Source organism: Myripristis murdjan, chromosome 17 (genome assembly GCF_902150065.1).
Source record: "Myripristis murdjan chromosome 17, fMyrMur1.1, whole genome shotgun sequence".
Lineage (NCBI taxonomy): Eukaryota > Metazoa > Chordata > Actinopteri > Holocentriformes > Holocentridae > Myripristis > Myripristis murdjan.
In genome coordinates, this window is record NC_043996.1 from 30,006,775 (window position 1) to 30,077,889 (window position 71,115).

At 41.9% G+C, this 71,115-nt stretch overlaps 5 protein-coding genes across 5 annotated transcripts in view; 4 read left to right on the forward strand and 1 right to left on the reverse strand.

Annotated features, from left to right (window-relative positions):
* Positions 1-2,321: 2,321 nt before the first annotated feature.
* LOC115375350 (uncharacterized) lies at positions 2,322-13,633 on the forward strand. The gene is made up of 2 exons (XM_030074766.1): positions 2,322-3,982; positions 11,926-13,633. Exons 1-2 carry the CDS (start codon positions 2,322-2,324, stop codon positions 13,631-13,633), a joined length of 3,369 nt encoding a protein of 1,122 aa, XP_029930626.1.
* Positions 13,634-21,497: 7,864 nt separating this feature from the next.
* Positions 21,498-24,355, forward strand: LOC115375028 (tripartite motif-containing protein 16-like protein). The gene is made up of 2 exons (XM_030074272.1): positions 21,498-21,758; positions 21,873-24,355. The coding sequence occupies exons 1-2, from the start codon at positions 21,498-21,500 to the stop codon at positions 23,001-23,003; spliced, it is 1,392 nt and encodes a 463-aa protein (XP_029930132.1). The 3' UTR covers positions 23,004-24,355.
* A 1,572-nt stretch (positions 24,356-25,927) lies between these two features.
* znf622 (zinc finger protein 622) lies at positions 25,928-38,230 on the forward strand. The gene is made up of 7 exons (XM_030074271.1): positions 25,928-26,067; positions 27,918-28,503; positions 29,162-29,440; positions 31,214-31,376; positions 32,418-32,533; positions 34,449-34,592; positions 37,004-38,230. The coding sequence occupies exons 2-7, from the start codon at positions 27,924-27,926 to the stop codon at positions 37,135-37,137; spliced, it is 1,416 nt and encodes a 471-aa protein (XP_029930131.1). The 5' UTR covers positions 25,928-26,067; positions 27,918-27,923; the 3' UTR covers positions 37,138-38,230.
* Positions 38,231-46,590: 8,360 nt separating this feature from the next.
* Positions 46,591-59,280, forward strand: marchf11 (membrane-associated ring finger (C3HC4) 11). The gene is made up of 4 exons (XM_030074994.1): positions 46,591-47,028; positions 53,056-53,211; positions 57,673-57,865; positions 58,958-59,280. The coding sequence occupies exons 1-4, from the start codon at positions 46,591-46,593 to the stop codon at positions 59,278-59,280; spliced, it is 1,110 nt and encodes a 369-aa protein (XP_029930854.1).
* A 6,446-nt stretch (positions 59,281-65,726) lies between these two features.
* myo10 (myosin X) overlaps positions 65,727-71,115 on the reverse strand; it is a 178,410-nt gene continuing 173,021 nt past the window's right edge. The window contains exons 36-41 of the mRNA XM_030073697.1: positions 70,840-71,047; positions 70,574-70,710; positions 70,349-70,469; positions 68,735-69,211; positions 68,102-68,293; positions 65,727-67,593 (exon numbers count right to left, since the gene is read on the reverse strand). Coding sequence (XP_029929557.1) covers positions 67,483-67,593; positions 68,102-68,293; positions 68,735-69,211; positions 70,349-70,469; positions 70,574-70,710; positions 70,840-71,047 — 1,246 coding nt within the window. The 3' untranslated portion in view covers positions 65,727-67,482. The remainder of the gene's footprint in view (positions 67,594-68,101; positions 68,294-68,734; positions 69,212-70,348; positions 70,470-70,573; positions 70,711-70,839; positions 71,048-71,115) is intronic.

Genomic DNA, 71,115 nt, shown 5'->3' on the forward strand with positions numbered 1-71,115 from the left:
AATAAGAAGAAAGGAGAAGAAAGAAACGAAGCAAATACAATAGGGCTTCGCACTGTTCCAGTGCTCGGGCCCTAAAAAGAAAAATCCAAAAATATGTTATTACACAACCTTTCTGGTGTATGATATATAATATGTACTTGAAGTGCCAATGGTATGGTCCAGGGTGAACAGGGGAAGTGTTCAAAGGTATACAACAGTATTTTGGTCAAGTATTGATTAAACTGGAAACGAAAAACGGAATTGAAAACGTGTAACATATATGATACGAATGGCTTTATAGGGTTAAGTATACTTGGAAAGGTAAACTAGAAGTTTACTTCTTTTTGGTAAGGGGAGATACGCGAGAGTGACGAGTGAAGAGCTGGATCAGCTGGAGAGGTCAGGAAATGAAGCCGGTACGGCCCGGTCAATGTCTTGGGCCGTCAAACGTCTACAAGACTACCTGACAAACACTGGGCAAACAGCTGATTTCTCAGCTGTAAAGAAAGAAGAACTAAACAAGATCCTCCCTGAATTTTAATTTCTACAATAAAGTGCCTCAGCGGAGTCAGCACCACGGACAGTACCTGTAAGATTTTCCACGGAGATGTGCAGCTGTAACTTTGTTCTTGTTATTAATGTGTTAATGTTTTCAGTTATTAATCAGCCTATTAATCGTTATTCATTTGTTCAGTCTTTATGAGCTTCTTAGGCCATTGATTTAATTAATTTGTCAATTTGTTTGCATCTGTACATTGAAATGAACATTTAATAAATCAACACATCTGTGAAAACTGTCGTCTTTATTTCAGAGGGAAATTGTTAGGTATTTATTCAGTTTCAGGAAAACACAATGTAACCACTGGGTTAGTCAAATTGTCAAGCTGCTCTTGAGTTGATACTTGCCAATTAACTCAGAGCGGTAAACGACTGTCTTTGGCTCCAGAGGTTGCAGGTTTGAGCCTCAGCTGGTGCAGAATCCACATTGTAATGTGAACATCTTAATCATGTGCTCCAAACTGCCTGAGTGTGACTGACCACTGAGCAGCATCTTCCTAAAATACCTGGACCTGACCCATCGCTGCATAGCAGCTGTTCTTTTACATATATTTCCAATACACATTCCCATATAATTGGAATGCCATAGATTCATGTATTTATAAATATATTAACCCAGTGTTCATCACATAAATGTAAATACATTATGGAGGACTTTTATACATATAAAAGTCAATATATGAACACATATATATTTATAGTGTATATATGGCAATATCTGCTAAATGCGCAATTGTTGCTGTATTATTCCATATATTGACATATATTGCAATAATTGATGCAATATATAAATATATGCCACATATATGATTCACCTATATATTATACTATTTATTTCTGAGACATTTTCAAATATATAATATATTTCTATACATTGTTGCTGTAATGTAATATATTCGAATACATTACTATATATTGCATTTGATATATTGGTAAATATATTTTCTTTCCGTAAGGGTACTTGCTCACCAAATTCACTAAGCTACCTCTTCACATCATATCACTCAAATTAATCCTCCCAACAGAGAAATCATTCATAATCAATTCAGGATTTTTTTTTTTACATTATGCTCTGTATGCCTCTGAGATCTCAGCTGACATTTAGATCATTTTTTCAGTTCTCTTAACACTTCCTGCATCAACTCTCAAGCTGCTTCTAAGCCACATGAACCATTTCCACTTGAGGAAATCAAGAGCACTCTGAAACTGAAGCAGAATGGAGAATCCCAGGACACAATGGTTTCCCCTCAGAATTTTAAAGTCATTGTCAAACAAACTTTCCTCACTGTTATTAAATATGTTTCATGAATCTGTTCAGTCTGGTATTCTTCCCCTCACTTTACGTCAGGCCACTGTCTCCCTGATACTAAAAAAAGATAAGGACACCCTTCATGAACATTCCCACTACACCATGTACAAGGAAGGTTCACAGATCCCACCACCAACAAACATTAACATTTGACTAAAAAACTTTATTTTCCATCTGCAGATTTTTCAGTTTTATTTGGATATTTTCAAAGTAGAGCAAAAACCTCCTGACTCTATTATATATTCCAACTCTGAAAACAGAAGACATGAAAGTTAATATTTGACAGGGAGACAGAGACTGGTGTTAGGTTCAACTGTGTAGTGTGAGCAAAGAGGATTAAATCCCAGGGAGCTCACGATTCTCAAGTTTAACGATTCCATATTGATTTGTCATAATCTTCACGTCATGTTGCACTCCCTCTTCTTGTTTCAGATAAAGTGAAACTGTCAGACGTTCACTGTCACTGACAAGTGAAATGGCGCAGAGAGGAATTCAGCCGGACTCGGAAATATTCTGCTGTTCGGTCTGTCTGGATCTACTGAAGGATCCGGTGACTATTCCCTGTGGACACAGCTACTGCATGAGCTGTATTAAAAGCTGCTGGGATGGAGAGGAGCAGAGGGAAATCCCCAGCTGCCTCCAGTGCAGACAAACCTTCACACCAAGACCTGTCCTGGTGAAAAACACCATGTTAGCAGAAATAGTGGAGGAAATGAAGAAGACGGGACTCCAAGCTGCTCCTCCTGATCTCTGCTATGCTGGACCTGGAGATGTGGCCTGTGATGTCTGCACTGGGAGAAAGCGGAAAGCCCTCAAGTCCTGTCTGGTGTGTCCAGCCTCTTACTGTAAGCTGCACCTCCAGCCTCACTATGATGCAGCTCCATTAAAGAAACACAAACTAATAAAACCCTCTGCAAAGCTTCAGGAAAACATCTGCTCTCGTCACGATGAGGTGATGAAGATTTTCTGCCGCACTGATCAGCAGTGTATCTGTTATCTCTGCTCCATGGATGAACATAAAGGCCACCACACAGTCTCAGCTGCAGCAGAAAGGACCGAGAGGCAGAAAGAGCTCGGGCTGAGTCGGCAAAAAATCCAGCAGAGAATCCAGGACACAGAGAAAGACGTGAAGGTGCTTCAGCAGGAGGTGGAGGCCATCAATCGCTCTGGTGATAAAGCAGTGGAGGACAGTGAGAAGATCTTCACTGAGCTGATCACTTTGATTGACAAAAGAAGGTCTGATGTGAAGCAGCAGATCAGATCCCAGCAGAGAGAGGAAGTGAGTCGAGCTGAAGAACTTCAGGAGAAGCTGAAGCAGGAGATCGCTGAGCTGAGGAGGAAAGACGCTGAGCTGGAGCAGCTCTCACACACAGAAGATCACATGCATTTTCTACACAACTACCCCTCGCTATCACATCTCAGTGAATCTACATACTCACCCAGCAACATTATCCGTCCTCTGAGCTACTTTGAGGATGTGAGTGCAGCTGTGTCAGAGCTGAGAGAGAAACTACAGGACCTTCTTAGTGAGGAATGGTCCAAGATCTCACTGACAGTGACTGGAGTGGATGTTCTACTGTCACAGCCACAGCCAAAGACCAGAGCTGAATTCTTACAATATTCATGTCAAATCAAACTGGATCCAAACACAACAAACAACTATCTGTCATTATCTGAGGGGAACAGAAAAGTGACACTAATGAGAAAAGATCAGTCATATCCTCCTCACCCAGACAGATTCACTGGAAAGTTTCAGGTCCTGAGTAGAGAGAGTCTGACTGGACGTTGTTACTGGGAAGTGAAGAGGAGGGGGGATCATGTTTCCATAGCAGTCGCTTACAAGGATATTAGCAGAACAGCTGATGAGAGCCAGTTTGGATACAATAACAAGTCTTGGACATTGGAGTGTTACAACAAGAAGTTCAGACATAACAGCATCAAAACTCCCACATCAGGCCCTGTGTCCTCCACAGTAGGAGTGTACCTGGATCACACAGCAGGTATTCTGTCCTTCTACAGCGTCTCTGGAACCATGACTCTCCTCCACAGAGTCCAGACCACATTCACTCAGCCTCTCCATGCTGGATTTATGGTTTTTGGGCTTACTGAAGCCTCAGCTAAGTTTTGTCGGCTCAAGTAGACTGGAGTTATTAAAGCAGCAACATATTTTATTCTGTGTAAGTGTTTTTCTTGTTATTAATATTTTTGTCATCATCATTTGCCTCACTTGCTGCAGCCTCATGAGGTGTTTCTGCACTTCCACCTGTCAATCAAATAGTGTGGGTGGGACTGTAACCTCTTCCTCCTTGCATGTTCCTTGCTGGCCCTTTTTGTCTGTTCCATCATGGCGGCTATCGCTGCTCATCCTGACCACCCACATCATCTTCTGTTTCTTCCTGATAAACAGGAAAAAGGAAACACAGGAGAGGATTTTTCCCAGCAAAGAGCAGCCAGACGCTGAGAGTTCAAAGGACATTTATTCATATGAAAACATCAACTGTTGTCTACACATTTCTAATATCTGTTGCATAATTGTGTTGTTCCTGTAATATTTTCTGTTTTTCTGTTCCTTAATGGACTCAGCACCAGAGGTTTCACTTTTATTATAGCTGAGTAGTTCATATTTTGTGCTTTGCTCTGCTGGCACTCTGTAAATTTTAATGTTTCAATTCCAAGTTAGTCAATGTTGTTGATATTATATCCATGGGGAAGAAAGAAAATGTTTCATTATGGTGGATTTCAATCTAAATATCACTGAGTTTGAGTTGTCTTTGTACACAGTTGTTTTATATACTGCTATATCTCTGGATTGTATTTTTTATAAGGTATACATTCAATAAATGACACTGAACTAAACTGCTTGTATGACACATGAAATCATTATTATTATAATCAATTAAAATAATGCTCATTTTCAGAGGATAGCCATGTAGGTCATATTTTTATTTTGCTCTGCTGCCACTTTGTGATCTTAAGATTTAAATTCCAATTTAGAAATGCTCTTGATATTATATCTCAGGAGAATATTTACGTTAAACACAAATTTCATTGAATTTTTGACTTTTCTAAACAATTGTTCCAAATGCTACTTTTTCTGTGGATGTGTTGTCATTTTTTATTGGTGTAAAATCAATAAACAACACTGAACTAAACTGACTCTGTTAAGGAAAAGGTCTGAGAAATTAAATCATGATTATTATAATCAATAGAAACAGTGTGCGTGTTTTCCCTCCACAGTGCTGACACACTGATGGTGAGGATGAAGAGAATATGTAGAATCCTTCATCAGAATCAGAATCAGAATCAGAATACTTTATTGATCCCCAGGGGGAAATTACTTTTTGTTGCAATAACAACTCCCACTCAAAGTGTAAAGTAAAAAGAGCAATTAGTCAAGAAAAATAAAGAAAGGAATATAAATATAAATATAAATATATATAGAATAAAAAGACAGAAAAAATATATGTACAAGTGCAAACATAGACAGAAGTTATTGCACTATAGGTTATTGCACCTAAATATGGTATTGAATATGGATTATTGCACAGGTTATTGCACATAAGTATGGCATAGAATATGGATTATTGCACAGGTTATTGCACATAAGTATGGTATTGAATATGGATTATTGCACAGAGGGAATTTGCACAAGAGTTAGTTTATGGGGCCAGCCCACTGACTCAGAGTGTCTGACACTCAGAGTGAGGAGTTGTACAGTTTGATGGCCACAGGCAGGAATGATTTCCTGTGTCGCTCTGTGGTGCATCGTGGTGCGATCAGTCTGGTGCTGAAAGAACTCCTGTGTCTGACCAACACGTCATGGAGCGGGTTGGACACATTGTCCAGGATGGCTTTCACCTTGTGAAGCATTCTCCTCTCTGACACCACCGTCAGAGAGTCCATCTTCACTCCCACAACGTCGCTGGCCTTGCGGATCAGTCTGTTGAGACTGTTAGCGTCCGCTATCCTCAGCTTGCTGCCCCAGCACACCACAGCATAGAGGATAGCACTGGCTACCACAGACTCATAAAACATCCTGAGCATAGTCCTGCAGATGTTGAAGGACCTCAGCCGCCTCAGAAAAAAGAGGCGGCTCTGTCCCTTCTTGTACAGGGCATCAGTGTTCTTCCTCCAGTCCAGTTTATTATCAATGTGAACCCCCAGGTACTTGTAGTCCTCAACAATGTCCACATTGACCCCCTGGATGGAAACAGGGGTCACCGGCACCTTGGTCCTCCTCAGGTCTACCACCAGTTCCTTGGTCTTTGTCACATTGAGCTGTAGATGGTTCTGCTCACACCATGTGACAAAGTTGCTCACAGTAGTCCTGTACTCCACCTCATCACCCTTGCTGATGCATCCAACTACTGCTGAGTCATCCGAGAACTGCTGAGTCATCAGGCTTTAGCCACTGCACGTGTGAATAAAGTGAAGGTCTCAACAATTAATTCTGAGTTTTATCCAAGAATTAATAAAGCTCTTCTTCTGCGTTCATTCCACAAACTCTATCAAAGCCTCCAGAGAAAATGTGAGAGCAACATGACAATAGAACTGAGCTGATTTCCCCCAAAACACAACAAAGTGGCATCTTGATGTGCACAGCAGATCTGGAGTCACAGCTGGGATGAAGCAGCAGTTTGACCAAAGAAGAAACACAAGTGAAGAAGGAAAGAAAGGACAGTCCTGTTGTTCATGGAGCTGCTTCAATGTAAGAATGAAGCGAGTGTTCAGATGGAAAGGCTGAAGCACAGAGTGAATGGAGAACATTACTAAGCCTGCAGCCACAAAGTTTTCAATCAGTCCTTGATTTTTACAGCCACACTGGCTTTGTGCTCTTGTTCAATAAACAGGGTTTCTTATACAGGCTGGAAAAGCCTGGAGAAGGATCAAGAAGGAATTTCATCATTTCCAGTTCAAACTTTAGAGTTGTCAAAGAAAAATGACAAGTTATCAGTTTAATAAATACCAATAAAACAGCTCCCAAAGCAGCCATGAGTGAGATTCTGTCCTTGTATTTTCTGTTGATGAGTTTTTGGAGGTGAAGCTCTTTTCTTTTCATTTCTTAGTTTTTTTCCTCCCCCGGGAGCCAGAGGATTTCTCCCAGGAAAGAACTTTGTTTTGTCTGACTGGACAGATTTTGTCGACTGAAATTTAACACAACAGAGGCCTCTAGTGGAGGCTGTGGTAGGCCTACACCTGATTCTATTCGTAATGGTGCTGGAGCTAAATCATATTCTAATAATCGTATGCAGTCGTGTTGAAAAAAAAAAAAAAAGAGCAGTCCAACATCAGCAGATCAATCACTGTTTTTTGTAGAAACTATATTCCTACATGACAAATAATTTACTAGTAGATATAGTAAAGTAATAGAAAACCAACAGACCCAACAGGCATAACATGCATGCTGCTGATTCTGTGTAATTGAATCATTAATTGAAAGGGGCGTGTTCAAAATAATAGCAGTGTGGAGTTCAATTAGTGAGGTCATTCATTCTGTGAAAAAACAGGTGTCAAACAGGTGGCCCTTATTCAAGGACAAAGGCTGCAAATCTTGTACATGCTGGTTATAGTGCATTTCTCTCTGAAAATCTAAGTAACATGGGTTGTTCCAGACATTGTTCAAAAGAACAGCGTACGTTGGGTAAAAAGTTGATTGGAGAGGGGAAACATACTGTATAAAGAAGTGCAGAAAATGATCGGCTGCTCAGCTAAAATGATCTTGAATTCTTTAAAATGGCAACCAAAACCAGAAAGATGTGGAAGAAAACAGAAAACTACCATTCGAATGGATGGAAGAATACACTATATTGCCAAAAGTATTCGCTCGGCTGCCTTCACACACATATGAACATGAGTGACATCCCATTCTTAAACCATAGGATTTAATATGATGTGGGCCCATCCTTTGCAGCTAGAACAGCTTCAACTCTTCTAGGAAGGCTTTCCACAAGGTTTAGGAGTGTGTTTATGGGAATTTTTGACCATTCTTCCAGAAGTGCATTTGTGAGGTCAAACACTGATGTTGGACAAGAAGGCCTGGCTCGCAGTCTCCGCTCTAATTCATCCCAAAGGTGTTCTCTCGGGTTGAGGTCAGGACTCTGTGCAGGCCAGTCAAGTTCTTCCACACCAAACTCGCTTATCCATGTCTTTATGGACCTTGCTTTGTGCACTGGTGCGCAGTTGTGTTGGAACAGGAAGGGCCATCTCCAAACTGTTCCCACAAAGTTGGGAGCATGACATTGTCCAAAATGTCTTTGTATGCTGAAGCATTAAGAGTTCCTTTCACTGGAACTAAGGGGCCGAGCCCAACGTCCGAAAAACAACTCCACACCATAATCCCCCCTCCACCAAACTTTACACTTGGCACAATGCAGTCAGACAAGTACCGTTCTCTTGGCAACCACCAAACCCAGACTCGTCCATCAGATTGCCAGACGGAGAAGCGTGACTCGTCACTGCAGAGAACGCGTCTCCACTGCTCTAGAGTCCAGTGGCGGTGTGCTTTACACCGCTGCATCCGATGCTTTGCATTGTGCTTGGTGATGTAAGGCTTGGATGAAGCTGCTCGGCCATGGAAACCCATTCCATGAAGCTCTCTACGCACTGCTCTTGAGCTAATCTGAAGATCACATGAAGTTTAAAGGTCTCAAGCTATTGACTCTGCAGAAAGTTGGCGTCCTCTGCGCACTATGCGTCTCAGCATCCGCTGACCCCGCTCTGTGATTTTATGTGGCCTACCACTCCGTGGCTGAGTTGCTGTCGTTCCCAATCGCTTCTACTTTGTTATAGTACCACTAACAGTTGATTGTGGAATATTTAGTAGCGAGGAAGTTTCACAACTGGACTTACTGCACAGGTGGCATCCTATTACATTACTATTACAGCACCATGCTGGAATTCACTGAGCTCCTGAGAGCGACCCATTCTTTCACAAATGTTCGTAGAAGTAGTCTGCATGCCTAGGTGCTTGATTTTATACACCTGTGGTCATGGAAGTGATTGGAACACCTGAATTCAATGATTTGGATAGATGAGCGAATACTTTTGGCAATATAGTGTAGACAAAATGGCAATGACTCACGCAATGATCAGCCCCAAGGAGATCAAAGAAGGTCTAAAGTTACCTGTGAATACTGTTACAATTAGAAGACGCCTATGTGAAGCCAAGCGATCGGCAAGAAGCCTCCGCAAAGTCCCATTGTTGCAAGAAGGACGTGCTGAAGAGGTTACAATTTGCCAAAGAACACACTGACTGGCCTAAAGGGAAATGGAAATGCCCTTGAAATGGGTGTTTCAACAAGACAATGAGCCCAAACACACCAGAAAACCAGCAACATCCTGTTTCCAGACCAACAAGATTAACCTTATGGAGTGGCCAACCCAATCCCGGGACCTTAATCCAATAGAGAGCTTGTGGGGTGACATCAAAAATGCTGTTTCTGAGGCAAAACCAAGAAATGCAGAGGAATTGTGGAATGTAGTCCAGTCGTCCTGGGCTGGAATACCTGTTCACAGGTGCCAGAGATTGGTCGACTCCATGCAACACAGATGTGAAGCAGTTCTCAGAAACCGTGGTTATACAAGTAAATAGTAGTTCAGTGATTCACAGGAAAGCTAAATCTTCAATCATTTTTCAGTTTATACAGTAAATGTTTGAGTTTGTAAAGGAAAATGCGGACACTGCTATCTTTCTGTACAGCCCAATTTTCCTTTTTCCTTCTCTTTCTGTAAAGTAATAACAAATTTGATTAATTTTTCTTGATGTTTTGATTTGGAATAGAACGAGCAGTGTTCCCAATGCATTTACGTGTATGGAAATAAAAGCTATTGTAAGGATTTTGGACTATTATTTTGAACATAACTGTACAGCAAATCAATATAGTGTTTCTGCTGTAAATACTCAGACACAGCAGGCTCTGATCTCACTGAGATGTTTTGTGATGGGCTCCCACAGCGTTTTGTTCATGAGGTTAAAGTATCTCCTGCTGTAGGAACAGAGAACTGGAGGTCAGGAGGGATTAAAGTGATGCTGCTTGATGTACCAGAGTGTGTTGTGTTGCTGTTGTTAGTGGCAGCAACTGGTTGTGGGGTCAGGAGATGGACAGCGTGGGGGAAGAACTTTTGTCTTCAATGTATGTTTTTTCCTCTCCTCTTCTATTTTTGTATTTGTCTTTATGCTGGCTCTCTCTCTGGTTATGTGCACTTTTTCTCCCGTCCAATCATGGCTGAGGGGTTGGTGGCAACGACAAACACACTGTCTTATTGTTATGTTTTTCACAGTCTTCCGATGTTAAAACCTAATAACAAATCACCACTAGGTGGTGCTTTAAGGCTGGTCAGCTGGAATTGTAAAGGGTTGGATTCACCAATAAGACATGATAAGGTGCTGAAACACTGAAGACAGTTAAACGCAATAATTGTGTTTCTTCAGGAAACCCATCTTCAGCCTTCAGACCATCTCAGAATTGGCAAATCAGTCCCATTCTCAAAGTCTGACACAATATCAGACACTAATGTTTGATTTGTGGTTTTCTCAGGGAGGGTTTTTTTTTTTTTTTTTTTGGGCAGGCGCCAGACTTTGACCGATATATATGATGCAAACTGGGACAATGAAACTCCTTGTTTCCCCTCGCTGATTTAAATTCCTGCCAGCTTTTTCTCGGAGGTGACTTTAACTGTTTTCTTAACCCTTTACTAAACTGCTCATCTGACAAACCACATGCGAGTTGGAAATCTTCTAAAGTCATTCATCTGTTTATGCAGCAGCACACACTGTCAGATGTATGGTTTTTTTTTAAACCCCTGTTCACCATACTTTCTCTCAGATTGACTTTCTTCCTCAACAACAGACTCCTCTCTTGCGCCAGCTCATGCCTCTACAGTCATTTAGTCAAATCAGATTGACTATTATCGCTGACGTCTCTCTCCCTGGCGATCTCTGGCTCCGTCTCGCTGGTGCTTTTACTCACAAATACTGAACAGCCCTAAGTTTTTTCAAAGTCACTGTTCATCGGACTGAGCTGTGTATTTTATTTCTACTCATGTCAATTCAGATTTTCGTCTGCTGAACCTGGGACTACCTGAGAGGGGAAATCATTTCCCATTCCACTTGCCAGAAAAAGACCACCTCTGAAAGGAGTTGCCGCCTCTCCAGGGCCGTCTGACAACGTCAGTCAAGGTGGAGAGAAAACACATCACAACATTTACGAGTCTGAGGTTTAATCAGGTAAATTACTTGCTCACCAAATTCACTAAGCTACCTCTTCACATCATATCACTCAAATTAATCCTCCCAACAGCGAAATCATTCATGATCAATTCAGGGATTTTTTTTTTTTACATTATGCTCTGTATGCCTCTGAGATCTCAGCTGACATTTGGATCATTTCTTCAGTTCTCTTAACACTCCCTGCATCAACTCTCAAGCTGCTTCTAAGTTACATGAACCATTTACACTACAAATCAAGAGCACTCTGAAACTGAAGCAGAATGGAGAATCCCCAGGACACGATGGTTTCCCCTCAGAATTTTTGAGTCACTGTCAAACAAACTTTCCCCACTGTTATTAAATATGTTTCATGAATCTTTTCAGTCTGGTATTCTTCCCCTCCCTTTACGTCAGGCCACTGCCTCCCTGATACTAAAAAAACATTAGGACCCCTTTCATGAACATTCCCACTACACCATGTATAAGGAAGGTTCCCAGATCCCACCACCAAATTCATCAGAGCACAATACTGCATTTGACTAAAAACCTTTATTTTCCATCTGCAGATTTTTCAGTTTTATTTGGATATTTTCACAGTGGAGGAAAAAGCTCCTGACTTTTAATATTAATTAATATTTGACAGGATGACAGAGACTGGTGTTAGGTTCAACTGTGTATTGTGAGCAAAAAGGATTAAATCCCAGGGAGCTCACTGTTCTTAAGTTTAACGATTCCATATTGATTTATCACCTGTCATCTTCACCTCATGTTGTAAAGCAGAGCTGAACACACTCTGCCTCTTTGAAACCACTCCTCTTCCTGGAATAAAGCAGAGCCTGAAAACCCCTCCCTCTTCTCGTTTCAGATGAAGTGAAACTGTCAGACGTTCACTGTCACTGACAAGTGAAATGGCGCAGAGAGGAATTCAGCCGGACTCGGAAATATTCTGCTGTTCGATCTGTCTGGATCTACTGAAGGATCCGGTGACTATTCCCTGTGGACACAGCTACTGCATGAGCTGTATTAAAAGCTTCTGGGATGGAGAGGAGCAGAGGGAAATCCCCAGCTGCCCCCAGTGCAGACAAACCTTCACACCAAGACCTGTCCTGGTGAAAAACACCGTGTTAGCAGAAATAGTGGAGGAAATGAACGACGGGAAGACGGGACTCCAAGCTGCTCCTCCTGATCTCTGCTATGCTGGACCTGGAGATGTGGCCTGTGATGTCTGCACTGGGAGAAAGCTGAAAGCCCTCAAGTCCTGTCTGGTGTGTCCGGCCTCTTACTGTGAGCAGCACCTCCATCCTCATTACGATGCAGCTCCATTAAAGAAACACAAGCTGGTGGAACCCACTGTGCAGCTTCAGGAGAACATCTGCTCTCGTCACGATGAGGTGATGAAGATTTTCTGCCGCACTGATCAGCAGTGTATCTGTTATCTCTGCTCCATGGATGAACATAAAGGCCACCACACAGTCTCAGCTGCAGCAGAAAGGACCGAGAGGCAGGAAGAGCTCGGGCTGAGTCGACAAAAAATCCAGCAGAGAATCCAGGACACAGAGAAAGACGTGAAGGTGCTTCAGCAGGAGGTGGAGGCCATCAATCGCTCTGCTGATAAAGCGGTGAAGGATAGTAAGAAGATCTTCACTGAGCTGATCTCTTTGATTGACAAAAGAAGGTCTGATGTGAAGCAGCAGATCAGATCCCAGCAGGAAGAGGAAGTGAGTCGGGCTGAAGAACTTCAGGAGAAGCTGAAGCAGGAGATCGCTGAGCTGAGGAGGAAAGACGCTGAGCTGGAGCAGCTCTCACACACAGAGGATCACATCCATTTTCTACACAACTACCCCTCGCTGTCACGTCTCAGTGAATCTACACACTCACCCAGCAACAACATCCGTCCTCTGAGCTACTTTGAGGATGTGACTGCAGCTGTGTCAGAGCTGAGAGAGAAACTACAGGAGCTTCTTAGTAAGGAATGGTCCAAGATCTCACTGACAGTGACTGGAGTGGATGTTCTACTGTCACAACCAGAGCCCAAGACCAGAGCTGAATTCTTACAATATTCATGTCAAATCACACTGGATCCAAACACAGCAAATAAATATCTGTCATTATCTGAGGGGAACAGAAAAGTGACACGAATGGGAACAAAACAGTCATATCCTCGTCACCCACACAGATTCACTGAATGGCTTCAGGTCCTGAGTAGAGAGAGTCTGACTGGGCGTTGTTACTGGGAGGTGGAGAGGAGGGCATCATGTGTTTCAATAGCAGTCGCATACAAGGATGTTAGCAGAACAGGTGATGAGAGCCAGTTTGGATACAATGACAAGTCTTGGACATTGGAGTGTTACAACAAGAAGTTCAGACATAACAGCATCACAACTCTCACATCAGTCCCTGTGTCCTCCAGAGTAGGAGTGTACCTGGATCGCACAGCAGGTATTCTGTCCTTCTACAACGTCTCTGAAACCATGACTCTCCTCCACAGAGTCCAGACCACATTCACTCCGCCTCTCCATGCTGGAATACTGTTTTATGGGCTCAGTGGAGACATGGCTGAGTTTTGTCAGCTCAAGTAGACAGGAGTTATTAAAACAGCAAATGTGAGTTTCTGTTTAAGTTTTTTTTTTTTTTTCTTGAAATGTTGTCTATATAGTTCTAACATTTGTTGCATAATTGTGTTGTTCCTATAATATTTTCTGCTTTTCTGTTCCTTAATGTACTCAGCACTAGATGTTTTCCCTTTATTACAGCTGAGTAGTTCATATTTTGTATTTTGTTCTCTTGGCACTTTGTAAATTTCAAAGTTTCAATTATACTTTAGTAAATGTTGTTCAGAAATCAGAAATCAGAAAACTTTTATTGTCCATTGCAAAGCAGTGGAAATTCATCTTTGATGTGATTCTCATGAAATAAAATCTAACAAAGTTAATGTTTAAAACAGCTAAAACAGTAAAAACAAAACACACACACCCAAAAAGAGACAGAACATAAAGCACAGATTGCAAGATAAATACACCAAAAATTTCACAGCTTCTTATTAATGATGTTGAAAGCTGTTGAAATAAATTTAATTGATTTTTTCGCTATGTTTGTCCTTGCTGTTGGAACTCTGTAACGTCGGCCTGAGGGGAGGAGGTGAAATGAATTATGGAGCAGATGAGAAGGATCATGAAAGATGGTGGTGGCTTTCTGTCTGATTGCCTGAGTGTAGAGGTCTCAAAGTGAAGACTGTGTGGTGCCTGTTATTTTAGTTGCCTGATTTATGTCCCGTACCAGCTTGGATTTGTCTTTAACAGAAAGGAAGCTGTACCAGGATGCAATGTTATATGTGAGAACTGACTCAATGAGTGATTTGTAGACAACTGTTAAAATGTTTTTGCTTACATTAAAACTATATATTGTACATATTGCAGTTTATTTTGTTTGTGTAGATGGAGAATAAGATGGGAGATAAAACACGGCCTTGTGGGACCCCTGTGTATAAAACAAAGCTGGTGGATCTTTTGCCATTGATCATTACGTGCTGTGATCTGTCCTATAAGAAGTCTCTGATCCATTTAACCAGTACCAGGTTGACTTGCAGTTCAATGAGGTGGTTTAATAAGCTGTTTATGTTGACTGTGTTGAACGCAGAGGAGAAATCCATTATAGCCACGGGGAAGGAAAAAAAATGTTTAATTATGGTGGATTTTAATATTAATATCAATGTGTTTGAGTTGTCTTTTTACACATTAGTTTTAAATGCTTCTTTATCTATGTATTGTATTTTTTTGTAAGGTACAAAATCAATAAATGACACTGAACTAAACTGCCCGTATGACAAATTAAATCACTATTATTATAATCAATTAAAATAATGAACATGTACAGAGGTTTTCCCTTTTTATTATAGCTAAGTAGTTCATATTTTTATTTTTTGTAGTCCTTGCGCTTTGGTAAGTTTTTAATTCCCATTTAGTAAATGCTCTTGTTCTTATATCCAAGAGAGAAAAAAATGACTTCTTTATACATTTGACAGAATTGTTGTTTTCAAGACAATTGTCCCAAACTCTACTTTTCTATTGAAAAGAAAGGGCCTAAATTACCTTAGTTAAGAAATCACCAAGAGAACAAAGTGAAGGTTTGAACAATTGATTAAGAGCTCATTTCTTTTCATTTTAAATTTTCTTTTCCCTTCCTGTGAGCCAGAGAATTTCTCCCAGGAAAGAACTAAAACACTTCAACCGAACTAAAACACAAATGGGAAAGCTTTCATGAAATGGATCCAAGCTGAATTCATGAATTGTCCTGCAGTGACAAAAGTGTGTTGTTCTGACTGTTGACAGCTCATCAGTCTCTATTGTGGCATCAACACAGATTATTTACATCAATTCTGTTCACACTGACCAGCGTATGACTTAGAGGCTGCAGTGACAATACTGTGACAGTGTGCCACAGATGGGTCTGTTTATGGCAATTGCATGTAATAACTTTTTCTTTTCTTTTTTTTTTTTTAAGTGAAAGTGTGATGGTAGAAGTTAAACAGTGACGGCTGCCACACTTTAATACATGAATGGAAACCCTGACTATTAACTGGCATGCAGGCTGTGTAAAGTATTCACAGTCATATCCAAGCAGGTGGGACAACAGGATATTAACAGCTGTCACTCCAGAAGAGTCGCTACAGGGGCCGGGAACCTTGTTTTTTTGTTTGACTGGACAGATTTTGTCAACTGAAATTTTACACAACAGCGCCCTCTAGTGGAGGCTGTGGTTCACCTGATTCTGTTCTTGCTGGTTGTGATGAACTGTTTGAGAGGTGCTGGAGCTAAATCATGAATAATCTTATACAGAAAATAAACATTTGGCATGACAATGAAGTTAATACTTATTACATAATAGGCAGTAGATCTTTGTACCAGCAACTGATGACTTTTATACCTTCCAACATTATAAGGCCTCACCATTCTGACCCTTTCTTTAGACCCATCTTAGTGAGGGGGCAGTGGATCTTCAGGGGGACAGAAAGGTCACCGTAGAGCCTGACAAGTGATTTGAGATGCACGTAAGCTCTGTGTGTAAAGTTATTATAGTCAGAAATCTGTAATAAACACTGTGTTTTGTTAGGCGACTATTTATTTATTTTTTTTTAGGTTACAACAGTATGATAGGAGCATATGAGGCCATTCTCATGCTCATTTATGTGTCATAGGTTTCTTCAGCAATTTTAATGTTGATAACATAGTGACACAGGTGTGATGCAAAATTTAACCATTTTTGACCACCGAAGAATTCATAAAAATGGCAAAAAAAAAAAAAAAAAAAAAAAAAAAAAAAAAAAAAAAAAAAACAAAAAACAAAAACACATTGAGACACCAAGACCTTGAGGAACACTATAGAAAGAAAATCATGCTTTAATTTTTCTGTCAAAAACTGTTGGCATTTGGAAATTTCTGTAAAATCTGCATTTTTTTGGTGACTGCATGCAGTATTTGTGTAATTTGCAATGGGTTTTATGACCCATTGGCCCCTTGGCCTGACCTGGGGGGCCCCCATGCTGGAAAAAATAAATAATTTCACCATTTACCGTTAATATTTGTGACTTACTTTTTGTTTTACCTAAATAATAGACGCTGCCAAAAATTATGCATGATCGCTGTATCAAAACCTTGCAGGCTACCGTAGCCTGGTTGCGTGGTTGGTTTGTTACATCTGAGAGGTCTAAAAGCCAAGCTAGAACAACCGAGTCAGAACCAGAACGCAACGCACGCCGTCACTCACGGCAGAGTCATTTCTAACTAGGTCGTGACAGTCTATTTCAATGTTTCTCAAATGGGGGTACGCGTACCCCTGGGGGTACTTGAAGGAACTCCAGGGGGTACGTGAGATTTTTTAAAAATTACACAACAAGTAGATCTGACCGAGCAATGTGATTGATCAATCAGACGTTTAGAATGTGCTCAAATGAGCATGACAGTACGGTTAGCCGTGCTCAAATGAAAAATACTGAATCAATCACTTAAACTATTAGGCTACTCCGCCTATATCTTATAGAGTGGTGAAGTCCCGCCCACCCACTTCCGGTACATGGGTCCTCAAAAGCAAAAAATCATGAATGCGATCCAATGGGTAGATAAAAATTATTTTCTGGTCCCGTTTGAATTGTGCCATGGATTTCACATATGTTGTTTGTGATATTTAAAGATAATTTTTCACGCAAAGAAGACCACAATTTAGCGCCAAGAATATTGATAATGTTAGGTTTTGTGTGAGCCTGCTTTGTGAGCCACAACTCTTCGCTGCTCTCGGTGCGAATGATATACGTCACCACCCGCACTGGAAGCCTACAACAGACATGGCGATTTCTCTGCTCTGCACTGAGTTTTTGAGGTTCTGAGTTTTTCCGCCCGACGGTGGGGTCCGCTCGCCCTCCCGCCCGGCCCGGCGCTCCGTCGGCCCTCGGAGACGCGGACAATAGGGAACAAAACACACCGGCATCTTGACTTGAATCTGGATGGAGGGAAAGGGCGATGATGTGACGTCACATATGCGACACAGCATGTAGTCTTTCTAATTGTGTTTTCTAAACAGCATTTAACTGAACAATGGCACAATAAACGGTCAAACTCTTGACATGAAAAATGATCATTTAAGCCGATAAACAACATTTGTGTAATCCAAGGCATAACGACGGGGGACCAGAAAATAATTATTTTCTGTCCATTGAACACCATTCATTTTTTTTTTTTGCTCCGAAAGGTCCCATGGGGGTCCACCGGAAGGGGCGGGACTTCACCGCTCTATTGCCCGAGTCTGTGTGGTTTCCATGGCAACACGAAACCTTTCACTGAAACCCGCGCTGTCAACTTTGTTAGCCTGCATAATGGACTGTTATGTTGTCAGTTTTGATTTATTTGGGGACCTAAGTTTGGATGAATGCTTGAACAAGGAAGACAAGACAGAAGAGAAAAAGGAGAGATACAAGAGAGTGACGAGTGAAGAGCTGGATCAGCTGGAGAGGTCAAGAAATGAAGCCGGTACGGCCCGGTCAACGTCTTGGGCCGTCAAATGTCTACAAGACTACCTGACAAACACCGGGCAAACAGCTGATTTCTCACCTGTAAGTAAAGAAGAGCTAAACAAGATCCTCATGACTTTTATGGAGCTTTACTTTCTATAATAAAGTGCCGCAGCGGAGTCAGCACCACGGACAGCACCTGCCGAGGCAGATTCAGGACCACGGACAGTACCTGCCGAGGCAGATTCAGCACCACGGACAGTACCTGCCTATGCAGATTCAGCACCACGGACAGTACCTGCTGAGGCGGATTCAGCACCACGGACAGTACCTGCTGAGGCGGATTCAGCACCACGGACAGTACCTGTAAGATTTTCCAAGGAGATGTGCAGCTTGTTATTAATGTGTTAATGTTATCAGTTATTAATTAGCCTATTAATCATTATTAATTTGCTCAGTCTTTATGAGTTTCCTGGGCCAATGGCCATTGATTTAATTAATTTGTCAATTTGTTTGTGTCTGTACATTGAAATGAACATTTAATAAATCAACACATCTGTGAAAATTGTCGTCTTTATTTCAGAGGTAAATTTATAACAGCCTGAAAAGGTGATTAGCAAAAGCCCCCAAAAGGTGGGGTTGAAATGATATAACTCTGATATAATGATATAACTCTGTTCAGCCTTAATGTGACTGCTTACTGTCGACTGCTTAGCCAGTTTAATCTAGCTGATGTTAAATTGGAGTGACACACCCCCAGCTGACATAAAACATCTACTGGTGAGTTTATGAAAAGACAGGTGTTTGCCGAAACTGGAAAGCAGTAGCCTATATTTACATATAGCCTAACTGTTAATATTTGATTGGTTGTAGATAAAGATCAGCTGTGCTGGTGAGTCATTGTTACAGCACCTGTTACATTAAAAATGACTGAGAAGTCGGCACAAGGGTAACTATCAGTCCATGATTTTTTTTTTTTTCCAATGGATATTCAAGTTACAACATGATTGAGCTAGCAAAGCAGTTTTGTGTTATGTTTGGTATTTATTCAGTTTCGGGAAATCAAGATTAATTCTTGAGTCATGGAAACTAACGCATATGGATGTGTTATGAATGCGTTCATATATGCAGTTAATGTGAAGCATAACCAAATATTGGCCTAATAGGAGAGACTACCTGCTGAGAACAGAAGTAGGCCTACAGCCGAATGACCTTATTAAAAAGTGTATTATTTAGTTGTTAAATAAGTGTTTTTATGGCGTGTTGCAGCTTGTGTTTCCAAATGTATTTTTATTGAAGAATGTTTCATTGCACTTTGTAGGCCTAAATGTTGTTTATGTTGTAATTTGTTGTAAATTTAATTTGTTGTTGATCCAAATGGAATTGCTTTTATAGCAAAGTGCTGTGTTTATTCTGTAATTATATGCATGTAAAATGAATAACAAATGCAAATCAGAACAGATTGATGCTGACGGTCATTGACAGATTTAACAATTATGAAGCTCCTATAATACTTGTAGGCTACCAACCATGCAGGATGAAGTTGCTGAAAATCGTTTTGCTAGTCTATAAATGTATCATGCGCACACAACCTGAAATGAATGCAGTGTTCTTTCTTGTAGGGCAATAATTGAAAAAGGCACACCTCTCCACTGTGCGTCTTTGCGCGCATCGTTTTTCCCAAACGGGTTTTTATTACCTCTGAGGTCTGGGTTAAGAATTTGACAGGGGGCCCTTTTGATCAATAACCCACGGGGAAAAAGGTGAAATTACGCCACTGTTGCAGACATTAATTAAAATAGGCTTATGCAATAATGCAGGTTCCTAACGTTAAACTGCTATGCATCAAAATTGAAATACTTTGTTTTAAATGCATATGACTCAGGGATGTCAGTTTCTTAAGCCAATACCTTTTAAAATAAGTGGGTCGGGAAGCGGGTCGGGTCCAGGGCCGCTGGAAGTAATTTTGAACAGGGGGTGTTGTGATTTTTTTTTTCTTTTGAAAAACAAACAAACAAACAAACAAACAAAACCTCCGCGCCTATAGGCCTATTTAAAATACACTTTAAATAAAAAATAAATTTGTCTATTGACTGTTTTTTTTTTTTGAATTATTATTTTTTCAAATAACAGACGGCAGAACTAATATGCCATATTTAATTTTCTGCGCAGCAACACTGCACCTTCATCCACTGGATCGTTGTAGAAAGGACATGCCATGTTCGTAAAAAAAAATTCGCCTCCTATAACTACTAATGGACTTCTAATAAAGGCCTGCTGACTGTTTTTAATTATTATTTTAAATAACAGTCGGCAGAACTAATACGCTACGCCAAAACTCGCCTGCTGACTGAATGAATGAAGAAGTTAAATACCGTGTGTGTGTGCTGAAAGAGGGCGGACACAGAGAGAAAAACCTTGTCCCGACCAGGTTAGTTTCATGGAGTCTGTTACTGCGGTAACTGACCGAGAGCTTCAGTAGCCTCCCTCTGGGAAACAGGCTAGAGTTACCCCTCTTTCTCCGCTTTGAGTTACCTCCCCAAAAAATAAAAATAAAATTTGCAAAAGATTTTAATACATTTTTTTAAAATCTCCCTCTCGCCACTAAGGGGTGCTGCAAGACCCCCAGCACCCCCACTTCCCGCGGCCATGGTCGGGTCCATTATTTTAACCTACTTGCGGTCCGAGTTGCGGTCGGGTTGGTTGAAAACTGGCGAGCGCGGATCGTTTATAAGTGTCCCCGCGCACCACTGGCATGTATGCGCGTCTGTGTGTGCGTGTGTGTGTGTGTGTGTGTGTGTGTGTGTGTGTGTGTGTGTGTGTGTGTGTGTGTGTGTGTGTGTGTGTGTGTGTGAACGAGGCTGACAGGGAGAAAGAACGCTATCCAGAGATGAATGAACGGAACGATATTTATATTTAAAAATCGCGTTGGAGAGGAAAAAAAGCGGAATCAATTTGTGGCGCTTAGTGTTGATAGTGTGGCGCTGCACCACACTGGTCTATGTATGGCAAACACTGACTTTCTGCAAGTTTACTCTCCCGTGAGTGCGGGAGGGTGTTCACGTGACAACCCTTTCCCCTAGATTTAATTTTTAAATATCAATTTATTTATTTCATTTATTTACGCTGGAGCTAGATCATGAATTATCTCATAGCCTACGTCATTGCAGACTTCGGCGCTCCTCTTCCCGGAAAAAGGCAGAGCCTGATAACCACTCCCTCTTCTTCCTGCTCTCAAACACAGCCAGTAGCATTCTACCAGACATTTCCTGGCTCCCTCCCCTTTCACTGATCGGACACTTTAAAGATGGGTGTAAACAACACGCTGTGAAGTGCCAGAGCTGACGAGCCCGTTCACTGCAGATCAGCACAGGAACTTCAAGGAAGAAGAGCAGCACACGTTTGTGTTGGATAACGGACATACACTGTCCTTGACAAGAGACATGGCGCAGAGAGGAATTCAGCTGGATTCGGCAAAATTCTGCTGTTCGATCTGTCTGGATCTACTGAAGGATCCAGTGACTATTCCCTGTGGACACAGCTACTGCCTGAGCTGTATTAAAAGATACTGGGATGGAGAAGAGCAGAGGGAAATCCACCGCTGCCCACAGTGCAGACAAACCTTCACACCAAGACCTGTCCTGGGGAAAAACACCATGTTAGCAGAAATAGTGGAGGAAATGAAGAAGACGGGACTCCAAGCTGCTCCTCCTAATCTCTTCTATGCTGGACCTGGAGATGTGGCCTGTGATGTCTGCGTTGGGAGAAAGCTGAAAGCCCTCAAGTCCTGTCTGGTGTGTCTGGTCTCTTACTGTGAGCACCACCTCCAGCCTCACTATGATGCAGCTCCATTAAAGAAACACAAGCTGGTGGAAGCCACTGTGCAGTTTCAGGAGAACATCTGCTCTCGGAGTCGGCAAAAAATCCAGCAGAGAATCCAGGACACAGAGAAAGACGTGAAGGTGCTTCAGCAGGAGGTGGAGGCCATCAATCGCTCTGCTGATAAAGCAGTGGAGGACAGTGAGAAGATCTTCACTGAGCTGATCAGTTTGATTGAGAAAAGAAGATCTGATGTGAAGCAGCAGATCAGATCCCAGCAGGAAGAGGAAGCGAGTCGGGCTGAAGAACTTCAGAAGAAGCTGAAGCAGGAGATCGCTGAGCTGAGGAGGAAAGACGCTGAGCTGGAGCAGCTCTCACACACAGAGGATCACACCCATTTTCTAAATAACTACCCCTCACTGTCACGTCTCAGTGAATCTACACACTCACCCAGCAACAACATCCGTCCTCTGAGCTACTTTGAGGATGTGACTGCAGCTGTGTCAGAGCTGAGAGAGAAACTACAGGACCTTCTTAGTGAGGAATGGTCCAAGACCTCACTGACAGTGACTGGAGTGGATGTTCTACTGCCACAACCAGAGCCCAAGACCAGAGCTGAATACTTACAATATTCATGTCAAATCACACTGGATCCAAACACAGCAAACACACGGCTGTCATTATCAGAGTGGAACAGAAAAGCGACACGAATTGGAAAACATCAGCCATATTGTCATCACCCAGACAGATTCACTACATGGTTTCAGGTCCTGAGTAGAGAGGGCCTGACTGGACATTGTTACTGGGAGGTGGAGTGGAGTGGACCAGATGTTTCAATAGCAGTCGCATACAAGGATATTAGCAGAACAGGTCAGTTTGGATCCAATGACAAGTCTTGGGCATTAGATTGTTACAATCAGTTCAGCCATAACAGCATCAAAACTCCCACATCAGTCCCTGTGTCCTCCAGAGTAGCAGTGTACCTGGATCACAGAGCAGGTATTCTGTCCTTCTACAACGTCTCTGAAACCATGACTCTCCTCCACAGAGTCCAGACCACATTCACTCAGCCTCTCCATGCTGGATTTAGGGTTTATGGAGGCTCGGCTGAGTTTTGTCAGCTCAAGTAGACAGGAGTTATTAAAGCAGCAAAATGTAAGTTTTTGTTTTTAAAAAATATTTTTCCCTGAGTCATTGCAGCTTCATGTCACTGAGGTGTTTCTGCACTCCCACCTGTCAATCAAACAGTGTGGGCGGGACTGTAACCTCTTCCTACCTCCATGTTCCTTGCTGGCCCTCTTTGTTCCATCATGGCGGCTATTGTGGAACAGCCTAACCCAACTGCCAGAGGAGAGGCTCACTAGAAAGATTTTTAATTGGAGCAGAATGCACAACCATCCGTGGATTAGGGAAGTCTCTTTATTTTTTTCTGTTACAGGGTTAAGTATATATTTTATCAATAATTTACAGTGTAGTATAACTATTACTAAACAGAAATTGTCAATTAAATGTCAGGAGCAATGGGAGGCGGACATTTGGGAAAAAAAAACCCAAGTTAAGAAATTATGTTCAGTTTAAAGAAGAGTATGTCACCGAACCATATGTAGCATCTAATTTGAAGAAAGGTCAAAGATCCCTCTGTGCCCAATTGAGAGCTGGCGTCTTGCCGCTGGCAGTTGAGGTGGGTAGGTATCAAGGGATACTAGAAGAACAGAGTTTGTGTACTTTATGTGATCTAGGAAATGTAGAGGATGAGTTACATTTTGGTTTTCATTGTCCATTGTATGCCAGCCTAAGAAATGTTTTATTTGAAAAAGTACAAACCAGGAATCTTGATTTGTTTTGGTTGTCCAAATTTAATATGCTAAGATGGCTGTTTGAAGAAGAGGTATTTGCTTTGGGTAAATTCTTGGAGAAAGCGTGGCAGCTGCGGTGGAGACAGCTATACCCGCATGTATGAACTGATGCATGTATTTATTTACTTTTGTTGGGAGTGTCTTATAAGCCCATGGGCTATTGTATGCAGGACACTTAAATAAAAATTATCTATCTATCTATCTATCTATCTATCTATCTATCTACTGTTCTTCCTGACAAACAGCAAAGAGCAGCCAGACGCTGAGAGTTCAGAGGACATTTATTCATATGAAAACATCACCTGTTGTCTACACACTTCTAATATCTGTTGCATAATTGTGTTGTTCCTGTAATATTTTCTGTTTTTCTGTTCCTTAATGGACTCAGCACCAGAGGTTTCTCCTTTATTATAGCTGAGTAGTTCATATTTTGTGTTTTCCTCTGCTGGCACTTTGTACATTTTAATGTTTCAATTCCAATTTAGTAAATGCTGTTGATATTATATGCAAGGGGAAGAAAAATATATTTCATTATGGTGCATTTGAAACTATATATCCTTGAGTTTGAGTTGTTATGTACAAAGTTGTTTTGAATGCCTCTTTTTCAATGTATTATAATTTTTTAAGGTACAAAATCAATAAACAACACTGAACTAAACTACTCGTATGATAAATGAAATCTTTATCATTATCATTATTATTATTATCCATTACAAACCACACTGATTAGATGCAAAGAATGTGGATGGGTAACATTACTAAGCTTGCAGCCTCCACCTTTTGAATCATTTATTTATTTTTGCAATCAAGACTGGCTTGGTGCACTTGTTACAAAAAACAAACAAACAAACAAACAAAAAAACAGAATCTTATGTCAGCTTGAAAAGTCTTCGAAAGGACGAGGAGGTAAATTGATCATTTGTGAACTATAACATGATGAAACACTTCATGTAGCTGTGGACCTTCTGTCATTTTGAGATACAAATAAAATTAAATTAATATTATAGTACCATTTTCCTTTCCAAACAACACATTTATAGCAGAGGGGAAATTCAGAGTCAGTATGTTAAAAGTCACAGACAGACAAGTTGCCCCAAAAAACAAGAGTGAGGGGAAGACTGAGACAGACGGCATGAACCTTTGGGAAAAGAACGAGCAGTTCACATCAATGTCCTTTTTGAATCTTTGTAGAAATACCTTGGAGGGATAAGGACGATGAATCATTTTAAAAGTGATTTACTCAACCCTATCAGTACTTAAATAAGCATAATCTGAAATAGGCATAATATTAACGATTATAACAATGATACTTTATTTATATATTATTTATTTATTTATTTATATAGCACCTTTCAGATGGGGAGGTTAAGGTTAGTGCTTTACAATAAAGTGAAAAAAAAAAACAAAAAAAAAACCAGGAGTAGAAAACTGGAAATTTAAAACACGTGCAAATGCTGCACGACAAAACCAGGCAATTAACTGAAGAACAGACAGCGGATGCCGCAAGATATATAAAAGATGGAGATAACGCAAATTAAGATATAGAAATGGTAAAATCTGTAGAAACCAAGGAAGACATACAAATGTAAAACAAATGAGGATATAAAATCAATAAAATATGTAAAAGAACACAATGAAAAACTCTAGACGGGATTGTGTCAAAAGCTGTAGCATATCCTCTTGGCGGTGTAGGAATACCATACAAATCTAAAAATACAGAATATTACATTAATGAACTGCTGGAATTTCTGATTAACTCGTCTACTTTCACCGACAAACCAGTTTTCCTATCATAATTAAATTTTTATATAATAATGATAATAATGATGATGATGATGATGATGATGATGATGATGGTGATAATAACAACAACAACAACAACAATAATAATAATGATGATGATAATGGTGATAATAATAATAATAATAATAATAATAACAATAATAATAACGATTATTATTATTATTATTATTATTATTATTATTATTATAACAACAACAACAACAACAACAACAACAATAATAATAATAATAATAATAATAATTATTATTATTATTACTATGTGGTTACAAATTAACGACCAGGAAAGGAGCATTTGCTTGTGAAAACTTGTGGGATTTTTTTTTTTTTTTTTTTTATCACTGCAAACTAAAACAAATTGAAGACCCTCAAGTTTTGACTGTGTTACAACACGGATCCGGCAGGGGGCAGTGTCACCAAACCCCTCACATGTTACGTCAGTGCTTTGCCAGAGGTCAGAGTTTACCAGGGAATCTCCCTCGTGTCGCCTTAAAAAGAGGAGCATAAATTACAAAAACAGCAAAATCTGGAGGAATAAGTAAGTAAATTATGTAAGTGGGTGCCGTAGCTGTTATAATGAACGGGTATAGCGTCAAATCAAGTCGCCATCACAGCAATCTGAGCCGCTTTACACCAACAGTTTCATGCGTCAACGTTAGCAGAGCTGGTTGCTAGCTAACTTTGGTTTAAGTCTTTTTATTCTGTCTAATTTCGTTCGTTTCCCTCTTGGCTTGAGGTCCGCTATCACTACTACCTGTCTGTCACTCAGCAGCACCACAACAACACCTCTCAAATCCAGTATTCATCCTTTTTAAACAAGGGGGAAAGTAGCTCACTGTTTAGCCGAGACGCTGCACCAGACTCGGTTGTAAAACTCTGGCAGTGTGACATTACCTCGCTCATCTGCTAATGTACATAACTTTGGTAACATGGCAAAATATTTCAAAGTATGTTTGGCTTCTGCTCTTCTGATCGGCATACAATGCAGCATGTGTTTCCATTAAAATGTGACTGTGGTGAGATGCTTTGCCTCGTCTGTCATGTAACTGTGGGCGGCAGGAGCGTTACGAAACGTGAGCCGCTTGTTAAAAAACACAGCAGTGGCCTTGATAAACACAGAGCTGCTGTGTGCATTAGCAGACAGATGTTAAGTAGCGTTGAAAAATGAACAGCAGTGTTATCGAGCTCGTTTTCACTAATGCCTCTTTTTTTGGATGTGTGACCAAGTATTACTGTCATGTAATTGTAAATGCAGTATTATGGTGCTACAGAGATGCTGGTTTGACACAGATTCATGGAAAAATTACATTATCTTTTTTCCAAAATGAAAATGGTGCAAAAATGATTAATCTTGGATAAAATCCTGAATTATATTGCAGTCAATATATACACTACTCGCAAAAAGTTAGGGATATTTGGCTTTTGGGTGAAATTTATGGAAAATGTAAAAGGTTCACGTTACAGTGATATTATATCATGAAAGTAGGGCATTTAAGTAGAAGCATGCACTGGTGATTTCCTCATCTCAAACAATTTCTTGAAACAAAAGCCAACAACAGTGGTGGATATACCACAACAAAAAATGTCAGGGTCAATAACTTGTCACGTGCCCTTGAGCATCAATTACAGCTTGACAGCGACGTCTCATGCTGTTCACAAGTCGACTTATTGTCTGCTGAGGCGTGGCATCCCACTCTTCTTGAAGGGCGGCCCTCAGGACATTGAGGTTCTGGGGTACAGAGCTCCGAGCCTCTACACGGCGACTCAGCTGATCCCATAGGTTTTCTATGGGATTCAGGTCTGAGAAAGTGCAGGCCACTCCATCTGAGGTACCCCAGTCTCCAGCAGCCGTTCCCTAATGATACGACCTCGATGAGCTGGAGCATCAAACACCTGATGTGAATTTTGCCGTTAAACTCCTTGTTAGAGAACAGCAACTTGTGCAAAAAGTACTGAAACACTGAACAGTTGGACATGTGCATTCAAAAGTTTACAGAAGGTCACATTAAGTTCACCTGTAAAGGTTAGAATGCATTTTAGGTTCATCCTGAAATTTCACCCGAAAGCCGAATATCCCTAACTTTTTGTGAGTAGTGTATGTCAGAATAATTTCATTTTTGAGTGAAGTTAAGCATGAAGGTGTTTTGCTACAAGAGAAAATAGCACAAATTCGTTGTTGGTTCAAGGCATCATCAAGTAACAAATTGCGTTTGATTGACGGATTGATGTTAAGGACTGCTACAAGCCAAATGTACATATGAGGCAGCTGACTGTTGATTTAACCTAATGGAAGAAGGAGTCTTTACAAAGCAATATTGTGAAGATCTAAAAAGTGGGGTTTTTTTTTGCAAGGTGGATGCTGAAACAATGTTTTCCTCTCTCCTTCAGGCAGTCATGTCCTCCTACACTTGTATCAGCTGCAGAGTGGCTTTCGCAGACGGCGAGGTGCAGCGAGCACACTACAAAACCGACTGGCACCGTTACAACCTGAAGCGCAAGGTGGCCGACATGCCGCCCGTCACCGCCGAAAACTTCCAGGAGCGTGTCCTGGCACAGCGAGCCGCCGCCGAGCAGCAGCTGAGCGAGGCGGCGGTCACCGAGGGCTGCGCCGTCTGCAACAAGAAGTTCTCCAGCGCCAACGCCTACCAGAACCACCTGCAGTCCCACAAACACCAGCAGGCCGAGAAGCAGGCCCTGCTGGCCGCCCAGAGGAAGGTGGAGAAGATGAACGAGAAGAACCTGGAGAAGGGGCTCGGCGAGGAGAAGGCGGACCACAACGCCAGGAACGAGGCCCTGCGGCAAGCCCTGAAAGAGCAACACAGGTCCAGCCCGGCCAAGGGAGCCAAGGACCAGCCCGCGGGAGGAGCGACGAGGCCGAGGCCAGAGAAGCCACCCAGGATGGTGTGGCTGGAGGAGCAGGCCAAAAGGATGGGAGAGAGAGAGGAGGAGGGGGAGGGAGTCACAGAGGAGGAGGGTAAGTAGGAGAAACACAGAATCTTGTAGGTCTGCTGAAATTGAAAACATAGAAAATCTTGCGAAAGTCCTCACTCCTGTTTCCTGTAATAGTAAAACTGACATTTTAGGTTTTAAGTATAGAGTTTCTTGTACGAAAGAGGCGCCTTGTGTTAGAAAAGGTTTAACGTGAAATCACGTTATAGTAAGACAGTAATCTCTTTTGAAAGTATTAGAAAGCTTTTATTGGACTGCTGTGTCGTGTAAAGCTCTAAACATACCAGCACACTGTGGCGTGGCTGCCTTTATCCCACCAACAAATAAATTAAGGCTTTATAAAATTTTCAGAATTGCCACAGAATTGTTTTATTCTTGTTTGCCATAAAGCTGCTTTTCTTTTCATTTATCACCCTGTCTTTCTAACGTCTCCCAAGTCAAAGCAGTGCTTTTTTTTTTCATTGCTGTTGTCACATTGTGGTAGTTTTGTTGGATAGCTGGAAAATTTGGTAAACTATATTTTAGAGAAACTGATAATGATGAATCCCGTGTAGCAGACTCTTCTCAAAAAGGGAATATACAGCATTTTGGGATAAAAATTGTGAGATTTTCACGCTGTGGGGTTTACAACACAGTCCAAAAATGGCTGGATTCATATCCCCAAACTTTTGTCTGTTTTGCAGAAGACTGGGAGGACGTGGATGAGGATGATGAGATGGAGGAGGAGGAGGATGAGGATGAGGCAGAGGAGATGATGGTTCAGGGTGAAGGAGACGCCGGGGCTTCGTCTGCTCCCCACCCCGCCGCTCTGCCGGGCTCCATCCCCGTCACCGACTGCCTGTTCTGCTCCCACCACTCCCGCTCGCTCATGAAGAACGTCGCCCACATGACCAAAGTCCACAGCTTCTTCATCCCAGATGTGGAGTTCCTGGTCGACCTCAAGGGACTCGTACGTTACCTAGGTGAGCTGCAACAATCAAACCGGGGTTTGGCATCACGACTGATTGTGCTTGGTGTGTTACAACTAAGAATCTCTTGCTTTTCCTCTGAAACAGATCAGTGATGTATGATTATCTCCACCAGTAACCTCAGTCAAAATGAGTCTAACATTGCTGCACACCTGCAACTGGTGTGAAGTTCTGCTTTTGCTGTAAACAGGGTTTCTGCAGGTTTAAACAAATTAAATAGATAGATAGATATAGATAGATACTTTATTCATCCCGAAGGAAATTCCCAGTTTTCAGCAGTATCCACAGATTACAAGATTAAATAAATAAAAAAATAAAGAATAAGAGATGACACTAGAGATCTAAGTACAACTTTAAGACCTTTCAAGACCATTCTGAATGCAATTGACAAGTCCATACCAGTGAGAAAAAAAAAGTAGAAAGGATATAAAGGAGGTAAATTAAGTTATTATTATTTATTAACATTCAACATGAGCTTTCAACTGAATATGAACCAGAACTGTGTGTATGCAAGAGTAATGTGTGTATGTGTGTGTATGTGTGTACACAAGAGCTAGGCTATGTTCTCCTGAGTGCTCTTGTGGTGACTATCAAAAAACAAACTTAATTAGTCACTTAATGGTGGCGTGAGGAGTGTCTTGACTTCAACTCCAGAAAAATAAACACTGTTCAAAAATGGCCTCCTTTGGGTGATGTTCCCATTTATTGCAACAAAAAAGAGCAGAACTTTTACTGTAAAAGTAGATGTTAGCTGTAACACAAAGATTCAACTCAAACTGATTTCAGCCTCATTTAAAGCACCTGTGTCTGGGCGGCTACCACTTAACCCAAATAAACAGAACTAAACAGAACTAGAGTACACCCTTGTGGTCAAAATAAATCACTAAGACCGACACTCAATAAAATGGCTCCTACAACTCTAAAAGAGGAGACGCCACTTTACCTCACACTGGCTGTTTTCTCTCATGTGGATGTTGTGGTTATTGGTTGCACGTTGGTTTTGTTTTGTTGCTGTGTGATTAATACAGATTATTCCCAGAAACACATTTAAAAGCGAGACTGAAGTTCATGCAGCTTTATGAAAGTAACATTACCTTTATGGTCCAGTACACCAAAATCATACCTCAGACATTTTGAGGGCAGAGTGAGTAGGATTAGTCAGTTTGCAGTTTGTAACCACAGCATTCAAAGTCTGCCCCTCCTGCCTCGCTAAGTTAACCGGCAGCAGCAAGATTTCATTTCCTAGGATGGCGACGGAATGAACGCCGTCGCCCCAGATTCACTCTCGTTGTGGAATGAGCCTCATCTGCTCCGTGTTCAGCCTCACTGTATTTCCTGTTTTCTGTAGTGAGCGTCCTTGATTTTTTTTGTAGCGTCCTATTGGATGTGGTGCTGTTGTTCTGGCACGGCACGGCGCTGCGCTGTGATTGGCTGGGAGCTACACACCCACAACAAGAGAGTCCAGGCAGAGGGCAGGGTCCCTGCAGACACACACACCAACACACCCTGTTAGTGGCTCATAAGTGATGGAAGGGGATTATTTTTGTATGAGTCTAAAAATTGTTTTTAGCAAAATCCTCCTCATTCTGCCTTTAAGGCCTAAAATTCAGATAATTGGATTTGAGACTTCTTACGGACCCGGGGGAAACCCTGGATAAAACGTTAGCTCTCTGATTGAAATGTGCCGCATGCTGTTGTCGTGCAAATGGTCGACGGTGCTCACAGCTTCCTAACCAGGTCCGATGCTCTTGTTTTCCTGTGCGGCAGGGGAGAAGGTCGGTGGCGGCAACGTGTGCTTGTGGTGCAACGAGAAGGGGCGTTCGTTTTACTCAACAGAGGCAGTGCAGGGTCACATGACAGACAAAAGCCACTGTAAGCTCTTCACAGACGGAGACGCAGCGCTCGAGTTTGCAGACTTCTACGACTTCAGGTAAAGACGCATGCCGCATCACGTTTAGTCACTCTGTGTGCACAGAACCTAAAAACAAACTTAAAAGGATGTTAAATAATCTGGTAATTATAATATATTGTAATATTGGTGACCAGTAGGAACTGCAATATCAACACAAAACCTACACAGTCAACTACCTAAGAGAAGAAAACGCTGTTATAAATTACTAGAACATGATAGAGAGAGATGTTTTTCTATCATCACACAGTCAAAATCTTCAAAATTGTGACGGTTTTCTTAGTTTGGAGGAAGATTTTATTATTATTTATTTATTTATTTATTTATTTGTGATTTGTTTGTTTCTCGGGTGCCAGTCAGGTTGCAAGCCTGACAAAGTTGCTTGTATTGTTTGTTTTGTTTGTCGTAGTCACAGTCAGAAATAAATTAAAAAACCTTCACTCAAAAACCAACACAAAGGATGTTCCAGTATTAAACTCAACAACCCAAAGAAAAAAAAATGGCAAGTGTGCAATTAAGGAAACCCAACATGTTCTTTTTTTTTTTTTTTTTTTCAAATAAGAGAAATAGATATATTTACACAATACAAACCCAAAATGCAACTCAAGTTATTTTTTCTCATACAAAATTAGAACTCAAGCCTTTTAGTCCTTTCTTTTCTTGATTTTTTTTTCCCCCCCCCCCACAAAATGTATAAACCAAAATTCAGTCTTTGTTTTCTCAAAATTATTTTCAGTCCTTTTTCACACAAAAAATAGTTCAGTCCTCAAAAAATTATTTTCAGTCCTCTTCCACAAAAATAACAACAAAGGTATTATCAGCCCTTTTTCCGTTCCACCCAGCGACCTTTATGCTCCGGTCTTGCTGTGTGGCGCGAGGAGATGCTTGCGGTGCGCCTTCCCGTACACCAGGGGCAGTAGTGCGCTTCAACACCTCAATATCACGCAGAATAGTTATTGCTGTCTGATACACCTCTGTAGCCGTTAATTACAGAAACGGGGAACACGAGGCTGCCGACTGTTAGAAAATGATCCAAACGTTTTGCTTGTTGCTCGCCAACAGGAGCAGCTACCCCGACAGGAAGGAGGGAGAGGACGCCGAGATGGAAGATGAAGAGTTACCTGACGATAAAAACCTGGAGTACGACGATGAAACGCTGGAGCTGACCCTCCCTTCAGGTGACATGACTAAACATTAGTTATCATGATCAACAGAGGGCTAATAGTGAAACATGAATACAGGATTCTTATGCCGGGTTAGGAAAATGTAGAATTTCCAAGTCAGTTTCGATGTTTTAAGAAATTTGGAAATACTGTCCGACTGATGTGCTTTGTTTATTTGTTTATTTGTTTATTTGTTTATTTAAAAGGATCTCCATTAGCTGATGCCAAAACGTCAGCTAGTCTTCCTGGGGTCCAAACAATAAAATACAACGTCAAACGTTACAATATCAGTTCATAAAATAAAGTTAAAAAATACATCCTTTAAATAAAAATTACAAATAAAGAATACAGAAAACATCATACAAATCCTATATAATTTGATGTTTTGATCTCACTCAAATACACTAGGCCTATATGATATTAAGGTGATGACACAAATATGTTCTTAGTCTCCGTTTGAAACCAGCCTTGCTTTTAATGTCACGAATCTCCCCTGGAAGAGTGTTCCAATATGCAACTGATCTATAAAATACTGTCCTCCTCACAGAGTCAGACTTAGGTAAGGGTAACGTAATCCGACCACTATTCGCCCCTCGAGTGTTATATGAATGAATATTTGAACAGTAAGTTATATTATTATAAAGAAATTTAGGAGTCTGAGTGTTAATAATTCTATGAAAATATAGAAGTACATTAGCAGATAGCCTATCCTCAACCCTCAGCCAGGAGAGATGTTCATGCATTTCTACAACACTTGTTCTTGGAGAACAACCAAGAACCAGTCTTGCAGCCTTGTTTGTTGCTATAAAGAACAAAAATAACACAGACAGTTCGTGGGAGCTGGAGTGTCATAACGAGGTGCCTCCAGGGGCTTTTAGTTTACCTTCATGTTAACTGACCAGAGACTGAGACAGCACAAACCAGTATGTGTATAACCAGATTAAACGCTGCAATGCAGGGGTTGTTCCAACTTTTAAAACTCGGGTTCAGATGGAGAAATAATGTTCCACTTGCCCTTGAGTCCAGACACATTACATCATACTGCCACATTTTAAATTTAGCGAAGTCATTAAGCTGACACTTTTTCCCCCTGAGGTGATTTATTGAGTAAATTAAAGATTTATTCATATCAGTTAATAATAAAAGAGCAAAAATAGCACTCCTACAGATTGCATCCTTTCGTGTAAATTCATAATCCATCTGACACACTGTGTGGTGTGCCATCACAAGTCATACATTTGTTAATCTCTCTTTTTTTTTTTTTTTTTTTTTTTTTGTTTGAGCGACCCACAAATGTACAGCACACAATCCAATGCCCCAGTTGCATTTTGCACAGTGAACACATTTAGAGCACAGATTAATTTATTAAGGCCACTAGTTTTTGCATCATTTGGATGTTCCTTATTTTAGTCTTATTCCATGCAATGTACAGCGCCTGCTGTGTAAAAGACCTATCTATTGATCCATTGATCCATTGATAGGTATAAATATGATGTTTTTTTTCCTTCTCCTTTCTGTTCAAGTGAATTTTTAACATGGTGTACTCGTGTCAGCACAATTTATTGCTTTCAGAACTCATTTCCAGGCCTGCACTCTGTTGTGGAACAAACAGCCCCACCACACACACACACACACACACCCTGTGGAGTTCAAGATGCTCCCCACACTCCACCCCACTTCCCCTCACCAAGGGAGCCGCTGTCATGGCAACGCATTTCAGCTAGAAAGACTGAAAAGCCTTGTTCTTGAGCCAAAAACATACAAAGATGGCAAAACAGTATCGGTACAGCGTTTAGCGTGGTGAAAGAGCACCTCTCTGCCCTGATGAGCGTGTTTACTCGTCTCTCGATTGTGAAATGGGACTTCAGTCTTTGTGTTTGATATGTACGCACCATAACAGGATACGTCCAACTTCTTGTCTCTCCCTCAGGCGCTAAGATAGGCCACCGGTCCTTAATGCGGTACTACAAGCAGCGGTTTGGAGCCCAGAGGACGGTGGCGCTGGCCCACAACAGGAACGCCGTGGGACGGGTCCTGCGGCAGTACAGAGCCCTGGGCTGGGGAGGGGACATGGGTAAGGCTCAACCAAAAAAGCAACACCTAAGAATTGTTTTTTTTTTTCTGGGTGTACAGAGGTGGAAAAAAGACACCCTTAAAATTTTACACAATCTCAAATATTATCATGAAATATTTGTGGAAAAATCTTTTTTGTGTTTCAAAAGGTGTGGCTGCATTAGACAGACACAAACAAATACAAATTATATTTTTTTGTTTATTGTTTACAAGAAAAACTAACAAAACTAAATTCTTGACAGTTTAATCTTTCTCTTCAGGCGTGTTTCCTGCATTAGGTTCCTTGTTTTAGCCATTTTTGTGTCTGAAGAACTTTCAGATGTGCTGGCTTTATATAGACACCAAGCTTGGCAACAAAAATTGTGTCTTTTAATAAAAAGAACGACCTTCATCACTGGTACCAAAATGATCCAATACTCAAAATTTCTTATGTATTTTTATGGAACCAATCAATTTGAAGTTTTTAATGGCTTTTTTTAGGATTTGTTTAGTACTTTGGCTGTGACTGTACTAAAAGAAATTGCACTTGAAGACCTAAGAGTGATTTGTTAATGCAATATTTCACAAATGCATGGGGTGTCCCAAAACTTTTTTTCCACCACTGTATGTTTCTGTTTTAAAGTCTAGAAAAAGAGAGAGAGAGAGAGAGAGAGAGCTGCATGTTTTGCACGGCACAGAGCCGACAGGCACCAGGGAAACAACGTGACATAAAAGATTTCATCCCAAAATCAAACTGCATACAGAACCTCAACTTGAAATTCCTAAAGCGAGCAGCAGCAAGTTCATTCAGTTGACAATCTCCGTTTCTTCAGCTTCTCTGCTCCACAAACACGACTGCCAGCACTGACAAGTTCACCGCTGTTAAACTCTTTTGGCAAGTGCAGCCAATCAGCAGCCGAGGGTTTCTCCACAGTGTGAAAGAGATGAAATGTGAAATAACAAAATGTGACATAACTCAAATGAGTTTTGAACAAGTGAGACATAAATATCCAATTTAAATCCAGTATCCATCCGATGTCCAATTGTTTTTTTACCAAACACTTCACAAATGCTTTTTTCATGTTTTTTTTACGCTGCTGGTTTGCAGACTACTGCTCCTGAGCATGCAATGAGCATTTGTAATTTTTAACATTTTATAGACGAAACGATTAACCAGTTGATAGAAAAACTGACAGTGAAAATAATCCTGAGTTGCAGTGCTTGTGCAGCTCTGCTCCTCAGGAAGACGAGGCAGCAGAAGCGTCTCACAGGGAACTGGAGTTCAGTCGTTTTGGTGCGAAGCGAAGCTGAATTTCCTCGGTTCATCTGATTCTGACCCTGTGATATTGCATTACTCCACTTTTGATTTATTGTGTTTACTTAAAGGAATTCAGGGAATGAAAAATCTCTTATCGCTGCCCGGGAAGTCTGACTGTTTCAGGCTTTGTGAGGTTTTGGCCTCCAGGACCTCAATTTTTCAGCGGTGCACTGTTTTCTTTCTGCCGTGTTTTGGAGATTGGGGTACTAACTGAAAGTCAATCCTGCACTGTGAAGACTGCACGGGGCTCGCAGGTTGAGTTTATTATTAATAATGCTTCTTTGGTGTTTGTTTATCCACGCCAGCAGCCTCGTCCTTCACTTGCCCTCACCCAGTGATTGAAAACAGGAAGAGCAAGGCACTAACACTCGCCGCATCTCCACAAAACACTCAAATCAGTTGCGAGCAAATAATTACATGTCGCACAACAATCACACAAATTAGATACGTGGACAGAGGGACTTAACATCAGGCAAGTGTCCTGTTGCTGCGTCCTCTCTGATTTCGCCGTTCCATTCTTTGCAGTTATTGCTATCTGTCATGACAGTCACTCCGCTTAAGTGGGAAGCAGTTTTCATCACAGATCACCGCATTTCTTTTTATCGAATAAAAAGTTTGTCCGCCTCAAGCAGGTGTATCAACTTTCAGCCACTTTTTGGGGATATTTATTTAATATTTGCCTCTTCCATCAAGCAAAATGCTCATTAAAAAAATGGTTGAAGATGCAGTTACCGCCAGGTTCAGCAGTTCTGTTCACCTCACAGCCATCTACACTGCAAAAACTCAAAATCTTACCAAGATTATTTGTCTTATTTCAAGTCAAATCAAGTCAAATTTTCACTTGTTTCAAGTGAATTTTCACTTGAAACAAGTGAAAATTGTCTAAAAACAATTTACTTCTGAGGTGATCATATCTTATTTTAAGTGTAATGAGATATTTTGACTAGAAATAAGGCATTTTTGACTTGAAATAAGACAAATAATCTTGGTAAGATTTTGCGTTTTTGCAGTGTATGTGTTAAATATATGCACTCATGATACCGTGAGGCATTGTGGGGGAAATAATAAGAACCAAATGACACATGTGCATGCTATCCTTTCCTTCCGTTTCTTAGGCAGGAGCTCCTTCCATCAGAACCAGAGAGACATGCAGTACATTCAGAGGATGAAGTCAAAGTGGATGCTGAAGATGGGCATGAACCACAACGCCACCAAGCAGAACCACTTCAGAGTCCAAGTCATGTTCTAACGGACCGGAGGGGAACCAAACTGGGCCGAAGTGTGACAGGATGTGGACGTTCAGCGGTTAACTTTCGGCATTTTCCAGTCAACAAGATTTACAGACTCGAGTATGACCTCTAAAGGATGCTTGGTTAGCTGGCAAAGGGGGGGCGCGAAGAGTAGACACACTTAAACAGCCCAAATTCACCAGCGTTTGGCATCTAGTGTTTGTCTCTTACCCTCTAAGTGAGGATATGATGTCAGTGGAATTGTCAAAAGCACCAAAGAGCCCAGATCTTGGCTTAAACTGTGTTTCTTTTAAAAGCAAAAGTCTGCTAATTCCCTGCTGGTCGGTGCTTAATGCAAACTCGGAGATTATCCAACTGGGAAAAATCTGCGGATAAACATCTTTTTCTTTACCCAACACAGAGAAATACTGCTCCCCATGAAAAGATTGTGTTGACGATGCTTGGCAATGTTGGCTTGCAGTGAAGTTAAACTTGGAAATTATATTTATGATTCCTACGCAGCTGTCTTTACATTTAAGGTCGTTCAGCGCTCAAAATAGAACTTAAAAATCCTCCAAATAAACTAAACAGTAATTTAAAGTCGTAATCACGGGGGGATATTTCACAAAGCAGGATTAGCAAGTTAATGAAATAACCTCAAGAAATGTTATCTGGATTATTTTTTTATTAGCAATCAGCAACAGGCTTGGCTGAATCACATTCCTAAAGCTACTTTTCAAGTTTTGTTTCACAGAATTAAAACTCTATCACCCAAGACATGGCATAGTCTTTTGCATTTACCTGGCTAACTCTCTGTTGTTGTTTTGTGAGATAAACCCCAGATGGCCCACCATTAAACTGACCCGTCAGGTGAATCCAGGTGGAAGCCACGATGCCTCAGTCACAGAACACCTCAGTCATGAAGGGCAGGTGGAGATAAATGAAAAGATTTTAAAAATACTGACAGCTGAGATCTGGATTGTGTAAAGGTGCTTAAAAACTGGGATTTCTAAACACTGTTTTTGCTTAAGTAATAATGAATTTACATCTGTATGATTCATCCTCCTGTAAGTACCTACAAGAAAATAAAGATATAATTTATATTCTGTCGGATTTGTGTCCATCTGTAATTATTTGTTCTGTTTTGAAATGTGACTCGATCACAGTACTGGATGTGCTGAAATGCTGCAACAATGATGGTTCAGGACAGAATTAGAAAAAGTTGTCTTTGTTCCCCTTTCTGAATAAAACACAGTGGTGGGAAAAGCATAAATTAGAAACATTTCACCACTCCGAGGTGAATCCTTCATCATTATGAAGCCATTTTAACCTCTTAGGACTTGGCGTACACATGCGTGGACATCACATTTTGGGTTATATTACCGTAGTAGTTAATTCTGCTTACCTGGAGCCGTCTGGCCGCATATGTGGACCCTTACACTACCTACCACAACTTGTTTTATATTTTGTTACAAGCATATGATGCCTTACTGTAGCTGTGACTGTCCAAAGGGGGCAAAAATGTTGTTACTTCATTTTCACTGTGATATTCAAAACACATTCAAAAATATGTATGTGTTATTAATACAAGACAAAGCAGTCAGGACAAAAACTGCAGTGTTCAGGGTGGAAATAAAGACTTTTGCACTCTATTACACAACGGCGACTTTATTGTGTTTTAAGGAAATTGAGAACCAGTGTCCACATATTTGGACATCATTTTTCTCTAAAACTACACCATGTAAAAAGACGATGCATAGTTTTTATACTTATCAGGGTCCAATAAGCCAAAATAGAATCATATGCATATCAAACAAGAGCTCGGGTCTTAAGAGGTTAAACCATTTCAGTCCATTTTAAGTCCTCTAAAAGACAAGGTCACATAATCTGAGGTGATGCTCAGCAGTAACTCTCAGTGATTTAGATTGTAAGACTGACTCTCGGCTCTGTAAACATTTCATTACACGGCGACATGGTGCTGGGTTTTAACGCTGAGCTCACATCACTGGAATAATTGTAAGAGCTGCTCGATGCCTTAGAGATTTAGAAATGTTTGTTTGAAGCTGTCAGATACAGACTTCATGCACACACACTTATGAAATGATAACATTTTATAGCCACATGTAAACAAGACAAACTCCAGAAAAAACAAAGTGTGAGTGCTTACATGCTGGTTGCTCTTGTGTTGTCTGCTGGGCTGACCCAAGGCACTGCTGAGGATTCAAGATATAATTATGTTAGTTATTATGTTAATTATGTTGTTAGGAAGAACAAATGAAAACCATAATAAGACACATGGTGTGGTGAGGCTTTGTTTTCAACAAGTCTGAACAAACAAGTTCACTTGAGGGACAAAATTTACCTCTTAAACCATAATGAGAAGCCTCCTCAACCCATTCCGCTTTCTTTCTTTCCATCTATCAGGCTTTGAGGACGTTTGTGTTTCCTGTTCCTTAAAAAAGACATAAAAAGAAGAAGAAGAATACTGTCAAACTAAAGATACTGGATATTTATCCTTAGATATTCTTACTTAGCTTGCCTAGCAAACAGTGGACAGTGCCGGTAAATCCCTGTGAAGATTAAGGTAGTGAACTAGCTAATAACTGTCAGAATAAATTAATGATAAATCAGTGCAAAGACGAGAATAAAGGGGGCATTTTTTTTACAATTAAAAAGTACACAGCCGCTAATAGCATGTAGGAGCACCAAATGGAGACTTAATTAACAGATTTATCTATGAATTTAGGGACATACGAATATTTTATGCCTTAAGAATGATTTTAAAGGACTACCCAAGTGATTATGTACTAGCTAAACAAAATGTAGGCCTGTATATGTTAATTTTCTGCTCATATTGTCGTATTTTCCCTGTCTTTTAGTGTCCACTTTGATATGAAAATTAACTTTCAGAGATTTCAGACTTTCTTCACAACAGTATTTCTTCACTGTAATGAAGTCCTCCACGTTAGTTTCCCTACAAGCAGCAGCACTGTGGTGTTTTCCTGACTTTGTGACATTGTGGGCAGAGGGATACGCTCCTTCCTCCGCCAGGAAAAATAGTCCCCAATGAGACGTTTACTCAGTTGCCAGCTCTATGGTTTATGAATGTTGAGGACGTTGTTAATGGCAGAAGCAGAACATTACAAGGCGGCTGCTTCAACCAGAAATTCACCTTTAAAAAAAATGGAGAGACTTTGATGATGTGATGTGAAAACTTTAGTATGCATGATTTGCAAAATGCTTTGTTTTAATGTAAAATTCACGATCACTGGTGTAGTACTTTAATAACAGCAAAATGGGAGCTCATTATCTCAAAAAAAAAAAAAAATCAAAAAAATCAGAATCCCAGCCACTTCCAGTTCCTTCTGTTATCAACAGGAGAACAACGCTGCATTTGGTGACACTGGGAAATTCTCACATTGATGTATTCAGAGACGTCTCGAAATCTGATGTGGGGTTTGATCATTTTGTTTCTAGTTTTCTTTTTTGCTGGGTAATTTCGCAAACAAACCTGAAGTGTACTCCTGTGTGGTAATCTTTCACAGCTTAATTCGAGTCTTTGTGTTGACCAGCATCCAGGCGGCCGAAATGTCCTTGACTCCTTCAATATTAGAGCCTGACCTCTGACCTCTCTGTGGCAAGGAGGCAACAGTAACAATTTCCCTGCAAGCTAGCAAATATTAGCCAATATTTCGTAACCTTAATCCTGACCTTTTGCTAGCCTTATCCATTAGGACTTGCTGTCCAGTTCATGAAGCTTCTCCATTGTCCGCTCGAAACACTCGGCGTCTGGTGGCTCTTTCCTGCTGCACGGGAAGTGATGCATTTCTGGTTTGCTTGGAATAAACAAGGGTAGGTTTTGCTATTGTATATGAGACACAGTTAACACTGACCATCTTTATTATCATGGTGGGCCAATGCAGACATTGAGTGTAAAACATCAAAATAGCATGCGGATTACCCCTTTGATGCTTATAAATAACAAGTGCTGGTAAGAGCTGCGCCATACAGGCACTGCTGACTCCGCTTCATCCTCAAGAACGCAGACGCTTCTTCTTTCCACCTACGTCAGATTCGCCAATGACTCTGGGCGTGGTGTGCAGATGATGTCACCGAAAGCCAATCGAGCTTCGACAGGATGCTGATCCGCCACACCGCCCCTTTAATGAGCTCAGTCACTCCATTTATTTGCGGTCCTCCACTTTATCTTTGGCAGGCACTCCACTTCCTTTTGAAGGCTGGGAGAGTGTTTGTGGCTGGATGGGTTTAGGGGTTTAGGGCACTCTGCCCATAGTACGCTGCTGCTTGACAGCACCAACAGGAATAACGGGGGCGGGGTGGAGTGAAGGGGCTGCAGACAGGCCGACGGCGAGAAGGAGGCTAATTGATCAGGACGACGTGGGAAGAGAGACAGGGCAGATGGTTGAAAGGCATTAGCACTGTGGAAGCCGTGGGAGGAGGTGAATCTTGTAACTAGAACTAGGGCTTGACCGGTATGGGCTTTAGAGGGATGACAGTTTGATATTTTGTCTGTTTAAAAGTCCAACATTAATCAGATTTTATCTTTGTTTTCAAATATACTACAGGTTGGCATGAGAATAATACTTTTGATGATGTTTTGCAAATAAATCTAGTCAAATGTTTGAAAGATGTAGTTAAAATGAATGAATGTGACGATGAAGTCAGCACAATCACAATTCACAATCTCACCATTTGCCTGATTGGATGGATTTAAGTAATTTGAGGCGACCCAATCAGACACGCTTCCCAGAGTTAGTCTGCAATGGAAAATTGGATGTATGTTTTTTTTTTTTTTTTTTTTAAATTTTAATCACCCAGACAAAATGTTAACAGTGTCTTCATTAAATATTTCCAATCATGCATACTAAACAGTGCCTTTAAATTTGTATAAGATGATAAGTAAGTAAGTTTATTCAGCGAGAGAGTGTTAAAAATGTGATGTTTCAGTCTGGAAGGCTTTTGTCAAACAATAATCAACAAGAAAACGTGTTATTACGTGACAACTGGAGAGACACGGAGTGATCGTTAATTTATGTCAAGTCAATCTGGGGCACGAAGCAGAAATCTCATGTACTTAGAAAAATCACGAAGAAGGATTTAAACTCTCTAGTAGGCATGGAAACAAGCACTGGATCTGTCAGTCACATACTAGAGGCTTTGAGGAGAGTGCACAGGGAGTCTTAGTTAAGAGGTAGACATGGAAGGTGGACCAAAAAAAAAAGAGCTAATATATATGAAATAAAGTACATTACATTTTTTTTTTTTTTTTTTTTTTTTTACCAATTTCATGCCAAAAAATACACTGGAAATACAAAGAAATGACAAGGAGTCAGTGTCTCCCAACTCCAGGCAGAGTGGGAAAGCCTCTGAAACTGCATTTTATTGAAAGGCCAGTGTTGATTTGACATATCAGTTGACTAATACAGAAGGAAAAGGAGTTTTATGAGATTTTTAATGTCTGCCGGTGCAGTCTGTCATGACACACCCAGAAATGTCACGGTGAAACACATCAATAAAGGGTTTAGCGCTTTTCCCAAAGAACTTCTGCATAGTTTTTGTATTATAGTGTGTCTGGCTGTTCGTGTGTCATCCATCCATCTATCCATCATCCATCCATCCTCCTCTCTGATGTTTTGTTTTGACATCTTGGATTATAATAAATCCTAATAAAAAAAAGAACCAATATTGCAACAAGAACCGATGCATCATTCAACATTCATTAATTCATGCTGAGAGTTTGTTTCCTCTATTAAAAAAAAAAAAAAAAAGCAACAGCATGACAGCTACTACAAAATGACTGACAGCACAAAATGAAAACAAATGGTGGTATTTTTTTTACAGCACAAATCCTGGGCTGACAAAATGACAACACCTCTGCAAATCTACAAATCTACAAATACTGAGTGACATATGTATATTTTTTTGTCCTCAAAATGTGATTGCTACTATCCTCATTCTTATCTCTCCTCTCCATCCAGGGCCATTTAAAACTTCTCCATTTTATTCCTATTAATTCTGACCTAGTGCATGCCGCTCCCCCACCCCAAAAAAACTTGAGAAGCAGTTTGCCGGCCCTCCCTGCTCTAAGCATGATCTCGATCTCCCTCCAAGCCCTGGGGACCTGGTATTGATCGGTGCCTCGTAGGTAGTGATTGGACATGAGTGGGTAATTTCCTTTGCTGCATTAGAGTCCATTACTGGCCCGCTCCCCGGAAAGCGATAGACCTCCTCAAAATAAAGGCAAGATTCTTCTTGGAAAAGCAGTCTCCTCCAACAAATGATTCACCGAGGCTCCTTGGACTTTATTATCTGAGGGTCCATTTGGAGGTTGATAAGATACTGGGCAACAGCAAAGTACTTTAAAGCATCAATTTAGACTTTTTGTTTTCATTTCCTGAAGCCTACAGTGTGGACCGGTTCTAGAAATTGTGCTTATTTGTTAAGTTGCCTAAAAAAAAATCTGTTGAATGGATATGTGTCCGCATTTTTAATCTTAACTCATCCAGGGAACGTATATGCACTGCCTCACATTTTCTCAGTTCATCTCCACCTTCATTTAACCAGTGAAACCACAGCCCTCCACTGTCTGGTTATGCTGTTCAGTGTATGCAAGGGCCTTCATTCTATGCCTTGCTCAAGGGCACCTCAGCAGTATTAATTAGGTAAGGCCATTTTGCACTCACTTTCTCCTGGTCCAGATTCTCTCATGTTTTCCCTGTTCCTCTTATTGCACCTTGACTGTTATCCTCTTCGTTTTTTTTTTTTTTTTTTTTTTAGTGTTATACTATGTTATGATATAGTCGGTCATATTTTGTCTGATGTTTGCTAAAATTCCCTTTGGCTTTTCATATAATGCAGCTGTACAACCAGATTGCTGCATTTGAAACTTAAAAATGTTTATCCAAGTGGGTAAATATGTGTAACTTTGAAAGAGATGAATCTGATCGCTGGCAGAAACACATAATCTACGTCTTAACATGGTTTGCAGTGCTGGTCCAGGCTCTGCTCTGCTGTTGCATCTCTCAGCTCTCTTTCTGGCCTCCAGTGTAATCTGCCAGTAAAAGCTAATGCAATACTTAAGCAATGGGGAAGCTTCTCATTCCTTAAAAAAAAAAAAAAAAAAACTGCACTAGTGTAGTATTATGTTGCCCCAGTTAATGCCCCATTGTCAAATGTGCTTTTGATTCCAATTATTTTGAGGCTAGAACATTTTGCTCTCCAATACTGATCTATCACTACAGCAAAATGTAAACCTGAAACGAAAACTTAGGCATCTGTAGGCTACAAACTGTGCCTTATTTATGTAAATTAGTTTAGGCCAGGGTTTATTACATTATATTACATTACACACTGCAAAATAGATACAAATTAGACACAAACTGTCATATATTGAGGTTTTGACTCCCACATGGGGAGACTTTAATTGACTTAATGTTGTCTGCATTATGGATGGGGAAATTAAATTGATTACAGTGAATGTCTAACAAATTAAAATTCTAGGGACTCCCTGAAACCCTTTCAAGGACCCCTCGGAACCCCTTCAAGGAACCCTAGAGCTCCTTCAAGGTCCACTGGAACCCCCTCAACAACCCCTAAGAGACCCTTTGATCACCTTTTGTGAGCCACTGCTTTCAGCCGCCCAAGCATTATTGACCTTAAATAAATTATTGTGAAATTTTACTGATGCTAATTTTGCTTGGGACACCCTGGAATGCCATTATGATCCCGTGGAACCCCATCAAGGACCTTTGGAAGCCCCTCAAGGACATCCGGGACTCGTTCAAGCACCTCTGTGGGCCCTTGCACCATGGGCATTTATAGAACCGCTGCTTTGAGCCAGCTGTGAGAGTTAATAGCTCCATCATTCATGAGTTACCTCTTCAAATTTGTAGAGGTTTAAGCCTTCACCCTTGATAATGGTGGCATTTGTGCCTAATATTATGTAAATTAGTTTAGGCCAGGGTTTATTATATTATCTTATATTATACACCCCAAAATAGATACAATTTAGACACATACTGGCATATATTAAGGTTGTATCTCCCACATGGGGAGATTTTAATTGATTTAATGTCTGCATTGTGGATGCGGAAATTAAAGTGATTACTGTGAATCTGTGACAAATTAAAATTCTAGGGACTTTGAAACTCTTTCAAGGACCCCCAGAACCCCCTCAAGGAACACTAGAACTCCTTCAAATGTCACGGGAACCCCCTCAATTACCCCCTGAAAGACCCTCAATAACCTTTTATGAACAACTGCTTTCAGCCACCTGAGCGCAACTAACCTTAAAAAAAAATTATTGTGAGATTTTACTGAATTTAATTTTGTTTGGGACCCTCTGGAACCCCCTCAAGGACCTTTGAAAACCCCTGGGACTCATTCAAGCACCTCTGTGGGCCCTTGTACCACGCATGCTTAGAGAACCACTGCTTTGAGCCACCTGTGAGAGTTAATAGCTCCATCATTTATGAATTGCCTCTTTAAATTTGGAGAGGCTCAAGCCTTCACCCTTGATAATGATGGCATTTGTAACCCAGCAGGTGACCCCTTTAATCCAGAGAGGGTGCTGTGGGTCGCCACATCGCACCACATAAATATTCTCCCTGGCAGGCAGGCGGACTCCCTCCACATCTCCCCGGGCTGCCGCTGTGAGTACAATGCAGCTCGCCTCTTCCTCCTCTGCTTGGTTTAGTGCTTTGCTCAAGGCGGATGTGCACAGGAGGCATCAGTCGCCAGCCTCTCCTGCTCCTGCGCACGGACCTGGAAAGTTGTCTCCTCTGTCATATTGATGGGAGAATAATAACAATAATGTGATTCTTTATTGATGTCCACATGGGAATTTTCTTATTGTTTCCCGCAGAGTGGCTCCTCAGCATCAGCTCCTGCAGTTTGAAGACAGAGTGTGCTACTTGCTCAAGGGCACTTCAGCAGGGCGGGTGCTACGGACACCAGGAGCTTGAACCCGGGTCGTCAGCTAGGGGACAAGCTCTGTAAGCAGTAGCCCACCCCTGCTGCGTGACTGTCAGCTTCCTTGGTGAGGAGGGAGAGGAAGAGGAGGAGGAGGAAGGGGAGGAAGGGGGGAAATCCGGCGTTTCAGGACGGTTGGGAGTCCCGCTGCGATGCATGGAGGTTGTGTGGAGATGCTCGCCGGGTCTCTGGAGCGCATGAGGCGGTGCCTGCAGAACAACGGCCCGCAGCACCAGAGAGATCCGGCCGCCGATGCTCAACTCTGTCATCCTGCCACGCCGTAACGTCACCGCTGAGATCCGGCCCCGGTTTTACAGGAGCGCGGCTCGGTTCGGTTCGGTATCCACGGAGCGGAGGCATACCCGCCGACAGCGCCGTGATTTGGGAAGCTACGCTCATCCCTGCGTCGCGGCTGGTGGATACAGTGGGAAAAAATTGTCGTGCGGCATCTATGCAATTTTATTTCGACTTTGCATTTTATTATGAGCGCAGAGGAGGGAGAGGCGGGTCCAGCTTGTACGGAGGCGAGGAGGGGAGAGCCGCAGGGAGGCGCCACCACAACCCACCACACCTGGGAGGAAGGCGAACCGCACGGCTCGCAAGGACATCCGCACCCCGGTGATGAGGAGGAGGATGATGATGAGGAGGAGGCGAAGGAGGAGGAGGGGGAGGAGGCGGTGGGAGAGGAGGGGAAGGAAGAGGAGGGCGGCGGGGAGGACCGAGGCAGGGACGCATGTGTGGACGCATGTGGGGGACGCGCACGGAAATTCAATGTGGAGAATAACGGGGGGGATTTTTCCAGCGAGGAGGGGGTGGTCGGGGGGAGATGCTGCAAGGCGCAGGCGATGCATTCAAACTGCAGCAGTGAAACCTGCATCCCCACTCCCAGCTGTCGGATATGCTTTCAAGGCGCAGAGCAGGTAAACAGCCCGGCCGTGTAAAAGGTCCCATATAGCTGCTGTTCAGTTCTTGTTTGCAAATTTCATCTGGCTCAGGACCAGAATAATGTCCCTCATGACCTTCTCCAAATAAATCCAGTTTCAAAAGTTGAGGTGAACCGGTAAGTTAAACCAAATAAATGTGTCTGCAATGCTGGAGTCTGATTGGCCAACAGCAACAGTCTCTCTTATTCAGTTGAGATAAGTTCATATTCTGCAAAACGGCCTGATTGGACATCTTGACTTTAGTATTTTTTTAATGAGGAGAGCCAGTCAGGACCAGTTGCCTTTACTGGTGTTTAGGTAGGTAGATAGATAGATTTATTTATTTTATTGATCCCAAACTGGGAAATTTGTGTCAGATACTGCCTGGAATGAAAAATAGATATTTTAAAATGCAATAATTTAAAACACTCATACTCAATTATTTAAATAATATCTCCCTCAAATATCTTCGATCACAAATGGATTTAAATCTGAATTCCTATAATAGGCCTACGCTACTGTAAATTGTGCTTTGTGGTGAGTTCAGCACCACGGACAGCGATTGACAGCTGGAGCCACAACACCTCCAAAAGTGAGATTCAAGGACTTTTACGGTCCTTGAAGGGGATCCATGGTTCAAGGAGGACCCCAGTAAAATGCTGAATAGTTTAGTCTTGGTATCACTTCACTCTGCTGACGTCTTCAATTCTATGTAAAGTCATTTCCATCAACCACAGTCATCTCAGATGGGGTACACTGAGACAAAATCGAATCGATCGAGGGCACCCAGAAGCTGAGATCATCTGCAGCAACTAAAATCTGTGTTATAGTTCCTGGTCTAGGTAGCAAATTCCAGTTTGCTTGGTGTGACTTGATGATGTAACAGGTGATTTATATCAGCTGTTTGACTAGCTGTTACATTTAGGGGGGCACAAGTAGCAAAATAGGCAGCCATTTCATCTGGTGTTACATGCAATTTCAAGACAGCTGATATGAAGCGTGGAAAATGGATCCAAGGTAAAGCTAAAAGCAGCTTTGCCTGTTGGCCTGAGCCTACAGTGAGTACTATCCCGTAAAAGCCAAAACCACACTGTGCCAGAGGGAGTATGATGTATAACCACATGAAACATTCAACATGGACAGAGTACCTTGTCATAAAAATGACCAATTGAGTACAATAAAAAATAATGTGCTTGCTTAACTATCACAACTAATAACCAAACTTAGAGGCTAACCAAACATTTTCATGTCGAGAGCCTCCAAATAGGTTCACACTGAGCCAAAGTGACCACAGCTCAGAAGATTTTGTCCTAAGGAACCAAATCTGTGAAGATGTTAGTTGTGCCGTATGATCTCAGCCTCTATGCAGTGAAATTAAGCTTTTTGGGTGGGCCCCATTTTGAGTACCACAGACTAGGCAAACCATGCAAACTTGCACCACAGTGTCTGAGCTTAATTCAAAATACAGTATGTTTGCACAGCTATCCTCAGTTAAACATTATTTCTTCCTCTTTGGACATTGTTTCTATATCCTTTATGACTTAATTTCAATGAAGAAGATGCTTGAATGATGAAACGCTGCACACACATCAGCTGCACCTACTTTATCAGTGTTATTTCATTCCAACTACGTTTATATTTTAGACATTCAGTTGAAGTTTTTATGGGGCCGCCAACTAGACAGTAAGATGGTCAAAGGTCAGAGGTCAGCGTGTGTGATCCTATAGGCATCATGAGATAGAGCGCTCAGAGACTAAATGAAAGCTGAGGAGAGAGACTGAGAGGATTATTATCTTGCTTCAGGACACATTAGTTTTGATGGTCATTTCTGGCAGAAATTAATCGGTCACCTGCCAAAAAAAAAAAAAAAGCTGCTAACCTTGAAGTAATTTCAATAGTTTGGGCTTCAATGGAGAGTTTTAGTGTCTCATAATATAAATGCTGTTTCAGAGGCTTTTACACACTGACAAGAATAACATTCTGGGGGGAAAACACTGAATATTTGTAATTTTTGGTGAAATAAATAAAAAAAAAAAACATCAACACAATATTCCTGCTATTAGTGACTGCAATCAAAAAATATAAATGTAGGGTTTAAAAAAAAGCGCAGCACATACTGCACATACTCCTGATAGACAGGGTGTTGAACTGATATTCAGCAGCTTCAGATGTGAGCTTTTTTATGCCCAAACAATCCATAAAATCACAAGTATCATGTGCTTCCACCGGGGGATTTTGCTCTTGTCAGGGTGGAAAAGCGTAAGAGAGAGCTTTCAGTGCATCGTGAGTCATAAACGCTCTCTATTGTCAGATGATAGTCATAACAATATTCATTCATACTTGCATAAATCAATTCAGGTTAAGGGCATCCTATAGACAGGCAGTGTAATATTGCCCAGTTCATCAATAAATAACTAAATAAATAAATAATCAGTCAAAATGCATCATATCCATCATAACAGAGGTGAATGACACTGACTGAACCAATCATATTTTTAATAAAAGGCCAGTATGGCTCAGCCAAAGCGTCAGTCTGTCCCACCGTGCTGCCTGTCTTTTCTGTGTGGCTTCCTTCCTGGAGGTGGACGGACAAACGCAGACGTGATGGACGCTCTGTCCCGACTCCCCTGAAATCTGACACTCTGCAGGCCTGTCCGGCTTGTGACAGCGAGCCTCGATGAGGGACGATCCATCCCGGCCAGAGCTGCAGGGGAAGAGAGGAGTCGGGGCAGTAAATGCCTAAGTGAATATCCTGTCTTCTGAACGTGGGCTACAGCCTATTAGCAGGGCTAATCTAATAGCCCTGCCTCCGGGTCCAGACAGATATTTGATTTCGATACAGGGCCACAGGCTGGGCCAGCACCGAGGCATTACGGGTTATCATGGATCTTACGAAACAGAAACGTGACACTTTACATATTCAGGGCCAAGCAGGTGGAGTGAGAGTGAGAGGTTATTTATCACAGGAGAGGCTGAGCTGTCTCAGTGCAGAGCCAATATAGGGCCCCCACAACCCATCAGATTTTTTTTTTTTGGGAAAGCTCAGTGAAATGCTTGTGAAAGTCGTCCGAACACAGCCTTAAGGCAAGAAATCTGACATCCAATCAGCATCACTGATCTGATGTTGAAATATAATGTAGGTTTCATACTTGGTAATTTTTTAAAATAATTAGAATTTATATTTGGAATTATTATCATTCTATATTTAAAATGGTATTACAACTGCGACAAATGATGCAAAAAAACCTAAAATGAATGTTGTTCACGGTGAAAAAAATCTTTCATGTTGTTCATCTTTTGGACCTGCATTGATCTATTCATGGTCAAACACAGGGGCCCCAAAATGACTTTTTGCCTCGAGCCCCCAGGTGTCTTGGGACGGCACTGCGCCAGTGAATGGCCGTTTTGAGTTTTAGTGAGTTTTATTTGTTCGCTTCTCAGAATCAGGACGCTGTTCTTATATTTTCCCCCTTCACTTGATGGCCTATAGGTTTTCTCTTTGACCCCCAGAATGCATTGGACAAGAAGAATGTTTTCAACAAATACCCACTTTGGTAACCTTGATGGTATTAAAATCGTCCTTGACTTTGTTTTTATCAATCACTTCAAGATGGATGGCTCACGAACCTTAATTCATTTCGACCGGAAGCCTCTAAGGTCCTCTTAAACCCACAAGGTTAATATGACATGATGAAAAACGAGCTCGCTGACCACTGACCTTAATAAACTATCAATATGCCACTCACGATCTGGCCCTACAGGTCCAAACAACAGTAATGGCTGCTTGAGGAATGCCTGAAGTGAAAAAAAAAAAAAAAAAAAAAAAAACACAACAAACGGCAACAGCTGTGTGATTAATATCACACGTTTCATGTAGGATCCCACCATTAATTTCCCAAAGTTTTCCACAGCTTTGAGAAATGGTCATTGATCTGAGCGATGCTGCTGTAGCCTGCTGGCGAACAAGCCATGGATTTTCTTTGATGTATGACCCGGCGCGAAACACAGGCCTGGACGTGAGGATTTCTAAGCCTCTGCAAAATGACGCATGGGATCGCACAAAGGGCTCGGACATATTTCATATCAGGGAGGCTGGTTCTAATATCGTCCAAAAAGAAACTATTTTTCTTGATTTCTGAAAAGATTAAGAGGTTTTATCTGTCACAAAATCGAAGAAACAGCTAACGGTAGATTATCAAGTGCCTAAGAAGGAGCAAAGCCATCTTTTGCCTTAAAAACAGCTTTAACCCAGCCTGTGGTGCTGCCGTCACGTCCTGGACGGTGTGCAGGGGATGTCGGACCTCTCTCTGGTCCTCAGGGCGGAAGGAGGAGGTGGAAATGTACATCTCATTACGGCTCTGATGATCGAGCTCCATTGGTGTGACTCAACTGTGTAGCTGTCTGCGCAATTAGGATTTTGCCATTTTATATTTAAAAGGGCATTCAGGATGACCTGTGACCTTTAACAACGTCCATGAAGGACCAGTGGGAAGTGAAACAACATTAAAGCGAGCTAATTAGAGAGCAGAGATTCGACGGAGAAGTCTTGTGAAGAGGTTATACAGACGGGTGACAAATGAGCTTCTCCTGGAGGGACGGAGCTCCACTCTTCCAAAAGATCTTTTGCATTTAGAGGGATAATATATTATATAATTATTACTGTATTAATATATTATGTTATTGGATTTTATAGCAGGGCTGCAGTGCATAAAGCCGTCATTACAAAGACAAAAGCACATTTGATAGTTGAGTGGCACCGGTCTGCAGAAATGTGGAAAAACCCTGCGCCAAATAGGAGTGCCAAACTTTGCCTGCACCCTTTTCCCTGACTCACATTGACACACACACACACACACACACACACAGTGGCCAGAGGTACGGTGAAGCGATTTTTCTTTTGTGCTCATTGCTTCCGGTTTGGATATCGATACATTTGAGGGTACAGAGGAGGAAGCTGTTTATCATGTGCATGGTTCGTATCATAGAGGACTGATGGGACACAGCCAAAACACTAAAACGATCTGAATTCGCCGGTCAAAGTTCACCAAATTCGAACTCTAGGTGTGGCTGCAGCGTAAATTCAGATTGCCCTCTGCTGCAAACTGCCCTGACCTCACTGATCGTGGTGATTGCATTGAAAAGAATTAAAATCACTGTGAAATATCACTATTATTTATCCTGGCCTAACTTGTCATATGTTACTATCATGATATTTTATCCGTAATAATGATGGTATCATAATACAATATTGCAGTAAATTGTAAGATAACCAATGTCATGATACCAGTCATTTCAAATGCAACTGAAGATGAAAAAATACCCTGGAGAAGGAAAAACAATTTTTTTAATAAACAGGAGTGCGGTGTTTTGATATGAACAGTTCCGGATAAAATACCTGCAGGCAGGGAACATATACAGCTCAGTAACTCAAATATGCATCTGTGCAAGGTAAAGTTGAAAACTCAAATATCGATACTGGGCACACGCGTACCGATGACGTCTCACAAGAGGAAGGATTGTGATATATCGCATTATCGATTTATTGTTCCACCCCTCCTGCACTGAGCACGAGGGCTCACTGAATGGTTGGATGAGGATGACGATGATGTAAATCCTGATGCTGTGGCCTTCACGCTCACCACAGCTGAACACCTGTGGGAGATTTTGGACCACCGCCACCATCATCATCATTAAATCAACAAAAAAGGGAAAATGTTCTGGAAGAATTGAGCTCCGTCCCTCCAGAGGAGTTCCAGGCACTGCGCGGGGTTTAAAACCTCACTAAAATGCTTGATGTTTGTTCTTCCTGTAATTTGTCTCCTGTCTCCATCTAAATGTACTGGGATGATAAGGCTGCATTTGTGCTTTTTTAATGTGAGAACAAGCCAGATTGTGCAGTTAGACCGTCAAAGCAGCCTTTAGGCCAGATCTCTGCCATGTCCACCGCTTGATTCTGTCCCACACACTCCAAATATACACCCTCATAATGTCGTAGTTGACCTTTGCCCTGTCGCTGCCCCGCAGGGCGACCTGCTGAACCCGTGTCGGTGTGACGGCTCGGTCCGCTACACACACCAGCACTGCCTGCTGAAGTGGATCAGCGAGCGAGGCTGCTGGACCTGCGAGCTCTGCTGCTACCGCTTCCACGTCATCGCCATCAACATGAAGAGACCGTGGCAGGTAATATACACACTCACACACACACTCACACACACTGCAGATCCAGCTTCGATGGCAGTTTGGACACAGCAGCTGATTAGTTCTGGTTGAACTTGTGCTGATAGGTTAAATCCGATGGTGTTGTGTTTGGTTGCAGTGAAACCCTGCAGACTGTGGAGTCAGGAAGGCACAAGACAGAGAGCCCCTGGTTTACCATACCGATCCATAAAGTAAAAGTTTACCCAAAATGCAAAAAACAACAAAAGAAACCCCAGAAACAGATTTTCTCATTTTGCCCAAATCCATAGTTTCTATGTGATTTGGTGAGGTTTCCACTCTGTCCCCCTTCACTGTAATGTAGAGGGTAATGTAGGGTGTTTTGTTTTGTGGATCTCAAACCATCAAAAATGCTTGTGGAAAATTCATCAGCACGATTATGTTGGATAGCTGACATGACCCTCAGCCCTTGAGGGTGAAAAGTTTTGTTTTCAGCTGAAGAGCAAAAGCAAACCGTTTCTATCCGCCCACAGTGAGCATAAATTTGAGGCACGTAGATAAAATTTGCTGGTGTTCCTCAGGCAAGAAAACCCAACCTCCCAACCTCAGTCTTTGCTGCCGAGGGCTGTGGATTACATTGGATGTCTTGTGTTAGTGCTTTTGGAAAGAGCTGTCACTGTTTTTCACATGAAATTTTGAGTTTGAGCTCCACAAAACAAAGCAAAACCCATCCTGCTTCACTGTATGGGTGTGAAGAAAGCCAGATCGGAAACCCTGCCAAAACACACAGAAACTATTTGGATGGATAAAATGCACTCAGAGGGAAATATCTGTTTTTCTTTAGTTTTTTTGTATTTTGAGTGAACTATTTCTTTAACTTGAAGATATGCTGTACGACCTGTGGATCCCTGAAACCTGTTAAAACACATGGAAAACAAACCTTTTACAGATTTTCTTTTCTTTTAATTTATTTTATTCTTATTAGTGTTATTTATTTATTTATTTATTTTGCCTGACAAAGAATTTGGCACCTAAACGCAGCCTCAGAGGTTTTTCAAGCTGCGTTTTACAGCCATACATGTTTGAGGTTACAGCACTCCCCCACGGAGCGTGCTCTCGACATTATTATGGAGGCATTAACGAGAGATTGTCCTTACAACCTCCGGTGTATCGACCGGCTGGTTAAAATTATGCCCAGAAATATCCACAGCCAACAGCTTCTCTGGTGGAGGAAAACAGCCACGCAGAGCCGAACTGGGAGAGGCAGTTTCACTGGCAACCTGACAATAAATCTGACTGGCAAATAAAGCCATCTGCTGCTTGCTTAAACTGCTCGAGACTTGCTATAACCTCAAAACTCAAACTCCAGAATCCTCTCCTAAAATGACTTTTCAACATTTAGTTAAAGCTAAACTATTACTATTTTACTTTTTTCTTAAAGCAGCAACAGAGGAATGCCATCACTGTCACAGGAGCGAAACAAGATTGAAACTTGGGGAAATTTTTATTGAGGGATTTTTCTGTACACAGCGAATAAATTCACACTGTCACTGTCTCCTGGGTTTGGTGGCTGGAGGCAAAATGCAGCACCAGCTGAGTCTCTGGAGGTGACACTTGTCGCTTTGAGGGTTTAATACAAAAAAACCTGCAGAGTCCTGAGGCTGGACATCCTGTATCTCTGCTCTCTGTTGTGTCTTTACAGTCCTCTCTGTCATGACTGCAGTATGTGTTCAGTTTGGTGGGTAAAGTCTGTCTTTAAAGGACCATACTGGTGATTTTGAATGTTTTGCCTGTTTACTACAATTTCTCCACATTTTTACAAACAAACAAACCATTTTGCAAATCATGTCGGGGTACTTAAGACTCCACAACATATAATCAAAGGCCTTCCATTTTCAAATGTGAATTTTGGGTTGAAACAGCCGCCTCATAATGTTCTGCCTCTGTGGCTAACAAAGTCCTCAACATTCATCAACCGAAGATCTGATAACTGTTAGTGTAAAGCAACGTTTCCCGGGGACTATTTACCCTGGTGGAGGGGCCGTCTGGAGCAGTCAATGGGAGTAGTTGGGTGGAGGTCCGGCCCAGAAGGAAACAGTTGTTAGGTAGAAAGCCATTTCATCGTCTTCTCTATGGAGCTTTTCATCATCGTGCTGGTGATCTGACATAATTTCAAAGTTTGTGCAGCTCTTGTAGCCAAAGGAAGGTGATTTATTCTCTTTGGTATATGGTAAGAAAATGGAGTACAGTTCCTGTGTCCTAAGTGGGCGTAGGTCGTGGACAGTTTTTGGCAAATACTAATTGTCTGACTGACCCAGACTCAATACCATTTTCACCTCTGTACGTCCAGTGGTTCGGTTCCTACGGGTAGCATTTTTGTTAGCTTAGCATAAAGACTTGAAGTCTATGGGAGTCGTTAGCCTGGCTCCATCAAAGTGGAAAAATAAACCTCACAGCAGCTCTGAAGCTGTCTGATTTACACAGTGGATTATGTGGATTTGAAATACACATCTTGGGTTTTAAAAAATAAAGAACGAGAGCATTGTTTCAGGAGAAGTCAGATGATGGAGCTGTAACTGCTGAACACATTTATCCTTCTGTCTAGTGCGGTGATCCATGCACCGCTGAAGGTAGAGGAAGATCCACCACAAATGAACCAAAGTAACCAAACCACTGGACGCACAGAGGTGAGAATGGCATCGAATGTCTTGTATCAGCCTGTATCTAGGTTGGAAAAAGGATATTTTGTCCAAAACTTTAGGGTATTCATTTAAAACCAGTCAAATTAACAGTATCATCATATTCTCAATATGTTCATTGATGCTTTTTGTCTTGGTGGTCTGACGCACACCTGAACACACCATACTGGCATGAATCCTGGTGTGAAGAAAGTTTGACGTCTCTGAAAGGATAAAAAAGTAGGAAAAATGATATCGGCGTTCTAAAACACGACTGCTGGCTTTGGGAAAAGATTAGCAGAAGCTGGAAGATTATACATTTTGTTGATGTAAGCCAGACATGCAGGATCACCGGTGTGGTCTTTCAAAGCCTGCATGGACTTTCAGGACAGCATCAGGCAGCCGTTCCCTTCCTCCAAACTGTGCAGATGGAGGCTCCTGAGACTTGAAATAGCTTCTCGCTGAAGAATCCAGGCCTTTTAAGATCTGTGCTGTCCAGATGGGACTCCAGTCATTGGCAGAGCTTCAACCTCAAGAGCACAAACACACACTCCTGACGCCGAGCAGTCCTCTGCTTTCTGTTGTCTGTCGGTGCAGAATATAGATGCTGAGCGTTATACTCGCCGTCTGTTCCCCTCAGACATGGATTGTGCAGAAGCTCGATAACAGGATGCTGGAGTTAATATGTTGCATAATGTCCTATAAACTCCAGTCCTAAATCGAGCTGTGCTACACATCCTGAGTATTCTGGTTTCTTCTTTTCTCAACATTTTCTCTTTTTTGTGATGATGCACTTCCTTCTGCTTCTGCTTTTTTTTTTTTTCAACAATTGGTGATGAGACAGTTTTCTGCTCTCCACTCTTATCTTCTCTCATTTTTCCTCATTTCGACTTGGCTCTGACAAACGGTCTGCTCGGTCCTGGTTGATACGCCGTGACTTTCACATATCACTGATGAAATGTTCTCCAGACCAGGGGCTGTCAAATGTTCTCATGTTCTGGACCCCCAGGTTGACTTTCTATGAGCCGTGGACAAGGGCTGAGCTATATATCGTTATCAGGACATGCTCTATGTTAACATCTCAAAAGGCAACAATATGGACAATATCCATGTTAGGGCTAGGGCTAAAACAGCAACTGAAAAAAAGGTGAAAGTGAAGTAACAAAATAACATTTGGTGTTATTATCTTGTTTTTGTTTTTTTTTTTGTTTTTTTAGAATGCTTAATTTTCACCGCTGCTACACTTAAAGCATTGTATATATATAATCTATATAATATATAAAATGCTTGGCATAAATATGGAGGTATGCAATTTTGTCCATATTGTGCAGCCCTACTGTCGACCCCCGTATGAAGTGATTTTGCACCATAGTGTTATATCAAAAGATGTGCTAGTTTGTGTCAAGTATTAAATGCGTTTGAAAGGCATTTCAGGTTTTTCTGTGTCCTGGTAATTCCTCACTAATGTCCTTTTTTCAGTTTCTAATGTTGCGGTAATCATTTGTCAATTTAATATGAATTAAGGACAAGATAGATAGATAGATAGATAGATACTTTATTCATCCCAAAGGAAATTCACAAGGTATCAATCCAGAATAAACACAGCATTATAAAACTTTATATGACTTATAACTCAATCGATTTCCTCCCCTCAATAAGTTGTACAGAGAGAATCCAAACCATTTATTGGATTTTATAGTTGTTGTTCCGCTCGGTGAAAGGTGAACCGTTTCTCTCCACGGGAAGCCAAATGGCTCAGATGAGTGATTTGGCTTCCCATACGTTTAGCTCTGTCTGCCTCCCCCAGTGGCAGTCCATCACCATCACGCTGGTGGAGAAGGTGCAGATCATCGCTGTGTTCCTCGGCTCGCTCTTCCTGCTGGCCAGCATCTCCTGGCTGCTGTGGTCGGCTCTCAGCCCGCAGGCCGTCTGGCAGCGCCGCGACGTGCTCTTCCAGATCTGCTACGGCATGTACGGCTTCATGGACCTCGTCTGCGTCGGTGAGTTAACGGAGCTGAAAGAACAGGCAGTGGGCGTTGATCATTTAACAGACATTTAAGGGAGCTACAGAGGCTGTGTACACATGTATGTACAATTCAAAGTAGTGTTATGTCATCATCAGTAGCAGTAATTACTAGTAAAATAATAAAATAATCATCACTGTTTGTTTTGTTTTGTTTTATTGCAATGTATGAGAGGGGAGCTGATTAGTAAAATGAGCCGGTTTCAATAAAAAAAAAAAAAAAAAAAAAAAAAAAAAATCCTGCAGGACTGAGAAACGCTGATCCAAGACCTGTTGACCCGGAGGAAAGTCCTCTTAAACCTGTCCTCTAGTGTGTGTGTGTTGTCTGATCCACAACATTGGATTTGTATCTCTCCATTCACTTCCATACAAAACAGCTCCCAAAATATAATTACATTTTTAACACAGAAACCAACACCAACAAAGAGGATTAAGATATTATAAAAAACAAGTCCTGTTATCTGTTTTTTTTTTTTTTTTTTTTAATGTATTTACAATTATTTGTGAAGTACTATCAAGTTCTCTCTTCCTGGTGCAATGTTACTATGCAGTGGTTTCCAGCAGATGCTACCTGCCAGAACTACTTTCCAACTCCAATATGGAAATTATAAGAAAGGAGCTGTTTAATGTCCTCAAAATAATGGGTACAGGAAAAATATTTTGTGAAAATGGAATACAAGGAGGACTACAGTTCTTAACTTAAGATTTTGGAAAATACTGAAACATTTATTAAGTCAAGATTTCTCCTCACATCACACGGGCTAATTTAGAAGCAACTCTGATTTTGAAACAGAGTGCAGTTATGATAGATTCTGTCTGAAGTCCAGTGGATTTTCTCATTTGACCTAAAACCTCAAGTTTATTTAGAGCTATCAGTCACAGTCACAGCCTCAAACCAGTTTCTGCAAAATAAAATTGACACCTCCTGCTTGAACTCTCATTTAAAAAAAAATCCCCCGGAAGAGTCATCATAGCCAGCACATGAAATCACAGGAAGCATCACAGAGAGGGAGGGGAAAACTAGGGAAACTCACCTTTTAACACCACATTTTTGTTCTCCATGTTACAGGCCTGATTGTCCACGAGGGGGCGGCGGTGCACAATGTCTTCATGCGCTGGCGAGCCGTCAACCTGCACTGGGACGTCCAGAGCTACGACAAGGCGACAGACATGGAGGAAACGAGCACCGGCCACTCCTCAATGGCCCCCCGAACGCTGTGGCTGCCCCTGGCCACCCTGGGGCCCGACGGCCCCCTGCACCCCACCCAGCTGGGGTCGCAGCCCTGGTCCTGCCTATGTTTCCCCCCCTTCTGCCCCGGGCTGCTGCCCCAAAACGGCCTCGGACAGGACCACGACTCAGGAGAGGTCGTCATCCGCGTGACGTCAGTGTGACAGGAAATGCGACGTTTAAAGATCTGATCTTCTCCACGCAGGAGCAACATGGAGGCTGATTTTCTCCAGCAGGCACACCAAGTTTTCCTGCTACTAAGACCTGATTTTAACTGACAGAGATGAGGAGGAGTGGACAGGTGAAACGTATCTGAGGTGTTAAATTAACTCTGATGGACCAGCACGTTCTCATGCCTGGGTTGTCAGATACCAAAGCTTGGCCATGCCCTTTCACGTCTCACGACACCAAAGGCTTTCTTTGGCCTCAGGATGAGACGCATCGGGCTTTCTTGCTTTCAACACGTGTCAGTGTCACATGGTTAGGTTTAGGCAACAAAACTCTTGGTTAAGGTTAGGGAAGGGTTCCAAAACACTTGGTTAAGGTTAGGGAAGGGTTCCAAAAACACTTGGTTAAGGTTAGGGAAGGGTTCCAAAACTCTTGGTTAAGGTTAGGGAAGGGTTCCAAAACACTTGGTTAAGGTTAGGGAAGGATTACAAAACTCTTGGTTAAGGTTAGGGAAGGGTTACAAAACCACTTGGTTAAGGTTAGGGAAGGGTTACAAAACCACTTGGTTAAGGTTAGGGAAGGATTACAAAACTCTTGGTTAAGGTTAGGGAAGGGTTACAAAACCACTTGGTTAAGGTTAGGGAAGGGTTACAAAACCACTTGGTTAAGGTTAGGGAAGGATTACAAAACCACTTGGTTAAGGTTAGGGAAGGATTACAAAACCACTCGGTTAAGGTTAGGGAAGGGTTACAAAACCACATGGCTCTTGGTTAAGGTTAGGGAAGAGTTACAAAACTCTTGGTTAAGGTTAGGGAAGGGTTCCAAAACCACTTGGTTAAGGTTAGGGAAGGGTTAGGTTTAGGCAACAAAATGGAAACTGGACATGATCTCGGTAATACGCAGAAGTATCACTGGAAATGAGAATCAAACTCTCTCGGGTCTCGTGTGTGAAGGTCCTTGGTCTTACACGCCCGCCATCCACCCCGATCCTTCCCTTTGTGGACTTTCTCGCTCTTTATGCAACATCACCGTCCCCCGTGTCTCATACTGACAGTGCCTTTGGCGTGTAAAGGGTTCCTTTGGTGTCAGTCTCAGATGCAGAAAGGCGTGACCAGGCTGCGGTGTGTGACGCCTCGGGAATGAGAATGGGCTGGATGAACTGACACAAGGTCGATTTCTTCGCTCTCATTAAATTAACACAGCTGATTTTTGCAGTGTTGACAGACGACACTCACCCCTGCCATTTGTTCTCCTGGATTAGGGCTGTTATATTTTATTTCACTCCCCTTGTCATTTAGATTCTTTTCTCTGAAGTGTTTGTGTCTGACTGTCAAAAATTATGAATGATTTTCATGACATCCAGTGGACAGATCAACTTTGGTCCAACCAACAACTGGTTAGATTTTGGTGATGAATCCAGATCTGAGATTTCCACCAAGAAACAGTTGTCATCTTTTAGCAATTTTTACATTTTTTAGTAACTGTGAAGCTAAGAGAGATAGAAACTTGATTCCAAATCCTAAGGGTTTATTTGCAGAGTAAAAAAATATATATATCAATTTAACTTAAAGTGATAGCTCAGTTTCATACACATCCAGTGATATTTTCTGCCCCATATGAGTGTAATAGATCCTCCAGGTTTGACTCATCAGCTCCTCCCTGTGGTGAGAACGAGCGCTGCACCGGGACTGTTCTCCAAGATGAATGAAGTGGATCAGGAGCTGTAAGCAGCACCACTTTGAGCTGAAATATGTTTGGAAGGATAGTTAGGGTTTTAGTTAGGGTTTCATTAGCGATGCTCTTGTTCGTGCTCTCTTTATTGCTAACTGGTGGCACTACTACAGCTTCATCCATCAGGTGTGTACTACTACTACTACTACTACTAATAATAATAACAATAATAATAATGACAATAATGTCCTCCAACACACCTTTTGCACTATTCAAAGAACCAAACAAAATGACCTCATTCTTATTTGTGTTGAGTTGGAGAAAGTTTGGAGACTTGGTCTTAAAATGAGCTGCAGTGTTGCTGCGTTGCTGTCTGGAGGCAGTTGAAAGTGACTGAGCAACAAAAAGCAGCTCTGAAGTCATGCAGCAGTTTGCAATGATTGATTTTTTTTTTTTTTTTTTTGGGGGGTATTTTTGCTTTATTTGATTGCCGCAGTAGAGATAGGGGATGATATGCAGCCTTGGCTCAGATTTGAACCCAGGCTGCTGCGGTCAGGACTCAGCCTTGATAAGGTGGATGTGTTCTAACAGGTGAGCTACGGGGGTGGGAGCTCCCCTTCACTGATAGTTTAAGGACACATCATCAAGTAATGGTGGCCAACATAGGGGGTGCCGGTGAGCGTCCGCTCTGCTTGTCCCACACACAGGGACGCTGCTTCACCTCAGGGAGCTCAGATGGAGTCCTGCTGTCGCCGTAGATGATCTGCTCGTGAGCTTTCACTCGGTGCAGGAGCAGATCCGTCTCCTTCCTTCTTACCTGGAGAATCCTCCATTTTAACAGCAGCCCACCAAGGTGTGACACACCTGGCTTTTAAAGGGGATGGGAGACGGCGCTCTGATTGGTTTACTGCATGTTAAACCCAAAACACAGCCAGGATTACTGAAGAGACTCAGTGCAACCCTTTTGAACCAGGCGCCTGGCGTACCCCTCTATTTTTCTGCTGTTAAAACAGTAAAAGTGGACTTGGACACGCCCTGAATGCACCATGTTCTGCAGACCGGGAGGTCAGATCATTAAAACAGAGCCCTTGATGTCCTCAAAGCAGTTTTTCAGGGAGACCAAACCACAGTACTAACATGCCTGAGGCAGAAAGGAAGGTAAACAAACACAGCGCCGAGGGGAGCTGCTGTGTGGTGACACTGAGATAAAATAGTTCCACCAGAGTGGATAATGAATCCCAGACAAGCTCAAATCAGTTTCAAAATGATGTTGTTTGCTGGTGCAGATTCACTGATGGGTCAAACATGGAGGATCTATCACCCTCATGTGGAGGAGAAAATACCTCCATGAGGGTTAGAACCTCAACTATCACTTTGAAGTTGAAATAACACGACGTGATGTGTTTGGGTGTCGTGGGATTGTTTAGCGTTGGTGGGGGTTTGCGCTCCCTGAGTGCCTTCAAGTTCTGTTGTCTGTTTTGATCTGAGATGTTTTATAAGTTTTCTCATCTGCACAGATTATCACTGTTACTTCATAAAACTGCCTCTGTGTTTTATCATTGCACAAGTAAACTTGAACTATGAGAAGACCAGATCTTTCGCAGCGAGCTTCTGAGAGCCGACAGGGTGCAGGAGGTGGAGATCAACATCAGCGGTTCGGTGCGTGGTGCCACAGCGCGGCGACGCTCACGGCGAAACGACATCAGAAACTGTTTCAAACCGAGAACAGACAGCAGCTCCGGAAGACAACATATTTTACAACATATTTCCACGTTGGTGCGACGTCTGTTCATCCTCAAAATGTTTGCTGGGCTGCCACGGGGGGGGGTCAAAGGTCACAGGACTCGTTCCAGTATAAATGCAGCCATTGAGAACATTGTGGTTTTGATCTGTCTGTTTGCCATTCTGTTGAGCTTCCAGGAGCCCTGTGGTGTTTGGGGGGGTGGGGGTGTCGGGCGGGGATGGGTTGCTCCTTTCTCGATCCAGGTTTTGGGTCAATTTGATTTTTGGTGCCTTAGGCGGCTGGGTGACCGGTGACGGTATCACAGTGTGCAGCACAGAAATGACTTGAATGTGACTTTTGCTGTTGGCTGTATTTCTATTTCTTCTGAATGTAACATGGATGTAATGTAATGTATAAAGAGTATTTATATTCAGAGAGAGTGGCCTGGCTTTTTTGCCTCATGTCAAGTTGATTGTTTTGGTGCATTCAGCTTCAAAACTAACAAGGAAACACAATTCACACGTTGGCGGCCCTAAATCAAAGTTGTTTTTTTTTTTTTTAATTAAATTTGAGTAGCCAGAAATCCTGCAAGGCGACTTCAGTAAACTGCACACTGCTCACTCATGTTTTCCAGCCCTGTGGTGCCTTCATACCAAAGAGATTGGAAAGGAGGAGTCACCGGTAAATGTTTTTAAAGGCAGAATGAGTAGGATTTTCCCTAAAAAATAATCTATACACTATACAGACGGTGTGTAGCTCTAAGCCAATAACAGCGTGCGATACCACACCATCCAATAGGAAGCTACAAAAATTGTGGACGCAGACTGCGGAAAAAAAGAAAATACAGCGAGAAGAAATGCCAAGCTGACAAAGCTCGTTCCACCGTTTTACTTTAGTAGAAGCAGAAGTACTGCTGTAAAAATGTACTGCAGTAAAAGTACAAAGTAGCTCTGTGTTAGGTGACTCCGCCGCTCGCAGGATCCTCGGCCCAAATCTCTTTTCTGTTGCTTAATAAATATTTCAGTTTGCTCAGCGACCCTTTTCTTCATTTTTAATGTAGACTCTCCTGAATTAATTTAATTTGTGCAAACACGGGGAATCCACAGCGTCTATGCTGCTGTTTTGAAATGTTTTGCACTCCATCTTACAAAATTTTTACAACCATTTTCTGCTTTCTATTGTATTTCTAAAACTAATTTCAGGCTGAGAAAGTTGTCAGGGCAGCTAAATTCCTGTCGCCGACAAACTGAACAAATATGAGCACAGTAAGAGACTGACTGCAAGTATCAGCTCCTCCCTGAGTGTTAGTGTTAAAGGAATACTTCACCCAAAACTGCATGCGTAGACCAGGTGGTGATCGGGTGCTTTTGCATGACAACATTTTCCAGAGGTGGTTTATTTCACATGTTGAAGCAGGTCCACTGGTTTTTGGACGTACTGAACACATGAATGGAGAGTCAGGACTTGGATAACACTGCATGAGGAGTTTGAAAACCCGAAACAAACATTTTCATCCTCCTTTATGTTGTTCTTTGTCAAAGCCCCCAGTCAACTCCATGGTAATAGAAACAGCTCCAGTTTTTGGGGCCTTCATTCTCAGTGATTAAAAACTTTTTTCGCTGGACACCGATGACAACTTGGGGTGAGTAACTGATGCAAAATATACAGTTTATGGGTGAAATACCTCTTTGACATTGTAACCCCACATAATAACAGCTCAGACAGTCGTCAGTCAAAAAATCACCGATTGCTGAATCTTTGTGGTATTTGTACTGTGCGGTGTGGCGAATCTCAGCCGTTTGGCATCAAAGTCATGTAAAACAAATTTATTACCAAAAAACATTAAACATGGCTCTCGTAATATTTCACCAACAGTGTGTCTGTTTGAAAGAGACGCTGAGTAAATAAGAATAGAGTGAGTGAAAAAGACAATTACAGCCACAGCAGAGCCCAGACCAGATATGTATCCTTTTATTGTTAGAATCATTTTTTTTTTCATTACATAACACAGCTACAGTAATACAGATGAAAAACAAGATGCCAGTATTGTGTATGTCATAAATTCACTGTAAGTTTGGCTGCTGCGTAGAGAAAAATATAACAGGATTATCTTGAGAATCATCACCGGTGTGCTCATCATTCAGATAAAAACAGAAGGCAAAGACTTACAGTATAAAATGTACAGCCACATGATTATATAATATATATATCTATATATATATATGTATATATATAGATATATATATATGTATATATCTATATATATAACATTGCACATTATAACAAAAAAGAAACCAAACTGATGAAATAAAAAGAAGTTTACACAATATACAACAAGGCACTGAGGAAGAAACCTGCACACGTCTTTGGATGGATCTGCCGCCCGCGGAGCTCCACTGAAATGTTTTGGGGCCGTCGCTTCGTGAAGCAACCAGGCAGGAATGTTACGCTGCAAAACGTCCGTCTGAACAAGTGATCTAAACTCAAATCTGATTGTTCTCTCTAAAATCTGCCTGTGAGCTGACGGGTCTTCTCGATCGGTGCAGTCTGATTTGCTTAATGGGGCGATAATTCACGTTCACAGTGTCCATAAAATGACTGTAACACATCTTTAGAGGACTGATAGGGTTATTGATCAGTGCCGATGACTTCCAGATTACTTTGCCATGGGTGAAGCTTTCTGGCTTTCAAAATTCATTGTCAGAAATTGTTTTTCTGGCCAAAAAAAGATTCTCATTCTCCAGTATTTTTGGTATGATGGTGTATCATCTCTTCATCGGATGTTTCTGTTTGATTGCTGCTCTTAATCGCTAGTTTAATCCACTAAATTATACAATTTTTATGTTGTTTATGTTTATTACAGGCCTCTGTATTCAGGCCACCAATTCCTCCTAGTCACCAGTAAAAGTCAGTGGGTCACAGATTGCCGTAAAGAACTTTCTTGGAAGTGAAAATGCCTTTAAGTCAGGCAGATCACCTTGCTGAAGTCACATCAGCTGATTAAAGAAAGTTCTGGGGTTTAGCTGATTTGCACCGGAAACAAGTGGAATCAGTGTCACTGCTGGCAGATTTAGAGAAAGGGGATTTCCATACCCAACGTTAGCTTAAATGACTTGCAGAGCTGGATCGTTTTTGCAGGGTACAAGTACATTAGTAGTTAAAGGGAACTTGGGAGCGCCTTCCAGAATCTGGTTATTAAAAAAAACAGAGTGGCATTTATAGAAAAACTGGACTCAAAAGCGGAGTTCGTCCTGCTTAGGTTTGTCTTCTGAACCAGGCACTTGAGTGACCTCCACATCGCGAGCAAATACCTTCTGCAACAATCACAAGGAAACTTGAAATGCTTAAGACGACTACAGTTGCATATTATTTACACTGAGCAGAAAGTCCTGGAGCGAGTCCTTCCAGAAATCCCAGAGTCGTTCCAAGAAGAGGAAAAAAGCCTTGAAGCCTTTAAGTATTTTCTTTTCTTTTCTTTTCTCTTTTTTTTTTTTTTTTTACATTCTGACCACCTATCAACACACCCCGCTTTAAAAGCACAACCACACACCCACATCCACACATACAAAAAGGTACAGCCTCGGTAACGACAGCCCTTGTGGTGCCGCGGCGCGTTAGCATCAGGTGGAAATGAAAGGTTTCATTCCAAAATGAGAACGTCCACACTTGAAAACCTGGACAGCGGGTCTTACAAAGCGATGAGCGGTGAGAAAACACACCTGCTGTTGGTTTTCTTTGGTCGTATCCGGGGTGCAAAGTCCACTTTGTCGCATTTTTGAATTCAGTTCGTTTAGGGTTCCGCTGCCCAATTACAAGCAAACCAGGGCCTGTGAACAAAAGTCACCTTGGAGTTGCAAATTAACTTGTTACCTGAAGAGAGTTTCATAAAGCTGTCCTCCTGCCAGGTTTATGATTTTGGGGCTCAGCTGAGCGTGGCGGCCTTGTCTGCCTGTTCTTCTTCTCTGGTGTTCATACCAATTAAAAACACACAAAGAAACAGCAGTGCACGAGTGTCAGTCCAGGCCTGTTTTGTTTTACTCGGCTTTCCAAACTTGACGAACTGCATCTTTGTCCGACTTTACCCACAAAGCCTTGCATGTTGGGGTTGTTGGCTCTGATGTCGTTCGTACTCTTGCTTGGAAAAGGACTGAGACTGGCACTTTCAGGTGTTTTCAGGCCAGACAAACTGCGCTTAAGAAGTAAAAATTTCAAATAACCTGCACCAAACATGATTGCTGTGAATGCGTCTTTAACGAGATGCGATTCTCTCTTGATCCCTGGAAGGAAATTCTCTTTTTGCTTTACTGCCAACATGGTGGTCAAAGGTCTGGGGCGGTGACAGTAGAAATTGCTCAAGGACACAAAAATGCGGTATCAACACATCCTCTGTGGTTTAAAGAAGGCAGCTCGAACCAGTAGCCCTATTCACCGCCATATTTTAAGACTTTTCTATACAAAATCTTATCGTCTGAAATTACATTCAGTATACTGTGAAGAAATCCAGTGTGGATGGGTAGTGATTTGGAATGAAACCCTTCAGATAACTAGCTGGTTAACATTAAGAGCATCGTGGTTTTTAATCCGTGGTCTCCAGCATTTACAAAGTCAGTTGGACAAAAAAAAACAAAAAACAAAAAACAAAACCAAAAAACCCAACGAAACAAAAAAAGAGCTGCTTTCTCCAGTGCGCTGAGGATCGGCGTCCTTGCACGGCCGACAGCAGCCACGCTCAACCTCCACGGCCGTCTGGTTTTAGTGGCCAAAGATCAAAAGTGAAAAGGTCAAAGAGTGAAGGGCTGAGAGTTCACCAGGCGCTGCACTGGCTGCCGTGGCTGCTGACAGACTGACAGTTGCTGTAGCGCTTCTTGACGATCATGCTGATGTAGGCCTTCATCAGCTTGGCGATGTCCATTACCTGGAGAGAGGTAGAGGAAGAGAGTCAGAGGGTTTAGGAGTTTTTCTGATAAATAAAACAGAAAAGTAGCTGACACCAACGGTAGTTGTGGGGCGCTGATCACAGGAAAGTGGCTGGGAAAAAGGAAAAAGTATTGCACGTTCTTTCTCCACAAGTATTTCTCTTTATTTGGGTAAAGTTTTGGCCTTAAGACCTTCAAGATCAAGCAAAAAATCAAGCGTTCTATAGAGCCAAACTGGATTTACCAGGTTAATTACCTATATAGCCAACAAGTGACTGTGTTTTACTCTTGTACTTGATCTTAAAGATGGTCTCAGGGCTGAAATGTTATGTAAAATAAAGAGAAATGCATATGGAGTCCGTTTTTTTCCTTTTTCTAATTTTTTTCCTCGGACCAAAGAAGTGCTACTGCATCTTTTAATTCAAACTCTTTGCATGATTGAAGCAAATGTTGGACATCTCATTTTACTACCAAACTGTTCAGCCGGTTTCTCAAGAAAGCACGTACCAGACTGGTTTCGAAGACCAATTCGCGGCCCTCGACGGCAATTTTGTAGGCATTGGGCAGTGGAGCGCCAAAGGAAAGGATCTGTTCATATGGGAAGACCTCCAGAGGCCAGGGCTCCCCTCGTTTATACACAGATATGGCTTCCCTGCTCACACCCAACCACAGCTCGAAGGGGAAAGAGCCATCACGACACTGCAACAAGACAGGAACAAGGTTAGACTATGTCATCATTGGCGTTATCGAGTGTGCTTTCCCCTTAACATCATATAGAAAGGATGGCAGATGGCCTCCAAACTTGACAATTACGTTCACATCAGCTCTCAGAGATCCAAACTGTTTATGATCTCATGTTTTGGTGATGGACCCTGATTTCTCCAACTCCAAAGACAGAAATACCAAAAGTCAAGTGTAAGACATGATTCAAGGGTCACAATTCTTAAAATGCGATGACATGAGCGAGGCAAGTCTACAGAAAACTTCAATCAATGCATGTCGAGGACTTCAAACAGTTTGAACCACTTCCATGTTGTTGTTGCTTTCCTGACTTTTTTTCTGGTATTGAAGCCAGCAGGCAAAGTTGAAAGAGGAGAAAAGGCTGGCTAGCATGAAACTTATGATTTACTATGACCTCACCTCAACGTTGAACAGCGTCGAGCCGTATCCTGGCCACTCCTTGACCAGAGCCATGTATTTGACCATGGCCTGCTCCTGGTTCATCCCCTGCAGTTTCCTCCACTTGTCCAACACGCTGGCCCGAACCGCCGCCGCCTCCTCCCTCATCCACGCCTCCAGGTTGTTCTCCTCCTCCAGCTTCTGCCGACTCAGCGAGCCGCTCCTGAAGCTCCGCCTCAGCGTCCCCTCCAGGAAGCTCGAGCGTTTCCTCTCCGACGTTCCTGAACGTTCGGCCACGGATCCGGTACCGGACGCGAACGTCCTGGCCGAGTTCTGGACCCGGGCCCGCAATCGCGCCATGGGGAACACCTGGGACATTTCGGGGATGGTGGCCTGGGCACTGTGGTCACTGAGGAGGTACTGCAGCCTCAGCGCAGCCAGGAACTGAAGCGTCTCCTCTGGGGCGGGGTACTGGCCACGAATCACTGCCTCATGGGCCTTTAGAGTGGGAGAGGATAGGTTTTTGAGGATAGGTTTTCATCTTTTTAGACAATTTCCATGCCCTCATCCGACACATCCAAAACATAATAACTGATGTATTTTGTGAAAGGCGATGTTTGAACCTTCATCTTTGGGGGCTCATCACAGATTTGAGATTAAAGGTATCCAGTGTAGTTTGTCCTTGTAAACACACATGGTTTTGTTTAAATTCAAAATTTCTCCCTAAACACTCTTGTCTTTGTCCTTAGGGCCTAATAAATATGCTGAATGCATTTCCTACCTCAACAGACATTTACAAAGTCTTGGGAATATTTTGAAAAAATTTAAATATTTTAAAAATTGCATTGTTTACTTGAGTGTTTGTATAATATGTTGCTCTCACACTCATGGCTGCTGGAGGAAAGTTTGATGCAACGAAAACAGGGACCTGGTTTTCCTAATGAGCACTTTAGCGTCACTCGTGGTCACCAACTACACCGGTACAATATCACAGCACATAAAAGGTGTATGGCATATCTGGATTTCAGGGACCTCAAGATGAGACGAAAACGTGTTAGCTTTGCTTGATTTCTGCATTTTACATTAGATTTGCGAGCAAGTCATCATTTTTTTGCATTTTCATTTGAACCAGTTCTTTAAAAGCACATTTCTCAAATTGGGTTAGGGTTAGGGTGCATGAGAGAAATTTGAAAATAGAAAAATATAAGGATAAATCATGAATATATTGCAGGATTTTGAAATAACAGTATAATTTAAAACATGAAACAGGGCTTTACCAGAAGAATCAATTCCCTGTTCAAAAGAAAAAACCTGAACCACTGACTTACTGACTTGTTGTGGACACAGTCCTAAAATAAATACGCTCATGAGGCACTGATTGTACTTTTTCACTCCATTTCTTATTTGTAATGTTAGATTCTTCAAAGAGTCGGCTGTTGTTCATTCATTGCATGATAGCTACTGGTTTTCTGTTCCAGTTTCAGGTAAAGGGGGGCTTGGATTCAGAAATCAAGGAAAGGGGGAAAACCACTGCTGTAAAACAAAGAGGAGCAACAAGACTTGTGCTTATGTCTGTCTGATACGTCTGTAAATGCAGTCGCTGTGTGTCTGTTTTTTGTTGCAGCTCCATCTTACCTGCTCGAACATGAAGGCAAACTCCACGCTGTCTTTGGGGACGTTGTCTGTGTCCAAGAAGCAGTAGAGCTTGAAGTAAAACTTCCAGCCGGTGTTGTGCTCGTCTTGGCTGGCCGAGAGCCTGTTGAGAGAGTGTGTTACTGACGCATGGGACACAAACAAACAGAAAAAAACCCATTGTTCTTCCTTTCACACACAGACGAGACTTCATACACACATCCGTACTTTTCAAATTTGGCGAGCACGTCGGCCACCACGGTGCGGCTCTCGATGGCTTTGTCTGCGGTGTCGTTGTGTTCGAACAGAGCAAACATGTTCCTGCTGTCCTCCATGGCCAGGCCACGGATCAGCTTCTCCACCACCTGACACACACAAAAAGACATTTATTGTAGTTTAATTTATAATGTGCCATTGCCACCATGGTTGGACACTCAAACTCAAACTCCAAGTCCCGCCCACACGATGTGATTGGCAGTTCCCTCTGTCCTCACCTCTCCAGCTGTGGTGTGCGAGTTGATGGTGATCTTGCAGGATCCTCCCCCGTGGCAGTGCACAGTGGTCGTCATGTCCTGCCGCGCCACGATGGCTCGTATCTCCTCCTGCGACGGGATGTTTTCCCTGGCGCGGGTCTTCTTCAGGGAGTCCAGGGTGAAGGCGGCGTAGCGCTCCATCTCTGAGCCGGGGAACAGCTCTCGGGTCCTGAGAAGAGAAAGAGCAGGAGTGTTTCACAGCTCTGACACAGCTGTGTTGTTGTTTGTCCCCTTTAC

What these genes read in the sequence shown, in the direction of transcription:
- LOC115375350 (XM_030074766.1), top strand. Translation starts at nt 2,322, where the DNA reads ATGGCGCAGAGAGGAATTCAGCCGGACTCGGAAATATTCTGCTGTTCG. An exon ending in GCTAAGTTTTGTCGGCTCAA is followed by an intron (nt 3,983 to 11,925) that starts GTAGACTGGAGT and finishes TTTCAGATGAAG; the next exon opens with TGAAACTGTCAGACGTTCAC.
- LOC115375028 (XM_030074272.1), top strand. Translation starts at nt 21,498, where the DNA reads ATGGCGCAGAGAGGAATTCAGCTGGATTCGGCAAAATTCTGCTGTTCG. An exon ending in AGAAGACGGGACTCCAAGCT is followed by an intron (nt 21,759 to 21,872) that starts GCTCCTCCTAAT and finishes TCTTACTGTGAG; the next exon opens with CACCACCTCCAGCCTCACTA.
- znf622 (XM_030074271.1), top strand. Translation starts at nt 27,924, where the DNA reads ATGTCCTCCTACACTTGTATCAGCTGCAGAGTGGCTTTCGCAGACGGC. An exon ending in GGAGCTGACCCTCCCTTCAG is followed by an intron (nt 32,534 to 34,448) that starts GTGACATGACTA and finishes TCTCTCCCTCAG; the next exon opens with GCGCTAAGATAGGCCACCGG. An exon ending in GGGCTGGGGAGGGGACATGG is followed by an intron (nt 34,593 to 37,003) that starts GTAAGGCTCAAC and finishes TCCGTTTCTTAG; the next exon opens with GCAGGAGCTCCTTCCATCAG.
- marchf11 (XM_030074994.1), top strand. Translation starts at nt 46,591, where the DNA reads ATGAGCGCAGAGGAGGGAGAGGCGGGTCCAGCTTGTACGGAGGCGAGG. An exon ending in ACATGAAGAGACCGTGGCAG is followed by an intron (nt 53,212 to 57,672) that starts GTAATATACACA and finishes TGCCTCCCCCAG; the next exon opens with TGGCAGTCCATCACCATCAC. An exon ending in CATGGACCTCGTCTGCGTCG is followed by an intron (nt 57,866 to 58,957) that starts GTGAGTTAACGG and finishes TCCATGTTACAG; the next exon opens with GCCTGATTGTCCACGAGGGG.